Source organism: Delphinapterus leucas, chromosome 1, assembly GCF_059928025.1.
Source record: "Delphinapterus leucas isolate spDelLeu-1000000601 "Yukka" chromosome 1, BTC_Dleu_Yukka2, whole genome shotgun sequence".
NCBI classification, from domain to species: Eukaryota; Metazoa; Chordata; class Mammalia; order Artiodactyla; family Monodontidae; genus Delphinapterus; species Delphinapterus leucas.
The window spans coordinates 184584601-184645548 of record NC_143129.1 but is presented as its reverse complement, the minus strand read 5'-3'; the positions used below and the strand labels follow the sequence as shown (position 1 = coordinate 184645548).

The following is a 60948-nucleotide window of genomic DNA, read 5'->3' as shown; positions in this document are numbered from 1 at the left end:
ATCCTCTGCTTAGACCTTTGAGTGGCATCCGCTACCCTTCCCCGTTGTCGCTCTCGCTGGGTAACTTCCGGCCCCTGGCGAATGCCCAGCTTCCCTCCAGCCTTGCGGTCCCCGTCCTGGGCCTCCCAGTTCACTCTGCTTCCTTCGGCTCAGATTCCCTCCCCTCAGATCTCATCACCTCAGAGAGGTGGGGGCCCTTTTGTCATTCTGTTACCACCACTGTTCATTCCTTTCCAGCGTTTATCACAAATGGTCACTAGGTACTGCTTCAAATTCCATAAGGGCCTGGGTGTGTTTTCCGAGGATCTAGCACTTGGTAGTTATTCAACAAACGTCTGTTGAAGGAACTCCTCAAACCCATTTCTTCATCTGTCAATTGCCAGAAATAACGCCCAACTTGTGGGGTGAGGATGAAATCAATCCACAGACGAGGCCCTCACTGTGTACCAGCTACTGGTTTATACGCAGTTGTCACAGATAATTCCCGATCGTAGTTGTCACCCTCTCCCCCAGTTTTACCAATGAGAAAACTGAGGTACAGAGATTTCGAAGAATCTGCCCAACACGTCATTAGAAAGAGCTGGAGTTGGACTTTCAGCCCAGATATTCCATTTCCGAGTCCTCACTCCTTACTCTGGAAGGAACCAAGCACAGGCAGGGATGCAGTTAAAGTCATGGAGAGCTTTGCCGTCACCCAGGAAGCTGGGGAGTGTCGAGGGCCGGGGGCGGGGACGGCAGGCAGCTGGATTTCAGCGACAGGGCAGAGGAAAGGGAGGTGAACAGGCAAAGGACCAGGCGACACCGGACAGGCACCCTCCCCGACGGCATCCCAGCCTCCTCCTGCCTCCCAAACCTACGACTCAATGAGAAGCCAGGGCAGGCTGGGCTTCCTTTGGTGGCCTTGCATCAAGCAAGAAGCAGAGCCTCCCCAAGGGCCCAGGGCAACCCAGACCTAGTCCTCAAACTCAAAGTGCGTCACATCAGGTCCATGTCAGAGCTGGCTGCTTCCTGTTAGAGCCCCTTTGATGGGGACGCCCCTACCCAGAAGGAACCTGTTTCCACAGCAACAAACCAGCATCAATTCAGATGCACCTTCTTAATTGTTATAGATAAATACAAACAGCTCATTTTCACTGTCTGTATACTACCTAAATGTACATTGCTTAAATCGTTTGTCATTTTAGGGAATGGTGGTAAATTTCAAGCCTATGTTAGACTGCTTAAAAATCTTCCCTTGTGCTTAAAAATGGTCATGTTGTCATATTACTCGAGACACAAATTTTTTTTTTTTTTTTGGTGGTACGCGGGCCTCTCACTGTTGTGGCCTGTCCCGTGGCAGAGCACAGGCTCTGGATGCGCAGGCTCAGCGGCCATGGCTCACGGGCCTAGCTGCTCCGCGGCATGTGGGGTCTTCCCGGACTGGGGCACGAACCCATGTCCCCTGCATCGGCAGGCGGACTCTCAACCACTGCGCCACCAGGGAAGCCCACAAATTTTTTTTTTTACACCTCCCCTCCCCCTCCCTCGAGACACAAAATTTTATAAGAGTGTAGGCAAGAAACATTATTAACGGTGTCATAAATAAGTATTATAACTTTATTAAAATGAAAAGACAATATTCAAAATAATGCAACAAAAATGAATAAAATCCTTTGTCCAATACTGTACACATAAATGCAGAAATCAGTGCATTTTTCTAAAGCATGTTTTAACCTTCATTTAGTTCATACTAAAATATAAGCTTTAAATAACTCAAATAACATCACTCAGCAGTTTAAACTGTAAACAGCTTGTTTAATATGAAGAACATCGCAGTAAGGTACTTCTGTTACTGAGCACCATCTCCTTTGTGCGGCTCTACACAAGATAAATACAGCGAAGCTTGTGAAAATGGGAACGTGAGCTCTCCGAGCGGAGCAGCCGACTGTGAGAGTTTCCAAAGCAGGTGCTGAGGTGACCTCTGCTCTTAAGACATACTGGGCTGTTGGTCAGAAGTGTTTTACTTAAAAAGCAAACAATCCCCAGGAAATACTGAAGAGGAACCAGCAACACAAGGCCAGCTTGTGTTGTATTCGTTTATTTATACAGTCTAAAAAAGGGGAGGGAAAAAACCCAAGACAAAAAAACAAGAAACAAACAAAACAAAAAGACACACGTCCCCACACAGATCCTCTCAACCGCATTGCTGTTTCATTATTGCTTCAACTGACATCCTCAACACTGGTGAAGAGTTTAATTTGCTTTCCGCCCGAGCGCCCTGTGTTTCGGGGTGGGGTGGGGATGGGGGGTAGAATACAGCAGGAATGGTAAGGAAAAATGATTGACTAATTCTGTTACCTTCCCATTTTTCAAGATGTGAGACACGGACAGGTGAGAATACGGTACCAAATATGTGGCCATCCCTCCCCTCAACAGACCAGAAAGCAAGACCTAAAGGATTTAGGTCTTGGGATGACTTGAACGAGGCAGGTTAAATCACGGAAAGAACGAATGCCCTGCCCTCCATGGAAAAACTGCTTGCAAAGATGAATGAGACAAAACAGAACAGGCCTCAGAGCCAGAAATCCTCAAACTTAGTAAGCAGAAATAGTTGTTTTGTTTTTTTTTTAATGATTTTGATCTAAACAATACCGTATTCTGTATTCTCTTCCATGTGCTCAATTTTCAGTCTATCAGGAGCCATCCTCCAGCTTTAGTTTTTATTATTCTAAATATATATTACTCTAAGATAGCAACTACTTGGTTAACTTGCAACTAGGATCTACGATTTTACCACAAGTGTAGGTACGGGTGCATAACGTGAGTACGTACAGAAATGTCCCCATCCTTCCTTCCCGCATCACATCTTTAAATCACAGACTTGAGCAGACTTTTCTCCACCACTAACACGGTCAGGGATGCTCAGCATGGCAGCACCTCACGACCCTCTAAACCCTTCTCTTTAAGACAGACAGTTCGACTCTCTGACCCTGCGACCTGCCCCGTCTTCCTGTGAACCGCCATCAGGCTGGAGAACTGCAGGAGAACCGCTGGCTGCTGCGGCACCTCTGCTGAGCCAGGACCCAGGGTCTAAGGGGAAACCACGTAGGAGAAATGTCTGCGCTTCACGTGGCCTGCCAGATCCACTCTTGGTTTCGAGTCCAGCTTTTCTGGGGCCGAAAAGACACCACCGTCGGCAGGGAGGGGCTGGATGGGGGTGCTCGTGTGTGTCTCTTCTGCTTCCCTAAAAAACTTTTCGTATTTGTCCAGGTAGGGCGGCCTCTCAGGGAGCAGGTAATAATGCGTTGAGCTCACTTTCTTCCCGTTTTCAATGATGGGCAGGATGCAGGGGACCTTACCGGCGGCCCCCTCGCTGTGCTGTCTCTGCAGGGCTTTGCTGCTCACATACTTGGGGTCGGGGGCAAAGCTCTGCGTGGGGGGCATGACCCCGTTGAGGTAAGACGGGAGACTTTTGGGGCTCGGGGTGCGGGAGTTACTCCGGGACAAGGGTTCTCTCGGCGGGACTTTGGGGGGCCTGTCCTCGTCGCTGTAGGTGCTGGAAGTGACTTCGGCCGACCACCTTCTGTAGTCCGGCTTGGCCGGCCGGGGAGGGATGGGGACCCGGGGGGGCACCTCGGGCTTGTCGTCATCGGAGTTGGGAGAAGCCCTATGCACGTAGCTGGAGATCCTGATGGCTGGCTTGTTAAAGGACCCTGCGGGGCCTGAGTGAGACCTCCTCAGTCTCCGGTGGGCCTGGGACAGAGGGGGGTTGGCACTCGTCCCCTCAGCAGCCTGGTCGTGCGCCTGGCTGAGATCCGCGGCCGAGACGGCCGGGGTATCGAAATACGCATAGTTGATCTGTCCACACCCTCGGAAGCTGCGCCTGCCAGGGCCGTCGGGTCTGAACTCGGAGATCGTGCAGTCTTCTAGAAGGAAGTCCGTGTCCGAGCTGGTCAGGAACTCGACCTCGCAGTCCGTCTCGTCCAGGGAGAGGTCCTCGGAGATGGGCAGTGGTGGCAGGGGCCTAGAGCCCCGCTCGCAGGGAGCCACGCCAGGGAAGAGGGAGGGGGGCGTCTTGATGGGGGTGAGCGGGGGCGTGGAGGCACAGACCCCGTTCACTGCCAGCTTCGTCAATCCACACGCCACCCGACCCTCCTCCTGCTGCCCCCAGCCTTCACTTGGGGGGATGATGAGAGGGGGCAGTCGAGACTTGGTGGAGGGGCCGTGCTCCGGAAAGTGGCTGCCGTTCATCGGAGCAGACCTGGAAGCGCGCCCTGGAAGGAACCCGAGAGGTTACCCAAGATCGACCACGCTCGCCCTCAGCTGCCCGCGCTCCTGCCACCTTCTGCCGGGTCGCTCCTGGCCAAACACCCAGCCGCTGGAACGCCGAGCACACCCAGGCAAGCACCACGGGCGTAATTAGGGTCCGGAGGTGGGGAACGCACCTGATCTGGTTCAAAGAACAAATGACCTCTTCTATCTGCCTTGGACGTGTGCGCGGCGCATGCCCACACGCCCCAGACAGGTTCTGTGACGTGTGCAGAATCCACAGAAGGCCAGCAGCATGTAACTTACGCGAGTGCCAGCCTGCACCAACCTGGCCCTTTGAGAGGTGGACCACACAGCACACTCAGGGCGGCCCTGAGATAGGACAGAGCCTCACCAGGCCCCTTGCGATACCGCGAGCCAGAGACTCGCCTGCGATGGGACAAGCAGCCCTTGGCAAAAATCTAAGGAACACCAGGTTCACGTTAGAAGGACTAACATACACACACTCTTCTAAGTTTTTGTCAACACTTATACCGCTTTGTCACTTTCAAACAGGCATTAGAGGCTCGTCAGGAAGAAGAGAGATCCTGTCTGGGGTTCCTGAAAGTTATTATGTCTCATCGCTGGGACGCCTTTAGAAGCTCACACCCCCACGGGGAGTCCCAGTGACTCAGGCTGAGGTGCAAAGGCGGCTAAGAACACGCTTAGCTTCAGAATCTGTCGCCAATAGGGGACCGGCTCCTGTGGGAAACAGCTCAGGTCGTTCCCTCATTTAGAAAATAACGCTGGAGGCCAAGCTCACGCGAGGGGCTGCCACCACCCTCCTTCCCCAGTGCCAGGGGCGCTTGGGCTTTCAGGACACATACCTATGGATGTTAGGTGCTCCGCCGTCGAGTTCAGACTGTAGGCCATGGTTATGGGGTCGATGTTCAAAAAGCCGCTGAAAGGAAAGGACAGATACCTTGGTGACAAACAGGCAGCAATCGCGTCCCCGCCCTCACTCGGACGTCACACACTCAGGCTCCAGCGGCCCCACGTCCTGCACTTACTTCTCAAACTCGCCGCGGCCCCCCCAGCAGGCCTTCAGGCTCCCCAGGGCTTGGCCATCGTGCAGAAACCCGGTTTTTAACGGGACTCTGATCTCCTGAGCAGCGACTCCGGCCATGGACATTGTGCCTTATTCTGGGAAGTCTTAAAACTCGTGAAGCCCAGGGAGGGATGTGTGGTCAGCCAGTGGCTTTCATTTCCTAGAGGGGATACAGAGGAGAGAGTAAAGGGAACAATCCCGAAACACGCGCAACTCGCCACGGTGAGAGAATTTCGGGGGCTGTGGAATAGAAACGTTCCACGACCGACTTCCACTCAGTTCTTCCATTTTTTTTTTTTTTTTTTTGCGGTACGCGGGCCTCTCACTGCTGTGGCCTATCCCGTTGCGGAGCACAGGCTCCGGACACGCAGGCTCAGTGGCCATGGCTCACGGGCCCAGCCGCTCCGCGGCATGCGGGATCTTCCCGCACCGGGGCACGAACCCGTGTCCCCTGCATCGGCAGGCGGACTCTCAACCACTGCGCCACCAGGGAAGCCCAGTTCTTCCATTTTTATGTTACCTAGCTCTTACTTTTCACGAGGGTACGTAAATGTAGACATTATAAGTCTTTTTTGGGGGGCGGGGGTATGTACTAATCCAGGATGTGAGATGCTTTCAGCCAATGGGAAACAGACCGTCGCCAGCCGAGGCAGAGGTCCTGCGCGCTAACAGCTGCACAACACAGCGGCCTCACCCGCCAGAGCACACACACGGACCTTCCAGTGTGTGGTTGTGTTGAGAGTGGAGCTCATCCCACCCCGACCCCCGAGCTACACAAGTAATTTCAGAAATTACTGGGTCCCAATCTGCAACACTAATATTCTCTAAGACCCAACGCTTTGATGAAGCAGGAGAGTCTACACTCGGCCCCTGATAACCAACCCCACAAGCCCAGCATTTACTTGGATTCTGTATTTCGGGGTGGGCCCCGGGAAGACAAATTCTCCAGTTACTACTTTTGCGAGAAAAAAGAACTCGTTACATATGAAGATACTCATTTCCATTCTCCCGTGGAAATCAAGTTCTGCACGGTGACTGGCTTCGGCAGAGACCTGGATAGCATCCTCCCTTTTAAAGGCAAACTGAAGACTGCATTCTCCACATTCTCCCCTGTGAAGTGCCTAGTAATTTATGTCTGTCCTGCCTAGCTGCGAGGCATGGATTACAGTTTTCTTAACCCAGAAGTTCCTCACCTTCAGACCCCTCCGCCCCCTCGTCAGACGTGTCTGGAGTCCCCAGTCCCCATTTTCCGTATTCATTACCGCGGTGTATTCGTTATTAGCATCCACGTCTGCCCTGTCTTCAGATACGCATGTTTGCTTAGAATAAGGTGAGCACGTCACTTGTCAAGTCTCCGTGTCACATTGACCCCTTGTGCGACGTGTACATACACTTTCTAACGCTTTCTCATCCTCTTGGCACGTATTTTCGCACAAACCGAGAGCTGGGTGCCGTGCTGAGGACTGTGGGTGACACAAGACGAGTGAGATGGGTGCTGTGCTGGGGGAGGGGCACACAGGTCAGAGTTTTGTTTCAGGGTCAAATCCGTCACCCCCGACAAGACTGTGAGCTCAGGAAAGAGGCTGCGCCCCAATCATTAATTATCACCACCTGAACGTTAGCAGGTGCTCAGTAAGTGAACGTTTGTACAACGCCATCTATTAGTATTGTCAGCATCAACTGAATGTATACAATATGTAAGGCATAGGGTTTATTTTTTGTTTTTTTAAAGCTAAGGGTCTAAAAAAATACTCTGCAAATGTTTATGATTCATTTTTTTTCACGTAAAAAGGAATGCAGACAGTTAATGCTTCAGTGACAAAGGAGGACGGGGTCCGATCAGCCCTTCTCAGCTTTTTACTCTCCCGAAGTCAGCTGTTTTCATATACTAGGCAGAGATTTCAACAGGTTTAAAATATTATTTCTAATAGTCAAGCGTTATCTTTCTTTCATCGGTCTCTAAAGATAGGTGATTAAGAAGAGGGGGGGAAAAACCCATCATTTCAGAAATCTAAGTTATTGGGAGGTCTTTTTTTGTTGTTTCTGAGGGTTGGTTTTTAAGATCAGGAACAAAGCAAATGTGTTTTTACTTCCCCTGAATGCAGTTAAGCTCTAAGAAAAATTTAAGATAAAATCTTTAGCAAAAAATTGCTAGACACACCCTCTCTGTCCCTGCCTGGTGGTCTAGGGGGCTGTTTCTGAGCAATCTGCAAGCACTGGCAGGACGACAGGGACAGTATCTGTGGCGATAGAAAACTGAAAGGCCAGATAGGAAGAAGAATATGGTATCTGACTGGTTTGAAAGCACACGTTTGAAGATCGCCCATCCAGATTACAGGAAAGTGCTGCAGGGGATGGCGAAGGCCCAGCCCTCACCTGTCTGCAGGCCAGCAAGAACTACCAGTAATTACTGTGGGTCGGCCTCCGAATGCCATCTAAATCTTCGCTTTCAACAGGGTGATTGTGTAACCATCGCCTCTGCTGAAATGACCTCGGAATTCTGGACTTCCATTTCAGTGGTCCCTTAACATTATGTACACGTTCTAGAAAAAGTTATTTTTCGGTCATTGTTTCCATCACCTCCTTGTTAGCTTTCTTAAGAAAAAAAAAATTTTTTTTTTTTTTTAGTATAAAAAGAATTGTGTTCACTGAGGCAGCTCGCTTGTGACCACAATAGTGTCTTTGTGCATTCATCGAAGGTGACCTGCCTCTACATTTCAATGGGGAATTGTGAATGGGCCATGTTATGAAACTGTCCAAACTTCCCACTGGCTCGCACGGGGAGCTCCCAGGGCAGTGTCACTGTGTGCTCCTTCTGGAAAATAACTCCCAACTGTAGACTCAAAAAAGGGAACCTGCAGGGGGTCTGGAAGCAAACTTTTAAAGTGTGTTCCTCAGGTTGTAAACTCAACCACCTGGAATTCTTTTATGCCTCTTTCAAAACTCTGGAAGTATTCAATATGTATACTCCTCTGTAAAAAAAAAAAAAAAGTCAATCAATTTGGTCAACCTCGAGTCAAAAAGAAACACGGCGCTCAAGTGAAATTTAACTGATGCTGCCGTGTTTCGAAGTTTGTTCCCTTATAACTGTAAAACTAGCTCTACCTTACAATTCATTAGGAAAACGGCTGCAAAAAGATACCTACGTGGGAAAACCAGGACCTATAAGTCCAAGATGGCATTGTGTGATGAAATGCAAACAATACGAAGGCTAATGTGAATCCACTCAGCCTGGTATATAGACCAGGGTCTCAATAACCTTGGGCATAGTAACTTTTCTAAAATACATGAACTAATTTTTAGCCTTTGTGTCAAAAATGCTGTTAAATACCCATCCCAGGTGTGAACTACTTTTTCCTGTTAACATCACTTTTTTTTTTTTTAATTCAAGGAAAACAAAACAAAACCCCTAAAGCCATTTGTTTCTTGAGGCTGTCCCTTTACTTTCTCTCCTTACAACCCGGCGCTGCCTGGAGTTCTCGTCCCCCTCTAGGGCTTCAACTCTACACTGACAGCTTCCCGAAACCGAGTCCAGCCCAGGCGCAAGCCTCCACTTTGCATTTCCTATTGTCTGGTGATTACCTTTCCAGTCGGATGGTCCCCTGGCATCTCCAACTTTACTAACCAAAAGCCTCCTGTCACCCACTGCACATCCCCTCCCCCTTCCCAAACCAGTTCACAGTCTAAGCAGATCACACGTCTCCGAAAGGCACCATTTTACCCTGAGTTACAGCAGATGTACCTTCAATCGCCAAGGTCCACAGCTTATTTCTACGCTGTTTCTCAAACCTATCTTCCTTCCGTCCAGATCTGCCTCGGGTCTGAAAGTCCCCACCCACCCTGCACACCAGATCGCTGTTCCTCATCTCCCACTGCTCCAACCTCGTCAAAGTCTTCAAGGGCTGCTCAGTGCAAGCTGCTCGGTCTGGCATTGAAGGCCTTCACAACGAGGCCCCCATCTACCTTTCTCAAGCTCTTGCTTCTCCTTTCCCCAAATCGCTGTTAGGAATCAATTTAGGCTTCAGGGCCACCCTCTCCATGAACCCGTTCCCTTGGGAGAAGCCAGAGGAGGGTGTCCAGGGCTCGGGTTATTCTGTGCCCCTGGTCCCCTTCTATCAGCCTAACTTTCTAGGACAGCACTCCCACCGCCCCAACAGATCCTGACCTCATTCATTTCTGACACATACTTAGTAAGTGGATTTTGAGAAAATATTCATCTCATTTTTAAAAAAGGAATTACATGAAAGATTTATGTAATTTATAATACAAACCAGTGAAGAAGGGGAAAAACACAGGTGTGTTATAAGGGATAAACTTAACATTTGCTGACATTGCCCAATTATAACAGAACAAGTCTAGGACAGGTAGCCAGCAAGGAATTTTCATTAAATTCATTTCCAAAATCCAAAGTGGACAGTTTGAGACTGGGTAAAAAATTAGAAGCTTAAATGGTTAACAATGTAACTTTCCCAACTGGCATCTGTTACTAAATGTCTACTTAAAGCAATCAGGGGATGCTTTCTAGAAACACTGAACTTCACCTTCTCCTCTCTTCTGGATGGTAACGCACCTCCTGTGTTTTTGCTGCTAAATTTAAGGTCATTTTCCTTTAAAAAAAAAAAAAAAAAAGGGTTACACCCGAAAGCACATTGCACATTCTTTATCAAATAGGTGAAACCACATGCCTTTTGCTTGAGGATAGCCTCTTTGAGACTATTCTTTAAAAACCAGGCTACCTTGAGACAATAACCTAGATAGGCTTACCTGGCCACAGATCTCATTAATAAATATCAGAGGCAATCCATGAGAGGGGGAGGGGCACATTTTTGTCACACAACTCAACCAGTTCTGCCCAGTGCTTCCTTATTTAAAAGCGTGATGTAATTTCCTTCTTTCAATCTGGTTTAAGAACCTGATTTCTGTTTATTCAGGGTGATAAATGGTCTTCTCAGCTGCATATAACAATTACCTACCTACCTATTTCCATACCCAGGGAGATACAAGGTAACTATATTCACAGCCAAAATTTGTGAAAAGAAACTGACTTAAGACCATGACAAATACCATGATTTTAGACCCTCCCCAAGTAAACCAACTCATCTTTCATTTTGAAGATGCCTAAAATAATCACCTTCGGGAAAATGAAAAAGCAAAGAAAACAAAACCACACCTCACTATTTCTACTGTGATTAGTGTCTAAAGCACTGGTGGCCAAGCGATCTGCACTGAACGCTCAGTTTAGCTCTTTTACAGGATTTTAATTTCCGTTAATAAAAGGAGAAAACTTATTTGACATTCACCTAACACATTCAGTGTTTATGATCGCTATAGTGTTGAGTGGCCTGAGCTGATTTACTAAAAGCAGAAGATTCTTCAAAAATCACAGGCCCTAATTCAGGGTTTTTCTCGGATTTCACTTTAATAGGCATGATCTGGGGGAAGGGAGGAGGGGCAGCAAGGTAGGGGAGTGCCCCGCTACTGTGGAAGCATCCACAGCCGCTGCGTTAAATGCCCAGATGACTTAAAAGTGTGTTATCTGAAGTTAGTAACACGTAACTAAACTCAGTGGTTTCAGTGAAGATATGCATGTGGCCCAGTGTGGTGGGGATGGACGTTTTGTCCTCCTGCAGCCCTGCACCTGGCCCATGATGGCCCATTTGTAGGTGGGAAAAACCACGGCAACCAGGAAAATGTTTGATCTTCACACTGTTGCGGTCAAAGCTAGGTGACCTAAGCTCTGAAATAATTCAGAATATTCTCCAGCTAAGTATTTTAAGAAATGGCAAGCCAACAGAAAACGTATTCCTCCACTACCATGGTCACCGACAGCCTCTGGATTCCCTCAGTCTCCTACACGGCTTTGGTGACAGAGCAGAAACGCCCCACAGCAGGAATGGATTCTTTTGTCCTTTGTCCTTTTCCTACACAGCGCTAGCATCAGCTGAACACAAAGACACACTGGATGGAAAAACATTATTCCTTTTAGACATACACACGGTCGATTTCTAATTGTGAAAGATACGTGATTTCTATTCAAATTTTAACGACAATGAGCACAATAGTCTAATGATAGGAAGCGAGTCTAAAACTTCAAATTTAATTAATGAGCGTTTAAGTCACCCAATGGGTAATTCGAGATTGTTACAGTGAACAGAAACCCAGAAAGGATAATAACTAGTTCGCTGGACACTTATCTGACAGGCATTGTTCCAAGTGCTTTACGTGTATTAACTAATTTAATCCTCTCCACAACCCTGGGAGGTGGGTGCCTATTACCACCCTCATTTACAGCAGAGGAACCGGAAGCACAGAGCTAAGGAACTTGGGGCCCAGACTTGAGCCAGGCTCTTCCCACACACCACACGGCTCTCCAAGCTCTTAATTAAACCGGGGGAAGATCTGACCCACTACGATGCTCAAGGTTTCAGGGTGGCTCAGACAGACTGTCCTGGGGCTTCGCTGCCTGGTAATAGTTTTTTCTTGGGCAACCTTTAGCCTATGAAAGTTCCTATTATACTTCAACTCCCTCAACTTCTCCTGTACAAGTTATTACTTGCAGGTCTGTCCTATGTGTCCTCTGGAAAGGGTGGGTTATCAGTCTGATACTCTGTGACCACTTCAAACAGTTCTTTGAAACCATCAACCTTCAGTGACACGTGGATGCCCCACCATCATATAACCCGTTACAAGATGGTATTTGACATACGCGGGTCTGTCTCCACCCGTAAAAAGGAGTCCCTACATATACCCAAGGGGCCTCCTTTTAATCCACTCCCAGCATGGATCCCTGTGGGGCGTGATAATCAGGCTCTATTGTAAAATCCAGAATTTAATGATAAAATATCTTGTATTTGGAAAGCGGTCCACAGATGACAAAACACTTTCTAACATGTTATCTCACTTGATCCCCAAGGCATCCCTGTAAGAGGAGGCAGGGATTATAGTCGCCATTTTGCAGAGGAGGAAATGAAGTGAGGTTAAGCATCTTCCTGTTGGCAAAGGGCCATCGCGGCTCTTCTGCCCTGTAATCTAGCATGTTCCCCACTACACTTTCACCACCTCTCCTTTCTAGAGTGTCTTCATTTCAGGCGACAGCCACGTTTCTCCTCCTGACATTCCTGGTTACAGACGGAGAAACTGACACAAAGGACAGGACCCAAGCGCTGGTCAGCTGCGCAGAAAAGACTGAACTCAGCTCGTGCATTTGGCTCACTGGTTTTTAGAGGGCAGGGCTGCATTATTTTCACAAATAGTTATCGGATGCTTATTCTGGACTACATACGACGCTAGGTGGTGCTGACTAAGGTTCAGTCTAGCGAGGAGAGAGGTAAGAGGTAAGCGCACTATTCCATACTGTGGTCACTTCCAAGGGAATGAGCGGAGAACAGGAGAGGGCAAGGAGGCAGAAGAACCTGTTCACACAGGTGGCTAGGGAAGGCTTCTCTCAGGTGACTTTTCAAATTTGAATCTAAACGATGAAACAAAAGGCAGCCATGAGAAGAGTCAGGAGAAGAGCATTCCGCGCAGAGAGGAACAGTATTTTCAAATCCCAATCTGTGACTCATCGAGTTTCATATTCTGGGGGTCTTTAACAAGAGCTTTTGGACAATGTCTTCTCATCCTGACCTTCCTACTGTTTCCTCTGTTAAACTGTAATCTTTTGTTGAATCACGGCACTTTGGAGTTGAAAAAGGCTACGTCGTGTAGCCAGAGCCCCACATTTAAAAAGTATATTCAATGGCCTTTCGGTAATACTGCCCAATTTTATGGTATAAAGAATTGGATTCAAGTATCAACGAGGACTCCAAATCGCAGAATCCTTTTTCCTTTTCTGAAATCTGAATCCCACATTAACTTCCCCCTACCTTAAAACGAACTTCTGTATTTAAGCTAGTAACGTATGTTCAGAACCCCAAAACTCACCAGTTTTACCTATCTTTACAAAGCATGTTTATACTGTGCGAATAATGCCAGAATGCCACAACTGGATTTCGTTTACCTGGTGAGTTATCCCGATCAGCTTTTATAACGCATGGCCAAACACCAGCACCAAAGGATGCTACAGAAATCCTGATGATGAGGTACCCACTCAAATGCATTTAGCTTAAGAGCAGACTCCCTCCGTGGCGGGAGTCTGTGACATTCCAATTCCTGGAATTACCCCTGGCACCACCTTTCCCCTCCTCTGGTCACCTTTTGAAAGCAACCTCACGGTATGTATACATTCAGGTCAGTTTCAAGCATGTTAGATTGCACCTGTAATTTAGGTGACTTGATTTTTTTTTGGCTGTGCCAGCTCTTAGCTGCGGCACGTGGGATCTTTAGTTGCAACATGCGGGCTTCTTAGTTGCAGCATGCACGCGGGATCTAGTTCCCTGACCAGGGATAGAACCCGGGCCCCCTGCGTTGGGAGTGCGGAGTCTTATCCACTGGACCACCAGGGAAGCCCCAGGTGACTTGCTTTTAAAAGCTACCATTACTATTAGCAGAAAGGAAATATTATCTGGCTCCTCTGGAGAGCAGCAGTTATTTTCACACAAAAACTCAAGTCTACAGTATAATTAAATCTCACAGAAAGAGCAACTAGAATCGACTGTGAACGGAAAGTAGGAAACCCAGTGCATCACGACAGTGGTTTTCCCTATCTGCCCAAAATATGAATAATTCAGACATTTCATAACGGCCATTAAAAAACAACAACAACAGATTTGCTTCCCGAACTTTTTATCAGCGACTGGTCCTATCCTGCTGAGCTTTAAAATGTAAAATATGCTTTCCTGCAATTATTTATCAGTCATCAACTATGTGCAAAGCTGCATAAGACAGAAGTTGTGCAAGGCAGGGTTCCTACCCTTAAGGAGTTTACAGTCTAACATCTGTTAGGTTATAAATTATTACTCCCAGACCTCTCCCACCTACCAGTGAGTGTCCACAAGAACACACAGCTGAAAAGGAAACCTCTGTATGAAGTGAAGGCAATGATGAACAGTGTCTGAACTCCATGCTAAAACCCATATGTATTTCTCTTCAAATTTGCTAATACCTGGAAAAAAGCTTGATTGATAACATACTGATAAACAATCATAGTCGGCCTGTTAACAAGGAACCGACTTCTTTTATTTTGGTCTTAGCAAAATTTGGTCATTTTCTGAAATGAGTACCAAAATGCCTTTGTTTAAGGAAAACTTCACTTACAACTATATAATTCCAGTAAGGATTTTAAAAAAAAGAAAAAGAAAGAAATGCAGTTAAAAAAAGAAGGCAAAACTAGATATGGTGAACTTATTTAGATGCTTCAGTCTCCTGAACAAACGTATCCCCGTTGCATTCTTAACAGATTTATAAAAGCCTGAAACTTTGTAGAACACTTGTTCTCCAGAAGGGGGGGGGAAAGGCATTTAACCTCACCTTTCTTCACCCCCGACAGTTGCCTAGAAACCAGTCCTGCCCTACCTGTGTTGCAGGTGCACCTAAAGTCACCAACACATCTCTTTTAAAGCTACAGTCTCTATTCTGACTGCACTTACGTTTATGACTAACACTCTACGCATATTTTTTTATCAGGTAAGACACTGGTTTCTTTCGAGCAATGACGAAATCTTAATATAGACTTCGCAAGCACCAATCCAGTATCAATCCTGGTAAAGGAGTCATCTAATTTGTATAAGACTATGATATACATATAAACACACACGTACACACACAAGAACTGGCCAATAAGTGTTGTCGTTTCGAACACAGAATTCTACAGTTCCTTCCATCTGAGGCAGCATTTAGGACCTTCACAGCAAAGAATCACGTTCCTGGGAGGAGTGGGGGGGAGGGCGCGGGGCTGCTCGGATGAATTAAGAACACCGACTGGGGATGACCGTCGTCGCCGAAACTAGGCAGAAGAACCGCGGGTCAGAACCGGCGCCGATCCCGGCCCCCCGCAGCTCCCAGGACAGAGCTTGCGGGCGCGCGGTGCGGACCAGACTAGCGCAGCCCCCAGCGGGAGGAGGAAAGACCCCGAGGCCGCCGCCAGCCCGCGGACGCAGGACCCCGGCTCGCCGCTCCCGGAGCTGCGTCCCCGGCGCCCCGGCGCCCCGGGCCGGCCCCTCCCTCCGTCCCTGGAGACTCTGCGCCGGGCGACCCTCTCCGCGCCCCGGGGACCCGCCCCGCGTAGTGAGCCGCCCGGAGCCCTGAGGGACGCGGCGCCGGCCCCCCCCGCCCGCAGGCGCCTTACCCCTGCGAAGCCGCGGCTGCCCCACGGCGCCCTCCCGCGCATGTCCGTCCCGGCTGTCTCAGCGCCGCGGGCTCAGGGGCCCGGACACCGCGCAGGCGCCTCGCCGCTCGCCGGCCACCCGCTCCCACTAGCGTTTCCCACTCGCACTCGGCCGCCGTCGCCGCCTCACTATATAGCGAGTGGGCGGGGCCGTGACGTCGCCGCTCGCCGCCCCACCTCCCCCGCGCAGCCAATTCCGGGCGCGAGCCGCTTAAAGGGGCGATATCGCGGCGGAGGCGCTCGCGTGGGGTCCGCAGGCGCTCGCGTGGGGTCCGCCCGTGTCGCGCGGCCCCGCTGGGACGCAGACTTTGTCTCCCGAGGGCCGTGTTTCTGGGCCGCCGCGGTCTGGGCGCCTCCCCTCTGCCGGATCCGGGTGGCCGCTGCCCAGCTCCGAGAACCCCCTCCCGGGAATCTTCCTCTGAATTGTGCGGGCCGCCCGGCCTCGGCCGCTGTTCCTGCCCGACCCAAAGGCGGCACCGCGCCTCGCGCGGGGTTTCCACCGTTTCCAGCCCCAGGGAGGGTTTTGTCTTCCCCTGTCCACGGGCCGCCGCCGCGTGGGTGGGCTGAGGGCACCGGGGGGAGGCAAGCGGAGCTTCTGCTGGGCCGGCCTGAGGGGGGGGGGCGCGTCTGCAGTTTGCAGCCACGCGCTCACCACGAGGCCCGCGGGCCGCGGCGTGGGAGGGACAGCGCGGGACAGGGTGGGACAGTGTGGGACATCAAGGACAGCTGAAGACAAGGAAGGACAGAGTGGGGCATCGGAACCTTGAGGGGCAGCGTAGGGCAGAGTGGGACCGTGTGAGACAGCGAGGGGCAGCGAGGTCACATTGGTGAGGGCCTTTCCTGGCAGAGTGCCCGGCAACCTCACCTTTGACCACAGGTTTGCCAACGGAGGCCAGGCCCTGGTGGCAGTTGACCCGGATAGGGCCGCCCACGGGCTTCCAGAAGCCCCCCGTCACCCCAACACGGCGTCCGCTTGACTTCCCAACCTCGTGTTTTCTTAATAGACCCAGGCAGACCTCAACATCTCTTGGCATCAGGGCAGCCACTGATGCCCAAGGACAAAACACCAGCAAGCCGGCAGGAGGAGGTTTCTCGAGGCGCCGGTGATGCAACTTAGGCTTATAGTTTAACCGTAAAATAAATAATACAAATGATAACAAACCAAGAGTAACTAAAGTAAGAAAAAAAGCAAACAGACAGAAACCCTCCAGTTTTAACTAGAAGAAATCCCCTGAATGGTACTCTATTGAGCAGAGGCCAGAGACCTCTTGCTGACCTCTTTGGTCTCCTCAGAGGCCCTTCTTGCATTTCAGCAGTAATGCCCAATAGTTAGACATTTAGCACTACCTAATTGGGGTAGTTTAACATATGGAATGAGATTCCGACCTCATTATCAGGTTAACTATTAACTTTACACTCCATGAAGTGATTTGCCTTTTCTCCCCTATTATTTACTTACATTCTTTTAAATTTAATTCAAAGGCTTAATTTTGAATTCAAGGCCTTAGGAACCCAAACTAAAAACAAAACAAAACAAAACTCTCTTTTATTTGCAAGATAAACAAACATTTAGCAGAGAGAGCTCTATCCCTCATTCTGATGGGCTCCTTCTGGACTACAGGGCTTCTTGGGTCATTTTCATTGCTCTGCTACTTAAGAATTCAGTTATTCCATCTTTCTGTTAACTTTTCTTACTTACTGCCATTCATGTAGTAGTATTTTAGGATGATGAAAATTAGTCACAACTAATCGCTAATTTTCTTACCAAATTAACTAGGTTTTTTATTCACAGACAATCTATCCAGATTTTTTTTTTCCCCATTTTGGTTTCATTTATGTTTACGGCTTACCCATACACTATCAGTATAAAAAAAAAGGATCAGCCTGAGAACTTGCCAGAGAACATCTTTTCAGACCTCACAGTCCAGCATTTACTGAATGGGGACCTAGCCAAGCTCAAGTTTCATCCAAAAGGCACCCTGGTTGCACGATTTCAAGTAACCACAATACAGCTGTAATTTGTGCTTTGGCCTTATTGGCATGTTTTACATTCTCCTATTCATTAAACAGTGATAATCACCAGAGCAACCATCAAACACACCCCTTCTTTAGAGAAAGAAGATCAACAGGATACTCAGTATAGGGTTGAGAGCTGTATGATGGGCTAATGTTTCGGTAAATTATCAAAAAAAAAAATCACAAAATCACGTGAGTCATTCTTGATGAATCTGATTTTTTCTTCTGATCTATTTAAAACTTGCAAAGTAAACATCTTAAAAAATTTTATTGACATATAGTTGATTTATGATGTATCAATTTCAGGTGGGCAGCTAAGTGATTGAGTTATACATATCTATATGAATATATATATTCTTTTTCTGTTCTCTTCCATTATGGCTTGTTACAAGTTATTGAGTGTAGTTCCCTGTGCTCTACAGTAGGTCCTTGTTGGTTATCTATTTTATATACACTAGTGTGTATATTTTAATCCCAAACTCCTAAATTTCCGCCCCCCCCACCCCCCAGCCCTGGAAAATAAACATCTTGATGTATTCATTTTGGGGGAAAAACCAGTTAGAGCTGATGGCTTACTGAATTTTGCTTACAATAATACTCATACAATGTGGCTTTCTCAGCTGTGGATGAATTACATGGGAACACTTATACCCCACATATCTTTTATCTAAGACTCTATTAATGATAGTTTGTAATAACACTGACATGTCAATAATATTGTGGAGTAGTTGCGGAACAGTTTAAAAGGAAAATGCTAAGCAACTTCAGATGAGCATTTTGTGTTTATCAAATGATCATTGCATGACTTTTAACAGGTTAGAACACTAGTCTAGAGGTTTAGGGAAAAAATACCCTCTTTGTACTGAATCTAGCATGTTTTAAATGATCTCCAGTAAGGAAGAAAGTTAAAGTCAGACAATGTTTTTTTTTACATCTCCCCAATTCATCTAATTTTGAGGCCACCTCCCAAGGAATTTATATTGGCTGATTGTTATTTAATATTAAAAAACCCTAAATGTAACACTTAAAATGTTAGACTTACTTCACATTGACCCGGATTGTCACTTTGCACTTGCCCTTCTTTCAGAGTAAGAGGCTGTACTTGGAGCGAGAACAGGGGGAGGTTCTGGCTCAGAAACCTTAGGATCACAGTCTCTGCTTCCCTAAGGACATTGTTTCTTTCTGTCCTCCCCCAGTATCCCTGCAAGTCATGTGTAAGCACACTTGTGCTGGACAGGGCCTTATGACACTTCCAAATTTCTATTTGGATATTATGTGAATACTGTAGAAGAGGATCGCAACTTGGTGTTTATTCATCTTGATTATAGATGTTTTTGTGTTTGGGCTCTGTTTATAGAGACATATTTTAAAGTGAGACACTTTCTGCATTACTCTCTTAGTCCTAGAGCCTTTTCTATTCACAGTATATGTAGTTATGCACTTTTAAAATAACCAATTTATAGATGTGTGCAATAAAAAAATACATGAGAATGGAAGAATTGCATTTCACCAAGATCATTTGTTTAGTTGTCACTTTATGTTTTGGAGACATCTGGGCGTACACACACACACACACACACACACACACACATATTTACACAGTATTTCCAATAAACTTTGTGGATTACTTTAAACTCTCCCACTGATATGAGCCGAGATTCACCCATGGGAATTGCCTCATCAAATCAAAGTCTCCATGGAGCTTTCAAATTTAGCAGCCATTTGAAAAGTTGCACAGAAAAAGATTTCTTTACAACTTCCATTTTCCCCAGGGATATTAATTAGGGATATTACTCCCCCTTCTTAGCTTTTCCCCTAAAAAAAATAAACAACAGAAAACAGAAAAGAAAGAAAAAAATACATGGAGTATGCTCAGGCCGGGAAAAGACTGAAGAGGCTGGTTTTAACTTATCCATCTACTAGTTTAAGTGTTAGGGCCAGGGCTCACCTGATTTTGCTTAGTATGAGTTCTGGAGGGCTATTTGTATAGTTTGTTTTTAACTGAGCCACTTTTTCATTTACTTAATGCTCCCTTAACCAACATTTGATGCTATTGGCTGTTAATATATTTCTAGTTTTATCCCATTTCTAGAACGTATAACCTTTAGAAAATTTTTAGTGTCCTATAGATACACTAATTTAATATATAGATGTTTACGAGACAATCTTTTCAAATTTCTTTGAAACACTAATCTGATTTTTATCTTCAGATTTTAACATGACATTTTCTTCCGAGTAAATGCTGTATTTCCCACTAGCTGGCCAGTAGGGTGTGCTCTAGTCCCTTGTCAAATTAATTAATTAATTAAAAATATTAATGTCAACTCTTCATTAAGAGATTTCAGAAATATATTTCACTCCTTCATTGCCATTGACACAGATGAGGTATGTTTACATAGACACAAGCGAATAGTTCAGCAAACACAACATATATGGAAAGTTAAATTGTTATATTAAAACAAGAAAACAGAGATGCTTCTTTCTTTGGATTTAGTTCTAAAATAACTTGGTGTCATTCTACCAAATTGGTCCCTTGGTAGCAGATATTTTCTTTTCTTCCGGATAAAAGAAGAAGAAGGAAAGTGGTGTAGGGATGAAGAGCGTAGGGTCTGCATTCCGAGGATCTGGGTCTGAATCCCGTTCTATCGCTAGCTGTATGACTCAGGCACGCTCCTAACCTCTCGACACCTAGTGAGCTGGGGGTAACAGTACGTCCTACTCCATAGGGTAGATAAATGATATTGTGTACATAAAAGTATTTAGATCACAACCTGGCTCCAATCAGGATTCAATAAATGTTAGCTGTTTTTTAAATCAATTGTTATTCTCATTGTTAGTGTTGTTATGTATTCTTTTTCTTTTTTTTTTTTTTTTTTGACCAAGCGGTACGGCTTGTAGGATCTTAGTTCCCTGACTAGGGATTGAACTTGGGGCCCACAGAAGTGAAAGCATGGAGTCCTAACCCCTGGATCGCCACGGAATTACCTGTTATATATTCTTTGAGTTTTTGAACACCTTTCAGTCTAAGATTCCAAAATTCTCTATTGCTTATTAGTATACATGATTTAATTTATCCAGGAGGTTGTTTTGTTAAATTCCAGGAGCATAAATGATTCATAAGATAAAATGTTTTACTTTCTTTGCAGTATTTCCACTTAAGAGGCTATAAAACCTTAAGCCGAAGAAAGGGATCTGTCATAATGAAATTTCAGGCATCAGCCTTTCTTGGAGAGATAATCTACAGGCAGGGAGAATCTTCCTAGTGACTCTGAAGGGAAGATAACAAGTGGTCATAAGTCTAGGAACATTTACTTGTAAGCCCATACTTATCAACATCCATAGGCATGTTTCCTTTAGAAAAAAATAAGTTTGGTTTGTCCATAAACTACAAGTCCCTACAGAACTTTTTAATATGAACAGCTTTACCATTTTCTCTGGAATGCAAAGGTAATGGGATATACCCAGTGACTAGATGCTGTAAGAACTGAATGAATGCCAACACCTCTCGGTATTTCTTCTCCTTTTTTTAAATTGAAGTATAGTTGACTTACGGTATTGTGTTAATTCCTGGTGTACAGCAAAGTGATTCAGTTATATGTATATATTCTTTTTCATGTTCTTTTCCATTATGGTTTATTATAGTGTATTGAATATAGTTTCCTGTGCTATACAATAGGACTTTGTTGTTTATTTATTCTATATATAATAGTTTGCATCTGCTAGTCCCAAACTCCCAATCCAACCCTCCCTCACCCCGCTTTTTGTATTTCTAATTTTATTCTTTCATACTTTTATTCGTTCATCCATCAATAAATGTTTATTGAACTCCTATGTTCCAGGCCATACTAGGTACCCATCAGTAACCAAGAGACACACAATCCCTCCCCTCAGAGAACTTTCAGTTGTGAGAGTTGTAAGCAAGCACCCAGGAAGCCATAAGGTGATAGAGGCTGGCAGGGTGCTATGGGAATCATAAGAAAGGCACCCACCCGGACCCGGGGGAGTCAGGAGAGCTTTTTCGGACCATGTGAGGTCTCTACTGAGAGGTGAATGTTGCTTCAGCTGTGGGAAGAGGAAGGGAGAACAGGGCAAACAGAAAATGTTCAGAATGTTGACATTTGAGGAGGTCAAGTTCACTCTCAATGACAAGAAGGTAAGAGGTGAGGTTGGAGAGGTTAAGTAGAGACCAGATTTTACTCGACTGTATATGTCACGTCATGTGAAGAAGTTCAGACTCGGTGCTAAAAATAGGCGGAGGGTGCTATCGAAAAGGTTTAAAGTAGACAGTGAAATGTTTGCATGTTGAGATGTCACTCTTATTGCCACAGGCCTTATGTGACCAGAAGATTTATAATTTGGGGCTGAGGGTGCTAAGTTATCTTCTTAGCTCTGAATTATCATTCTGGCTACGGCATTAGTTCTTCTAACCCTGGGACATGGAGAGCTGCACCAACGTTTGGCAGTAATTACGAAGCGGATGGGAAACAAGAAGAGAGAGAAAGAGACAAACGCATAGATTTTTGGTCAACTCCTTGGTTTTCAGCCACTTGGGGTGACAGGAATGGCATCTGTGGCTGGTGGCCTCGCTTGGGGAAATATAGATTGGGGTTCATGGTGTTTTATAATAAATCCCTCAGTGTCTACAACATTGCAAAAGTTACAGATTTCTAGTGGAGGCACCAGTAGAACTCAGGGCTTTAGGTTCAATGACCTTTTTATAAGAGAGGGTGTGAACTTCAAATCTATTATAAAGGTTAGGTGAATGTTGGTTGATACTTCAGTTCAATTTGCCACTGTCATTTCTTCTGAGTTGTTTCTGATCTCTTCCTTAGTCAATTTAAGACTGTGGGATAAAGTCATCTTTTTTCCAGATTGTACTTTTCTTAAAATAATGATTGTGAATCACTGATATCTTAAAGGTGGCCAGTTTTTTTTTTAATAAAAAGGCATATTTGACTGTGTAATCAAGACAAGTGACCATTCCTTTGCTCAGTTTCTTACATTGTAAAACACATGTGATTATATAATTAACTTTAGGGTGTTATCATTAATGAAGGTTGTTTGAGGAAAACTGTAACAAAAACTTCGTTTTCACCGATTTAGAAATATACTAAAGTCTACTCCCTATTAATTCATCCTATAACGATGCATCCATCAGGAGGCACTTCAGGACATTAGGGTAATCATCACATTCACTCAATAAATATTTATTGTCAATCTACTATATTCTTCTGATGGTTTCTATTTTTTCAAAGTAAAATTCAGAAAATATCCACTTACTTGAGCTTTCTGATTGTTTCTATTTTAAAATTTCTATAATACTTTATAAGCATTTATTCCATTTCGTTAATTAGAGTATACGATCCTAGTAAAGACTCATTTACAGGCAGACCTCAGAGATGTTGCAGGTTCAGTTCCAGACCAGTGCAATAAAGCGAATATCCCAATAAAACAAGTCACGTGATTTTTGGTTTCCCAGTACATATAAAAGTATGTCTACATTACACTGTAGTCTATTAAGTGTGCAATAGCATTATGTCTGTAAAAACAGTGTACATACCTTCATTAAAAATACTTTCTTGTGACAAATACCGTATGATATCACTTATATGTGGAATCTAAAATATGACACAATAAACTTATCTACGACACAGAAACAGACTCACAGACATAGAGAACAGACTTTGTGGTTGTCAAGGGGGAGGAGGGTGGGAGAGGGATGGAGTGGGAGTTTGGGGTTAGCAGATGCAAACTATTATATATAGAATGGATAAACAACAAGGTCCTACTGTATAACACAGGGAACTATATTCAGTACCCTGTGATAAACCATAATGGAAAAGAATATGAAAAAGAATGTATATACGTATAACTGAATCACTTTGCTGTAAATAGAAATTGTAAATCAATTATACCTCAATAAAATAAATTTTAAAAATACCTTCTTGCTAAAAAATGCTAACCATCATCAGGGCCTTCAGTGAGTTGTAATCTTTTTGCAACCATACTATCAAAGATCACTAATCACAGATCACCGTAACAAATATAATAATAAAGAAAATGTTTGAAATATTGTGAGAATTACCAAAATATAACACAGAGAAGTGAAGTGAGAAAATGCTGTTGGAAAAATAGCACCGATAGACTTGCTTGATGCAGGGTTGCCACAAGCCTTCAATTTGTGTAAAACACAGTATCTGCGAAGGGCAATAAAGTGAAGTGCGGTAAAACAAGGTCTGCCTGTATTTTATATCTCCTTTTGATCATAGGTCTAAGCTTAAATTACAGGAAGGAAGATTTGGATGAGTGCAAATAGATTAATTGGTATAAAAATGCAAAGGAAGGGCTTCCCTTGTGGCGCAGTGGTTGAGAGTCCGCCTGCCGATGCAGGGGACACGGGTTCGTGCCCCGGTCCGGGAAGATCCCACATGCCGCGGAGAGGCTGGGCCCGTGAGCCATAGCCGCTGGGCCTGCATGTCCGGAGCCTGTGCTCTGCAACGGGAGAGGCCACAACAGTGAGAGGCCCGCGTACCGAAAAAAAAAAAAAAAAATGCAAAGGAAGTATCTTTGGAGCAAGGCTGTAGATTCTATGTCCCTAAAAATCTTTGAGAATCAAATAGACTCTGAACTGGTATTTTCACTAGTACTCTAAACTAAGGAAATAATCATATACAGAGTAAGCTTTGTGCTCAAAGATGTTCAATGCAGTGTTATTCACAATAGTGAAAAACTGGCCTGTTAGTAGGACAATTGGCTAAGTATGAAATATCCATTCATCTATTAAAATGATGCTTATGAAGATTTTGTAATTAGAAATAATAATTAATAATAGCTAACATTTTTACACCATTTACAAAGTATTAGGCACTCTCTTAGGGCTTTGCACATATTAATTTAACTTTCACAACCCTATAAGGTACATGCTATTCCTCAGTTTATGACTGAGGTCAAGTAATATGCCCAAGGTTGCACAGCTACTAACTGTGGACTCAAACCTAGGCAGTTAATTTACTTTTAATCACCCCAAATTCTTCCGTTATCATGTTTAGTGAAAAAAGTGGACTACAAAATCGAATATGGAATAGATATCCTCATGCTATCACTTAGAATTTTTTACTTTGCTAGTGAAAGAAAACCCAACTCAAATTGGATTAAGAGGAAAAAAAAAAACCAGGAATTCAGTGGTTCAGTAACAGAAAAGTCTAAGGATGTCTAGCTACATGCACAGCTGTATTCCGGTGCTCAAATGATGTCACCCGATTAGGACTTTATTTCACTGTGGCTTTGTCCTCTTTTATACTGACTTCATCTTGAGGTTCCTCAGTGGCATGGTGGCTGCCAGCAAACCCTAGGGTCAGCCAATTAAAAAATAAAAAAGAGTTCATTTAATGGTTTGAACAAAACCCTTGAGCCTTACTCTCACTAGTTCAAACTGAAGGCCAGGGAATGCAATGCTCTGGCTGTCCAAGCCCAAACATGAGCCCACCTTTGGAACCATGGGTAGAATCAGTGCCATCCAAATCACATCAGCTAAGAGTAGAGGGGGTGGTAGTTTCCTACAGTAAAAGTAGAGAATGGACTAGGAGAAAAGAGAAACGGGCGTTGTTAGTACACATTATGTAGCCACAACAACAATTTTCTTACCTATAAATTAAGCATTTAACATTAACTTAAAATTTCTTCCTGTTTTCTATCCTTTCACCTTGATGACACTACACTATCACACCTTTCTGATGCCTCTCCTAAGTCGCCTGTGCTTCTCTTTCTTGGATGCTTAGCTCTAGGCATCCGTTGAAGCTGTCTTTACTTGTTTATAATTTAGCCATCTCATTCAATTCCTGAACTTTTTTTTTATCACCTCTATAGGAATTTCCTCAAAATCCAATGGTAACCCTATCTTCCTTCCTGACCTTTAGTTCCATATTTTCAATTTCTTATCAGTGCTTCTCCCATGGATATTCGTTGCAGATTGCCTTCCTTGAGAAGCAGGCTTTGAGACACAGGATGTTTTTTAGAGTTTGCTCTTGGGGTCTGGGGAAGAGAGGATGAAGAAGCAGACTTGGGCAGAAGGTGTTGAGCTGGGATACAGACCTCTGCTGATCCTATGGAAAGCTCTATAGCCAGATTGTCCCAACTCGGGCAAGGGAAGCTGGGCCTGTATTCCTTCCATCTTCATCAGCCAGTCATTGGAGGTGAGTTGCCCTTGGGAGTAGTAGTGACCTTGGGCGACGTAGTTTTCTTCAGCTGAGGCAATCTGCAAAGAGAATTGATGGCTAAGTGCTATTTTCTGGCTGCAATCCTAGAAGTATGAGGACTAATCCTAGAAGTAAGAGTTTCAGTGCTCAAGGGAAATCTGGATAGCTCACCATAGGAGCTCTCTTTATTCTCTCTGCTCTTGGTCTATCCTTCCTCTCTATTCTCCTATTGGTTTTGTTGATTTTTTAGTTACATATTTTGAGACTATGTTATTCGGTGCACACAACTTTAGGATTGTTAAACCTGTCTGGTAAACCGAACCTTCTGTTACTGTGGAATTAACCTCTACCTCTAGTAATAAGTTTTGCTTTCAAGTTTGTTTTGTTTGATATGACTATAATCATACTGGCTTTCTTTTACTTAGTATGTTGGTGAATCTTTTTCCAATATTTTCTTTTAATCTTTGAGTTCCCTTAAGTTTTATGTATGTCTTGTAAAAAGCACAGAGATAGATTTAAAAAAAAAAAACCTTTGTCTTCTAAATGGAGAGTTTAATTACTAATAATTATTGTGATTGCTGATACATTTACTGGTGATTAGAATTCATTTTTACTATATTATTCTGAACTTCCTATTTGTCTTGTTTTAGGGAGTTTCTTTTTCTTCTTTCTTGCTTTTTTGGTCTCTCAGATGTTATTTTGAGGTTAGTTTTCTATCTCTCTACAATATACTTCCTTTGAAAGTTCCTTAGGGGGTGATATATTGGTTGAAACTCTATCAATTTTTGTTTGCTTGAAGATGTCTTTTTTTCACCCTCCTTCTCAAAAGATAGTTTCATGTATATGCAACTCTATGTTGACAATTTTTTCCTCAGAACTTTAAAAGTATTATTTCATTGTATTTTAATATTATCATAATTGATGAAAACTTAGTCGTCAGATTTTTGCGGGGTTTTTTTTGGCTGCATTGTGTCTTCATAGCTGTGCGTGGGCTTTCTCTAGTTGCGTCAAGTGTGGGCTGCTCTTCGTTGCGGCGTGTGGGCTTCTCATTGCAGTGGCTTCTCTTGTTGTGGAGTGCAGGCTCTAGGCACGTGGGCTTCAGTAGTTGTGGCATATGGGCTCAGTTGTGGCTTGTGAGCTTTAGAGCACAGGCTCAGTAGTTGTGGCACACGAGCTTAGTTGCTCTGCAGCATGTGGGATCTTCCCAGACCAGGGATCAAACCCGTGTCCCCTGCATTGGCAGGCAGATTCCCAACCACTGCACCACCAGAGGAGCCCTCTTTTTATTTTCTATTTCTGTTTCTCTGTGCTGGATTTTGCGTAATTTCTTCAAATCTATCTTCCAATCGGTTATTACTCTCTTTCATTGTATCTGCTACTTAACATTAATTGACTTTATGATATCATTTATTATATTTGTCATTTTTAGATGTTGTATTTGGTTCTATTTCAAATATGCTTGTTCATTTTTAATAATCTTTTTCCTTCTCTGATATTTTCTTTTATTTTTTTTAATTATCGTAAACGTAATGTTTTATTTTTGGTATCTAATAATTCCAATATCTACAGTCTTTGTGGGTCTACTCTTACTGTTTGTTTTTTCTGCTTAGCTTTACTTTTAGTAACTTGTTTCCTCATGCATTTTGTGCTTTTTGATTTGAAGCTTTTATTCTTTGGCTCTTTATCTATGGGAATTCAAGGATTGGTGTTTGTTTATGCTGGACACCTAGGGGCACTTCTTAGCCAAGATCACTTGAATAAACTGAAGTTTTGGCTAAGAGTTTTTTTTGGTCACCACATAGATAATGTGGGTTCTAACCTGTGTGAGGATGGGCTTATGGCAGAAATTCTCAGGGGAAACATTTTCCTTTCTACCACAGCTAAGATATGAACAAGCAAGTATCTCCTCCATCTCCCTCCTCAGGGCAAACATTTTCCTAATTCATCTATTGAAGGTGTCACTTTATTCAGTCTTTCATAAGGCATCCCACCCTATGCAGGTGCCTGGCTTTGTCTCCCAAATCCCATAAACTCAACCCATTAAAACTCAAGGCCAGGATTCAGCAGACGTTTTTTGTAAAGGGCCAGAGAGGAGACGTATTAGGCTTTGCAGACCATATGGTCTCTGTGGCATCTACTCATCCCTGCTCTTATAGCATGAAAGCAGCCATGGACAATACATAAATGAATGGGTGGGGTTGGGTTCAAATAAAACTGTACTTACAAAAAGAGGAAGTAAACTAGATGTAGCCCCTGGGCCATAGTTTTCTGACCTCTGCTCTAGGCCTTCAGGAATTGGCAGATGTCCTCAGAGCAGATGCCAACTTCATCATTTTCTTACCTATTTGGGGTCATGTTTTATTCTTTTGTCAGGTCTCTGAAGATTTCACTTACTATTTTGCGAGTCCAGCAATGTATTTATAAAGATGTTTTAGAATATTTTGTTTGCAGTTGAATTGTTCTGCACCAGGAGGGTTTCTCTGGATGGAAGTCAGCAATGGGAGTCAAATTCATCTTATTAGTGCAGATTTTCTCAGACTTTCAAACTGCTGGGAGGCCTTTAATAACCACACTTGCTTAACGTATTAAGTCCAAACTTCTCAGGTGGGCATTTAAGGCTTTTTATTCTCTGCCTTTAGCCTATCTTTCCAATTCTTAGCTCCCTCTACTCCCTTTCTTGAATAAGCTTTTTTTTTTTTCCCATTTCTCTCCCATTTCATGCTGTTCCCTGTACTATCCTTGCACATTTCATCCTTAGTATTTCCCATGGCAACAGCAGTCAGTTAAAAGATGACTCTCTCTGGACTTCCCTGGCAGTCTAGTGGTTAAGAATCCATGCTCCCAATGCAGGGGACATGGGTTTGATCCCTGGTCGGGGAAGATCCCGCATGCTACATGGTGCAGCCAAAAAATAAAAATAAAAAGACTCTCTTTTCAGATACCCTCTCTTTTATTTTCCTTTTTTTTTTTTTTTTTGGCTTTTTTTTTTTTTACATCTTTATTGGAGTATAATTGCTTTACAATGGTGTGTTGGTTTCTGCCTTATAACAAAGTGAATCAATTATACATATACATATGTTCCCATCTCTCTTCCCTCTTGCGTCTCCCTCCCTCCCACCCTCCCTATCCCACCCCTCCAGGTGGTCACAAAGCACTGAGCTGGTCTCCCTGTGCTATGCGGCTGCTTCCCACTAGCTACCTAATTTACGCTTGGTAGTGTATATATGTCCATGCCTCTCTCTCGCTTTGTCACAGCTTACCCTTCCCCCTCTGCATATCCTCAAGTCCATTCTCTAGTAGGTCTTTGTCTTTATTCCTGTCTTACCCCAAGGTTCTTCATGACATTTTTTTTCTTAAATGCCATATATATGTGTTAGCATATGGTATTTGTCTTTGTCTTTCTGACTTACTTCACTCTGTATGACAGACTCTAGGTCTAATCACCTCATTACAAATAACTCAATTTCGTTTCTTTTTATGGCTGAGTAATATTCCATTGTATATATGTGCCACATCTCCTTTATCCATTCATCCGACGATGGACACTTAGGTTGCTTCCATCTCCTGGCTATTGTAAATAGAACTGCAATGAACATTTTGGTGCATGACTCTTTTTGAATTATGGTTTTCTCTGGGTATATGCCCAGTAGTGGGATTGCTGGGTCATATGGCAGTTCTATTTGTAGTTTTTTAAGGAACCTCCATACTGTTCTCCATAGTGGCTGTACCAATTCACATTCCCACCAGCAGTGCAAGCGTGTTCCCTTTTCTCCACACCCTCTCCAGCATTTATTGTTTCTAGATTTTTTGATGATGGCCATTCTGACTGGTGTGAGATGATATCTCATTGTAGTTTTGATTTGCATTTCTCTAATGATTAATGATATTGAGCATTCTTTCATGTGTTTGTTGGCAGTCTGTATATCTTCTTTGGAGAAATGTTTATTTAGGTCTTCTGCCCATTTTTGGATTGGGTTGTTTGTTTTTTTGTTATTGAGCTGCATGAGCTGCTTATAAATTTTGGAAATTAATCCTTTGTCAGTTGCTTCATTTGCAAATATTTTCTCCCATTCTGAGGGTTGTCTTTTGGTCTCGTTTATGGTTTCCTTTGCTGTGCAAAAGCTTTGAAGTTTCATTAGGTCCCATTTGTTTATTTTTGTTTTTATTTCATTTCTCTAGGAGGTGGGTCAAGAAGGATCTTGCTGTGATTTATGTCATAGAGTGTTCTGCCTATGTTTTCCTCTAAGAGTTTGATAGTTTCGGGCCTTACATTTAGGTCTTTAATCCATTTTGAGCTTATTTTTGTGTATGGTGTTAGGGAGTGATCTAATCTCATACTTTTATAGGTACCTGTCCAGTTTTCCCAGCACCACTTATTGAAGAGGCTGTCCTTCCTCCACTGTACATTCCTGCCTCCTTTATCAAAGATAAGGTGACCATATGTGCGTGGGTTTATCTCTGGGCTTTCTATCCTGTTCCATTGATCTATCTTTCTGTTTTTGTGCCAGTACCATACTGTCTTGATTACTGTAGCTTTGTAGCTGAAGTCAGGGAACCTGATTTCTCCAGCTCCGTTTTTCGTTCTCAAGATTGCTTTGGCTATTCGGGGTCTTTTGTGTTTCCATACAAATTGTGAAATTTTTTGTTCTAAAATTTGTTGTTTTGTTCTAAAATTTGTTGTTTTGTTCTAAAATTTGTTGTTTTCTGTGAAAAATGCCAGTGGTAGTTTGATAGGGATTGCATTGAATCTGTAGATTGCGTTGGGTAGTATTTTCCTTTTTTTGAAATGTTTATTTATTTATTTATGGCTGGGTTGGGTCTTTGTTGCTGCGCGTGGGCTTTCTCTAGTTGCGGTGAGCAGGGGCTACTCTTTTGCGGTGCGCGGGCTTCTCACTGTGGAGGCTTCTCTTGTTGTGAAGCGTGGGCTCTAGGTGTGCGGACTTCAGTAGTTGTGGCACATGGACTCAGTAGTAGTAGCTCGCGGGCTCTAGAGCGCAGGCTCAGTAGTTGTGGCACACAGCCTTAGTTGCTCCGTGGCATGTGGGATCTTCCCGGACCAGAGCTCGAACCCGTGTCCCCTGCATTGGCAGGTCTTAACCACTGTGCCACCAGGGAAGTCCCTCCTTTATTTTCATCTCAACTGGATATACTCTCTCCCTCCTCCAATGTTGTGCCTTGTATTATAATTATTTGTAAAATTGTTTTGATTATCCCTGCTAAATTGTAGGCTCATTGAGGACAGAGAACATCCCTTATCCAACTTTGTAGACTTTTCTCCTTCTCTCACAGAGCCCCTAGCCTACTGTTCTGAGCAGGTACTCAGATATTTGCAAAATGGATGAATATATAGAATTTTAAAATTATTATTATTTTAAAATTTATTTATTTATTTATTTAGGCTGCTCCGGGTCTTAGTTGCAGCACATGGGATCTTTAGTTGTGGCATGCAGGATCTTTTAGTTGCAATGTGTGAACTCTTAGTTGCGACATGCATGTGAGATCTAGTTCCCTGACTAAGGATTGAACCCAGGCCCCCTGCATTGGGAGTGCAGAGTCTTACCCACTGGACCACCAGGGAAGCCCCTAGAATTTTTTTTTTTTTTTATCTTTAACTGCGTTGCGTCTTCGTTGCTGCGTGCAGGCTTTCTCTGGTTGCTGCGAGTGGGGGCTACACTTCATTGCGGTGCGCAGGCTTCTCATTGCAGTGGCTTCTCTTGTTGCAGAGCATGGGTTCTAGGCATGCGGGCTTCAGTAGTTGTGGCGCACGGGCTTAGTTGCTCCGTGGCATGTGGGATCGTCCCAGACCAGGGCTCGAACCCGTGTTCTCTGCATTGGCATGTGGATTCTTAACCACTGTGCCACCAGGGAAGCCCGAATTTTTTTTTTAAAGTTGGGAAAACTCAGTATTTTATTGTAAAGTCCATGCCATTTCTCATCTTCAGCTCTTCCTAAGGCTCAGCCTCCATGACAGCCATTGCATTCCATTGGGAATAGAATCAGAGCTGTGCTTATGCCCTAAGACCCATGTAGAATCTCTTTTCATGGTGTCTGAAAGTTACTGCTTGCAAAATAATAACACCACCCAAAGATAACTGCTGTTAACAGTGTACATATTGTTAGCATTATAATATTATTCCCATTGTCAATTAGCACCCTTTCACGACAGGGTTTTTTCATAGCTACTTAGTAATCCATCATACGGATATAGCATGATTCATGTCTGACCTGTCCTGAGTATTAGACTTTGAACATAATATTACTATAAATAATATTATAATGAACTGCCTTGCATGTAATTTTCCATCTCTCTGCTTATTTCCTCAGGATAAATACTACCCAGTAAAGGAAATCTTGAATCAAAGAGACAAATAATCTTTCCAAACTTTTCCAGTTGCCAAATGGCAACCAGATTGTCGGGACACCTAGTAGAAGTACACTCAATTAGTGACGCACTCTCCATCTTTGGAGTTTTGGGTTAGTTTCAGATTTTTTTTTAAAGTTTGTTTCTTTGTTTTTGAGGGTTGATTTATTAGGCAAAATTTTATCGTAGTTTTAAGAAAATGTGCATTTCTCTTATTGGTACTGAAGTTGAATATATATGTATGTATACATACGTACCCATATATACATACATACACACGCATACGATGATGGGCCCTTATACTTGTTCTCTTTTTTATTGTGGCATTTGTTTTTTTCTTACGATTTATATATTGGGGAATTAATTCATTGTCTATCACATATGTTACAAATGCATGTATATACATTTTAGTATATGTCTCTTTATTTACGACAATTATTTAAAATTTTGACACAGTTTCAGACTTACAGAAAAGTTGTGAGGGTAGTGCAAGGAATTCCCTAGTACCTTCACCCAGAGTCCTCAAACGTTAACATTTTATTACCTTCATCTTATTCTTTTCCTTTTTGGTTTTCTCTAACTATATAATTTTTATTTGGACTATAAGTTATGGACATGAAGCTATGGCATTTAAAAAAATAGCCATAAAGATGTTTAAAATAGACTTTATTTTTAAGGACAGTTTTATTTTTACAGAAAAACTGAGAAAGTAGGACAGAGTTCCCACTTACCCCGCACACAGGGTCCCCTATGATTAACATCATACTTAAAATGAATGAACCAATATTGATATGTTATTATCAGCCAAAGTCCATCACTTATTCAGATTTCCTTAGTTTTTACCTAATGTCCTTTTTCTGTTGTAGAAGTTCATCCAGGACACCATATAGCCTTGTCTTCATGTCCCCTTAGGTTCCTCTGGGCTGTGACAGTTTTTTAGATTTTTCTTGTTTTTGATGACCTTGACAGTTTTGAGGAGGACTGGTCAGGTATTTTGTAAAATGTCCCTCTATTGGAATTTATCTAATGTTTTTCTTATGATGTTACTGGTTTGGGGGAGGAAGACCATGGAGGGAAAGTGCTATTTGCATCACTTCCTATCAAGGATACAGGCTATTAACATGATTTGTCATTGTTGATGTTGACCTTGATCTGAGGAATACAGAGCCTTATAACGTCTATATAAATATCATCAGTTACAAGTGAACTTATTTACAAAACAGAAACAGACTCACAGACATGGAAATAAAACTCTTAGTTACCGAAGGGGAAAAGCGGGTGGGGAGGGATAAACTGGGAGTTTGGGATTAACAGATACACACTACTATATATAAAATAGATAAACAACAAGGACTTACTGTATAGCACAGGGAGCTCTGCTCAATATTCTGTAATAACCTAAATAGGAAAATAACTTGAAAAAGAATAGATATGTGTATATGTATAAGTGAATCACTTTGTGTACACCTGAAACTAACACAACATTGTGAATCAACTATAGTCCAATATAAAATAAAGATTAAAAAAAAAACACCCTCCGTGGCATTTAGATCAGGTCAACTATTCTGAACAAAACTTGGAGGTTCAAGTTATCTTTTTTTAAAAAATTTATTTATTTAATTTAATTTATTTATTGTTTCTGGCTGCATTGGGTCTTTGTTGCTGTGTATGGACTTTTCTCTGGTTGCTGCGAGTGGAGGCTACTCTTCATTGAGGTGCGTGGGCTTCTCATTGTGGTGGCTTCTCTTGTTGTGGACTATGGGCTCTAGGCACATGGGCTTCAGTAGCTGTGGCTCGTGGGCTCTAGAGCACAGGCTCAGTAGTTGTGGCTCGCGGGCTTAGTTGCTCCGCGGCATGTGGGATCTGCCCGGACCAGGGCTTGAACTTGTGTCCCCTGCATTGGCAGGCAGATTCTTAACCACTGCGCCACCAGGGAAGCCCTCAAGTTATCTTTTAGTCATCATAAAAACTGTACAATAGCTAAAGAACTGTTATATTCATTGCAATTCGTGGCCTGAATAATATATTGATGGGAATTGCTTAACTATAAGGTTAATGTTATACAGTGTGTTTTTGGTGATACTACAAACTAGAAATTAATGTTGGAACAGAAAGTCTTAAAACTGGTTCTTCAAAACATTTAGCAAATTATTTGAACTGCAAAAATACTTGCGTGCATCCACTGAAGGTAAGAGCATCTGTACACCTCTGTATCCCAGATGTAGCCTTCAATTTTCAGTATTGTTTTGCAAAGGAATACATCTCATCTAGAAACCATTTAGCTGTCTTGTTTCCATTATTCTTATTTCCCTTTCACTGAATAAACCTTTTGAATGTTTGAGCAGTTAAATTCCCACACTCTACATTTGATCATTTCCAGGAGTCAATAAGAAAATTTAGTAAAGTGAATCTGAATGATTTATTTGTACAGAAAGAGTGAATTTCCTCTTAGTCGTACATCCGACGCCCACACGATACCTCATCTATGATGCTGGGAAGGAACATTTTCAGGAGAAATTTGATGCCCAATTAGTGTGTTTTAATTTAGTCAGTGGAATTTCCATCTGGCTCCAGTATATATCCTGGAGCATAGACAAGCATGGAGTGAAACAGTTGATGAGTTTGTGGGATGGGTCCATAGATACAAAAACACTTCACCCAAGCAGGATTTTAGAGATTCTGAGTTTCCCCCCTCTTTTTGTTAGTTACAGGATGAATGGGGACAGAGAAAGCACATGCTACATATTTTGCAAATAAACACCTTAATATATAATTCAGTTTATATATAAATATAAATTAACTGCCACAGGAAAGTCTGAGATAAAACAAGCCTATTATAAAAGTAAAGTTTTGGGACTTCCATCGTGGTCCAGTGGTAAGGAATCTGCCTTGCAATGCAGGGGATGCGGGTTTGATCCCTGGTGGGGGAACTAAGATCCCACATGCTGTGGGACAACTAAGCCCGCACACCACAACTACTGAACCCTCGTGCCACAACTAGAGAGAAACCCGCTCATCACAATGAAAGACCCACACGTGCTACAACGAAGACCCGACGCAGCCAAATAAATAAATAAATATATACTTTAAAAAGTAAAGTTTTCACAGAAGGTTTTTGTTCCTATTTTGTCTAAAAATAGAGGGGATTCCAGAAGTCTATGATCCTGGTCCAAAAATCCTGTTTTCCATTTTGTGGAAGATATCTTTTCAGTCCACTTCAAACAGGGACATGTTGTGTCTTCTGGTCTTCAGTTGTTCTGTTTGCATACACTTGAGCTTGAGCTTAGACAGCTGACATTGGTCATCTCTTTACTTTCCTAAGAATCACACTCCCTTCCTGGGCACCTTCATCTCGAGAAGTTGTGTCACAGTGTTAGGGAATGTCCAGATTTGGCTAACTCCTAACATTTCCCCCATTCTGTGTAACAAATTAGCACTTCTTATTCAGATTTTCTGGGTTTTGTTTGTTTGTTTGTTTATGTCTTGAGGGTACAACAACATAATCTCAAATGATTGTGGAATGTTAAGTTTGAATGCAAAGATTTTACTGTGCTTCTTTTGACAGTTCTTGATTTCAGGTGATTAGGAATTCATTATTTTTAGGAGGGAAAGGTGATCACGTACCTTAAAAACTTTCAAACGTTGACCTTTGCTAACACAGTTCTGATTGTGTTTAATCATGACTGTTAGGACATCACTGAGCAAGCCTCAGGCAGAGACAATCATGACAGAAACACCCCGTCCTTCCAGGAACAGGACCAGAAATGTCTGCATATGTCGGTAGACTCCGAACCTCAGAGTCTGTGACACTTTATGGGGTTCTGCTGTATCCTCAAGTTTGTTTCCCAGCCGTGGAAAATGCCCGTGAGAAACAATTGTGCAACTATGAACTGTTAGTCACTTTATATTTCCTGAATATTCCCTGTTTAATTTCCCTGGTAGCTGGCAATCACATCGAGGATTTAAGTTGCTGAAGGGAATTCGGGAAAACCCACATAAATGTCCTGGATGAGGTTTGGCAAGCTACGCGTCTTAGTGACATAACAATGTCATAACTAGAGATTTCATCAAACACAGGAGGCAGGAAATCCCTCCTGCTGCCAGACACCCACTTACACTCACTGGAGTCTGAGAATCATTGTTTGTTAAAACGGATTCTACACCATTTTTAATCTGATTATCAGGCTGCTGGAACAAAAATTTGGACCCGGTGTTTAGATACAATGAGATTTCGTTAAAAATGAGCATCTTCAGGGACATTTTAGAAAAAGAAAAGGAAAAAGGAAAACTTAGTAAAGTTTCTGTAAAGGGAACAACAACTTCTCCAGGAAAAGCTTAGCCTGCTCCCTCCAGATGGGGCCTGAGCTCTGGGGAGGGATGCATAGGGCCTGACCAATCAGCCGAGCCAACCACGGCAGTCTGAGGGATGGATGACAGTGTTCCCAGGCAGACTTTTCTCACCCCCAAGAGCCTAATGAACAAGACTTAAACCTTAAGACAGCATTTTATAAATTGAGGTATTATATGTATCTTAGTCGCTGTGAAAATAGTCTGACATGTTCTGAATTTTATCCCATTCTAGATGCTGTTTCATAGTGTGTAGGTTTAGATTACTTCAAGGTACTTTTTATTTTTGCTCACTTTTTTGTTTTTATTTGGATCTAAGAATATAACCAGATTCTGTTCTAGAATTTGGAAACTTTTTAGGAGAGAGATCTGTATACTGGTAAAGGAAGTTGAGTGTTGACTTGCCAATATTCTCCATTTATACCTGCTCATTCTATCTCACTTACTGTATGATCTTGGGCTACTTTGTTTGTCTAATTCTTTGATATTTAATTCTGTCGCTTGGGTAAGTATTGAGATCTTGGTTACCATTATATATGTTTATTGGCCGCATTTCCACCACTTAAGACATTTTTATTATATTCATGGGAACATGAATTTAGCGTTATGTTTTTATTGCCTAGTGGTTTACCATTATATGGTGATTTTATCTGCTAATGCTTCTTGCTCTGGCACTGATTTAATCTGATACTATGGTGATTGCTCTGCTCTTCTTAAATTTGTGCAGGTGTCTTAGAATGTAGATCATCTTGTTACTTCAGAGGTTGGTCTCTGCTCACGTTTATGTAACTCCTGTGGTCTGTGTGTAGCAGACTGTTGGATTTCACGCTATAGTGAAGTCCAGTCTATTTGCTCAGGGTGTTAAAATTGTATCTCCAAATTGACATTTTTAGCCCCAAACTCTCCTCTCAACTCCAGACCTTGGATGTCTAATAGGCATCTGTATTTGTTTCCTGGGGTTGCCATAGCAATGCACCACAAACTGGGTGGTTTAAAACAACAAATGTATTGGTGCACAGCTCTGGTGTCCAGAAGTCCAAAATCAACGTGTCGCCAGGGCCATCCTCCCTGGGACTCTAGGTAGGATTCTTCCTTGCCTCTTCCAGCTTCTGGTGGTGGCCACCAATCCTTGGCACTCCTTGACCTGCAGCTGCATCCCTCCAATGTCTGCCCCCATTGTCACATGGTCTTCTTGTAAGGACACTTGTCATGTTGCTAATCCAATATGGATTAACAATAAGGTCCCAGCTAACTCTACTATGATCTCATCTTAACTAGTTACTTCTGTAAGACACCTTTTCCAAACAACAGCACATTGTAAGGTTCTGGGGGCTGGGACTTCAACCTATCTTTATTGGGGGACACAGCATTTTATATATATATATATTTTTTTTTAAATTAATTAATTTATTTATTTTTGGCTGTGTTGGGTCTTCATTTCTGTGTGAGGGCTTTCTCTAGTTGCAGTGAGCGGGGGCCACTCTTCATCGCGGTGTGTGGGCCTCTCACTGTCGCAGCCTCTCTTGTTGTGGAGCACAGGCTCCAGACGCGCAGGCTCAGTAGTTGTGGCTCACGGGCCTAGTTGCTCCGCAGCACGTGGGATCTTCCCAGACCAGGGCTCGAACCCGTGTCCCCTGCATTGGCAGGCAGACTCTCAACCACTGAGCCACCAGGGAAGCCCAGACACAGCATTTTTATGTAATTTTTATATAACAGCTCTGTTTAGATATCTTCTTGTGGTTTTTCGAAAGAGAGCTTTCGCCTTACTTGCATTTGCTGTGTCTCTGCTTCCATTTTCTCTCCCCCCCAGTCTTCTCATGGCTTACTTAGATCATTTGGCTTCTCTGCTCAAAGAGACCTCTTCTGACCACCCTATCTAAAATAGAATCTCTCATCCTCTGACACATATCACTATCTAACATTTTATGTATGTTTACTGTCCACTTCCCCAACCAGGATGCAGTATCTGTGAGAGCAGGAAATTAATATTACATCTGATCATTATACCCCCAGGTCCTGAGGCCGTACTTGGCACATAATAAGTGTTCAATCCACACGTGTTGAATTAATGCAGGAAGGGATATCATTGTAGCATCATCTGTTTCCCTGTTACTTTACTGAGCAGAGATCTGAATCAGAGTGAATAACAGGAAGGTGCAGGGGAAGAGTGTTTAAGTAGAGTGTGGCAGGACAGTATGTGCAAAGGGCCTGAGGCAAGAACATGCATGGCATGTTCAAGTACCAGCAGGGTTGGCCAGTGAGTCAAGGTGAGTGGTAAGAGATGCCATCAGAGAAATGGACCATATCAAGCTCTCGCCTTGCCCGTGATGTTCTGGCCACCTGGTGTTCTTTCCCTGGCTGTTCCAATGGTTACCTTCTCATTCTCGGGTGGTGGCTGCAATGTCACCTCCCTCTCATTACCCTATGCACAGCACCTCATAGCATTTATGACCAGCAGTAAATCTGTTTACTTTTTTTGTTGTTGTTGTTGTACGCGGGCCTCTCACTGCTGTGGCCTCCCCCGCCGCAGAGCACAGGCTCCAGATGCGCAGGTCCAGCGGCCACAGCCCACGGGCCCAGCTGCTCCGCGGCATGCGGGATCCTCCCGGACCGGGACACGAACCCGTGTCCCCTGCATCAGCAGGCGGACTCTCAACCACTGCGCCACCAGGGAAGCCCCTGTTTACTTTTTAAAAATATAAATTTATTTATTTATTTTTGGCTGTGTTGGGTCTTCGTTGCTGCGCGTGGACTTTCTTTAGTTGCGGTGAGCAGGGGCTACTCTTCGTTGCTGTGCGTGGGCGTTCTCTAGTTGTGGCGAGCAGGGGCTACTGTTTGTTGCAGTGCGTGGGCTTCTTATTGTGGTGGCTTCTCTTGTTGTGGAGCACGGACTCCAGGCGCGCAGGCTTCACTAGTTGTGGCACACGGGCTTCAGTAGCTGTGGCTCGCGGGCTTAGTTGCTCCGTGGCATGTGGGATCTTCCTGGACCAGGGCTCAAACCTGTGTCCCCTGCATTGGCAGGTGGATTCTTAACCACTGCGCCACCAGGGAAGCCCCCGTTTACTTCTTTACTGTCTTGCCCTACTACCCCACCAGGCACTTAAGTGTCATGTGGGTCAAGACCGAGTTTGCTTAAGGACTATTGCTCTCCTGGGACCTAATACAGGGCATGTTCCCACAAGTGTTGGTTAAGTGAGTGAACAAAGATAACCTTCTACTGGTAAATGAGTTCCCCTGAGTAGTTTAATTCAGCTTATAAAAACATGTCTCTCTTTTACTGGGAGGAGAGAAAGAGGAGAAAAGAAAAAGGCAGCCATATCTAAATATGTCTCTACCTCCAGTACTTAATACCAAGTAATATAGTGATATTCCTGGCATTTTCCTATGTGATATTTCTGTATTCCCATGACCTTAAAGCATATCCCTTATGAATAGTAAGGCTCTGTTTTTTCTCTTACCACATGGATCAAGTTTTTACCCAACATATTTTCCCAGTGTCTCTTGATTTTCTTTTCACATATTCTTCATAACATTAACCTTATAAGGCATATAAAAAATTTCTAGTCTGAGATTAAACAAGAATAGAGTGAAGTTAATTGTCTACAGCTAATAAGTATATTCATTAGCTTTTATTTATTTATTTTTTTTGGCCAATTCTGAATCCATTTATTGTGTGCTTACTGTATATAAGGCACTGGGCTAGGCCCTGGGGGTCCTGGGGTCAGCTGAGCGGGAGACACATGGTTCCCACCTTCCTAAAGCTTATGTTCTGTTGTGAGAAAGATATTAAAAGTTATTCACGTAAGAAATTACCGAATTACAACGTACATCTAAGTGACTCACAAAGGAGGAGTGTATGATGCTCTGAAAATATCCTACAATTTTAGGCATCAAGGAAAGCATCTTTGCTGATTATCTTTCCAATAATCATTCTTTCCTTTTTTGTTATGAACAGAATCCAGATTGTGTTTGGATCAGTAAACTATCCAGCTTTCAAAACTCCTTTTTTTACCTCCTTTACAACTCGGGATGTCCACCTGTCACAGCCTCCACCAACGAGAATGCTGGGTGGGTGCTATTTTCCAGGTACAGGTGCTCTTTGTTTCACTTCCTGCCTGATGGAGATGTTCATGGATTGACATGGGGACTGATGTCACACGCTAAGGATGGTACAGGAGAAAGATAAAAGGAGCCCGGGGTCTTGATGATGTCGAAGACCTGCTACACCAGCCCTGGATTTTCCACCCCCTGACTTTTTGGTAGGTGCTGACAATTAGCCCTTTCTTTTTTTTTTTTTTTTTTTTTGTGGTACGCGGGCCTTTCACTGTTGTGGCCTCTTCCGTTGTGGAGCACAGGCTCCGGACGCGCAGGCTCAGCGGCCATGGCTCACGGGCCTAGCCGCTCCGCGGCATGTGGGATCTTCCCGGACTGGGGCACGAATCCGTGTCCCCTGCATCGGCAGGCGGACTCTCAACCACTGCGCCACCAGGGAAGCCCCAATTAGCCCTTTCTTGATGGAGCCACAGCAGCTGGGTTTCCACTCCACACAGTTGCATGCAATTCCTAATGAATACAGCTTATGTGCATTTGAACTGGGCTTTGAAGGGCCCGAGTAGCAGCTAACTGGGAAAGGGGGCCAAGGAAAGAAGTCTTTTCAAGCGGTCTGTTTGGACTGTGGGCTTTTGTTTTTTTTTTTAATTTTATTGAAGTATAGTTGACTTACTATGTTGTGTTAATTTCTTCTGTACAGCAAATCAGGTTATTGAATATAGTTCCCTGCCCTATACAGTAGGACCTTGTTGTTTATCCATTCTATATATAGTGGTTTGCATCTGCTAATTCTAAACTCCCGATCCATCCCTCTCTCTCCCCTTCTCCCCCTTAGTAACCACAAGTCTGTTCTCTATGTCTGTGAGTCTGCTTCTGTTTCGTAGATCGGTTCATTTGTGTCATATTTTAGATTCCATGTATAAGTGATATCATATGTTGTTTTTCTTTCTGACTTCACTTAGTATGATAATCTCTAAGTCCATCCATGTTGCTGCAAACGGCATTATTTCATTCTTTTTTATGGCCGAGTAGTATTCCATTGTATATCTGTACCACATCTTATTTATCCATTCATCTGTCGATGGACATTTAGGTTGTTTCCATGTCTTGGCTATTGTGAATAGTGCTGCTATGAACATAGTGTTGCATGCATCTTTTTGAATTATTGGACTGGGGGCTTTTGAATATCAGGGGTTCGTTGTCTGAGTTCAAGGGTGTGGGATGAAGACTTCTAAAATACCTCTAAAATTGGCCTTGGGGATGAACCTGTCAGAGGGGAAAAGTCTGATAATAATGAGGAGTAGTAGGAATAATAATGGTAGTAGTAGTGGTAATAATGATAATAGCTCACCGTTGCAGGGCGCCAGACACTGTTCTAAGGGATTTACATGCATGACCTCATTCAGTTCTCACAATAACCCTTGGTGAGGAAGGTGCTATTGTTACCCCCACTTGACAGTTGAAGAAACCAAAGTGAAGGAATATGAAGCTGCTGGCCCAAGATTGGCACAGCAAGTAAATGGAGGAGCTGGGATTCGAGCTCCCATAGTGTGGCTTGAGAGCCTGCGCTCATTGCTGCATAACCGGCAGAACTTGCCCCAAACCTTGAACCCGTTCCTGCTTCTTTCGCCTTGACGACTAAGAGGACCCGTGAGATGTACCCACAAACACAATGTGTTGATGTACTTACTGAGGAGTGTGCCTTTGACTCTACTCCTCGATAGCTCGTAGGCCAATAAGGTGACAGTTTGGGAATGCTTCCTGTAGGTCCTCTCCTTTTGATTGTTTTTGGGATCCCTACTGAATGAATTGTTCCCTTGCATTATGAGATATAGAGATGCTTGCTTTACTTTTTTAGACCCTGCCCCAAATTCTACTGATTTGTTCCAACTTGTGATAAAAATAATTATCCCAGGACATGCAGGGCTCATCCCAGGCCCCAGACCTTTCTCTGTCTGCCACTGCTCCTGCTGGAACAGTCAAAACCCTTCCCCTTAGGTCCAGCTCCAGAAAACTTGGAGAGTAGCCCACAGACTACAAGTTCAAACCTAGCTCAGAAACTGTTTGTTACTGGTCTGCAACAGCATTAGCAGAGAAATAGAGAATAGCATTTAAAAGCTTTTTGGCAATTTAGCATTACCCCAGCATCCAAGCATGTGACTGATGAATTTGTCTTGTTGACAAGGCATAGAGCACCCTCAGTGCTGTCAAACTTAGGTGATGAACTGGATATAGCCAGAGCTGTGTTGCAGCCATGGGCAATAGGACCACTTCTTGGTTCATGATGGATTGGAAATGAAAACAAAAGTGGTCTCTCACCGTAGAGAGTTTGAGCATCAGTGCTCTAACCCACATCAGTTCTTCCCACCGGGAGTCGCCATGGTTATCCAGTCGATATCATGTAATCTTGTGCTGGACCTTATATATACATACATATATATATATATATATTTTTTTTTTTTTTGGCTGCCTTGGGTCTTTGTTGCTGCGTGTGGGCTTTCTCTAGTTGTGGCGAGTGGGGGCTACTCTTCACTGCGGTGTACAGGCTTCTCATTGCAGTGGCTTCTCTTGTTGCAGAGCGTGGGCTCTATGTGTGCGGGCTTCAGTAGCTGTGGCACGTGAGCTCAGTAGTAGTGGCTTACAGGCTCAGTAGTTGTGGCGCACGGGCTTAGTTGCTCCATGGCACGTGGGATCTTCCTGGACCAGGGCTTGAACCTGTGTACCCTGCATCGGCAGGCAGATTCCTAACCACTGCGCCACGAGGGAAGACCCAGGACCTTATATTTTTAAGCTTGATTCCAGTTGTTTCATCTATGGAGGTCTCACTTTCTTGTTTGTATTGTTGCAGGGCCCTTGAGGACAGAAAACGTCCTTTCTCTTCTTTTGTATCTAGCCTGGCACTTAGCATGCTCCTAGACACACACAGTAAGCACTCAAGTGTTTTTGTTTGTTTGGGGTTTTTTTGTTTTTGTTTTTGTTTTTTTGGCCATGATTCAAATCATAAGATGAGGCCGGGTTGGACAGGCAGGAGGAGAAGAGTCAACTTTGCCTCACTTGGTGCTAAAAGGGAGAAAGATCTCTAATAACTGATTTTTTACAAATACAAGGTCAGTGAAGAACCTTCAGGCATACTATTGGAATGACCATTTGTGTTGTATGCCAGGCATTATGTTAGAGGTTTTATTTATTTACATTTATTACTTCAGTTAATTTTTACACCATCTCTTGAAAGGTATAATTATAGGTATCATTACCACCATTTTGGAGATGAAGGAAATGAAGTATCAGAGAGGTTGAGCAACTTGCCCAAGATCACACAGCTCCCGAGTGGTGGTGGTCTGTCTGACTTAAAAGCCGGTGTACTTTTTCTTATTCTCATTAATACTTAGTAACAGCAGTTATTGGTAAAAGGGAATGTTACTGGATTTAGAAAATACATGTACTCTGTCATTTTTCTGAACAAGCTTTCTTTGTCATTGTTCTGATGTCTTATGTTTCCATTACGGCGTTTCCTTCATATACTTTTCTTTTACTTTAGAGAATGGTGCAAAATTATGCTTGGTCCAGGCCGCCCAGCAAATTACAATTCCAGCTTTACCTTTGCATCTCTAGGGAGAAGAAAGAGACAAAGCCTTCTTCTCCGGCTCTAATTAGGCTGTAATTCAGCCTCCTAGCCATGGAGGTCGGGACATGCAGCTTTAGCAGACATCTGTGTCCTGTCTCTGAGAACAGTGGATTTGTTACATGCTTCTCTGGTGTGTCATCCTTACTGTTTCTTGTATGGGGTTTTCAGATGCCACTCTCTGGTTCTTTGGAGATCATTGTTTTTTAGTGCTTTTAGTAGTTTTCAAAGGCTTTTATTACTTAATTTAAATATGTATTTCTTAGTTCTTCATTTTATCAGTCTTTGACAATTATTTGGACTACTTGCGCTCCTCAGTTAGAACAGAATTGCAAATTGGATGAGACAAAGGCACATTTACTATCAACTAAGATACCCAAGCTGATTGTTTAATTTTCCTCTAGAACATAAATTTATAATTGTATTCCTTTAGATGTGTTTCAGGAAACTGACTACTTAAAGGGTGAAGTTTGAAAGAGATAAAACGGAAATTTTATTGGTATTTGCATTTCTATGTCAGAGTCAGATCTATACTTTAAAAACAACTTTTATGTTTTAAAAAACAAGGTTATGAGGAATTGTTTGTATTTGATGTGTATTCTTGGGTCCTTAACAAATTCAAAGGAAACTTGGTTATGGAAAGATGATTGAGAAACCAATTCTGTCTTTCATACTGTGTTTATCTTGAAGTGACTCAGTAATTGAAAATGAAAAGAGAACGATTGTGATTCAGGATGTTATAAGGAGGGGAAATACAAGGAAGGAAAAAAAAGTAAATTCCCCTCTTTGGAACTTACATGGTCTTCTGACAAGTAGTTTACTCACCTCTAAAACATATGCATATATATGTATTTAAGTAAGTTTTCTTTACCCAATTACCTGTCACATCACTGTTTCTTTAATCCCTCACGTCTAATTGGTGATCAAAGCCCTGAATTCTATCTGTTAAATGAAGCTTTGACTCTGTCCCTTCCTCTCCAATCCAACTGCCCTGCAGTTATTTATTTAAAAAGAATTTTTTTGGTGAACATTCTTTTTTTTTAAAATTAATTAATTTATTTATTTTTGGCTGTGTTGGGTCTTCGTTGCTGCGCACGGACTTTCTCTAGTTACAGCGAGTGGGGCTACTCTTCGTTGTGGTGTGCGGGCTTCTCATTGCGGTGGCTTCTCTTGTTGCAGAGCATGGGCTCTAGATGAATGGGCTTCAGTAGTTGTGGCACACGGGCTTCAGTACTTGTGGTGCGTGGGCTCAGCAGTTGTGGCTCGTGGGCTCTAGAGCACAGGCTCAGTAGTTGTGGCGCACGGGCTTAGTTGCTCCGCGGCATGTGGGATCTTCTGGGACCAGGGCTCGAACCCATGTCCCCTGCATTGGCAGGCACATTCTTAACCACTGTGCCACCAGGGAAGTCCTCTGCAGCTACTTACATTTCTTGCCTTTTAACTGGTCTTATTGGCCCCCAAATCTTCCATTCTCCAACCCAACTTTCACACTGCTGCCAGAGCGATGGCTCCTTAGAAAACATACCTGGTTGTGTCATTCTGCCACTTAAAATTCTTCCATCTTTATTTCTCCCAGAAAGAAAAAAATAAAATAAAAAACCAGAATAAAGAGACACAAAATACAGAGACAAGATAAAAGGCAGTTCTTGCTTTCTAATCCTTACCTGCCCTTCCTTCCTCCTCATCGCTGGTGTTCCAGCCTCAGGGACAAGATCATCACTCCTGAGTCTGTTCTTTTGATCACATGGTGCTGTTGGCCTAGAATGTTCTTCACCAGCCACTTCCCCTCCCAGAGGCCCAGTGAACGTTTTGGCATCATTACTTTCTTGATAAACCTTATGTGATCATCTCTTCCCTCCCTCCTCTGCTTCGATTTAACCAAAAGCCCAATGTGTTTTCAATATTAATCTAGGTTACATAAATTTTAATTATTTCATTTGTATCTAATTATTGTATTTTAATAGCGATGTGGCAGGTGGTTGAGACCTCCATGCTGACTGCCTGGATTCCGATTCTAGCTTTGCTATTTCCTAGCTGGGTTACTGGGCAAATTACTGAAGCTCTCATACTTCAGCTTACTCATGTGTAAAAGGGAGATAATAACAGCACCCACTTCCTAGGGCTGGAGTGAAGATTCAGTGAATCAATGCACTTAAAATTCTTGCACCACCCACTGCCTGTGACAAGCTAATTGTCACATTGCTCATTCCGAGGAAGTTGTCATGTGAATTGCATAGATCTCATTAAAGAAAGTACTTTAAAAATATTTTATTTTTAAATTATTCATTTAATTATGTTAGCTAAATGTTAATAAATAAATAGGGCTGGATTCAGTTGTAAGAGAACAAATTGGATCATGTTAATATCAATCGCAACAAATTGCTATAGGGTTCTTACCCAGGAAAATGAAAATCTTTTAAAATAAAGAAATTGTTTACTCTTGGGCAGAAAAGTTTAATACAGTTCTTGAATTTTAGTAATTTAAGTCAGAACCTTGACTGATTGGCAGATTATCTACAATTTATTAAACTCATTGACTCGGTTTCTGAAGAATCCAGTGCACAGATTAAGTTACGTTAATGTGCAGAGTAGATCCAGAAGTAAGAAGTAAAGATGTCTGGCTGGTTCCTTGGCCACTAGTAATCAGGGAGTTGCAGTTTAGTTTTCCAGTTCTCCCTTGGATGATTCCAATTTTCACCATTATAAATTATGTTGAAATGAACATCTTTTACCCAAAACTTCTGTGCATCTTTAATTATTTCCTTAGAATAAATGGATCAAAGCAGAATGATCAGATCAAAGGAAATGATTGAGTCTTTGTATACTAATTGCTAGCTTACGTTCCAAATAGGTTTTTACTCATTTATACTCTTACCAACAGTGTTTGAAAGTGTTCATTTCCTCTACATTTCTGCTATCAAAGAGTATTTGATTTTTTATCTTTCCTAACTTCATAGGCAAAAAAAAAAAAAAAAAGGAAGATGAAAAGGAAAAACAGAAACGGTATAGCTCGCTCTTGCACGGGAGAAAAATATTTCATTCTCATTTACATTTCTTTACTAGTTTTTAATAAAAAATGTATGCTTCAGAGTCTACTATTTTTCTGTTCACAGGATTTTTAACAACCAAAACTCTTCATATCTAATACTTAAAAAAGAAAACCCTACATAAATTAAACAGAAGAGGAGAAAGAGATACTGCTATTACATGCATTGAGATTAAGAAAGATCACAAGACTAAACTCCAGAACCTAAAGACGGACTTTCAAAAAGGACAACAGGTGTGGACTTCCCTAGTGGCACAGTGGTTAAGAATCTGCCTGCCAATGCAGGGGACACGGGTTCGAGCCCTGGTCTGGGAAGATCCCACATGCCGCGGAGCAACTAAGCCCGTGCTCCATAACTAATGAGCCTGCACTCTAGAGCCCGTGAGCCACAACTATTGAGCCCACGTGCCACAACTACTGAAGCCCACACGCCTAGAGCCTGTGCTCCGCAACAAGAGAAGCCACCGCAATGAGAAGCCCATGTTCTGCAACTAGAGAAAGCCCGCGCACAGCAACCAAGACCCAATGCAGCCAAAAATAAATTATAAACAAACAAACAAAAAGGACAACAGGGGTACTTCCCTGGTCCAGTGGTTAACACTCTGTGCTCCCAATTCAGGGTCCGGGGTTCGATCCCTGCTCAGGGAACTAGATCCCGCATGCCGCAACTAAAAGTTCACATACCACAACTAAGGAGCTGGCAAGCTGCAACTAAGGCACCCGCCTCCCGCACCTAAGACCCAGCGCGGCCAAAAAAAAAAAAAAAAAGACAACAGGAATCTCAACAACTGGAATCAAAGAAACTCAGTTTGGAACTTTGTATTTTCAGTTACTGGATGGGAATGTGTAAAGTTTAGTAATAGAGAGACTTTTGGTGATTTAAGAGACATCTGATCTATATTATTTGTGAACCAGCTCAAAATTTCTTGGTGATATAGTTTGAAAAATGATCAGAGCTATTAATTAATTTTTGTATCCAAAAAGGCATATGAATTAGAAGGATGAATGTATAACGTTGCAGTGATTGGTGGTACCTATCTCCTGCAGCGTTCTCATTCAGTACTGTTTAGAATAATGATGTGTGTATGAACAGTGTTATGCACACTCATATCTACAACGTAGTTAGATGTGAGGATTTTCAGAGATATACATGTATTTTAAATTCAAATAATCTTCATGGTATTTGAAGGTAGAATTCCGGGGCCCCGCAGGAGGGAAGGAAGGGGTTAAACAGGGTAGGAAGTTGCTAGGACGGGCCTCTGGGCTGACTTCTCATTAGGAAATCTGGTATTTCAGGTTGGACTGGGCTCTGGGCATGGTTACTCCTTTGTTCAAGAGAAAAAGTGATTGGATCTGCCAGCACTGTCAGACCGGACCTGTAGAAAATGAATTCTCGCGCTGTCTAGAATTAGAAAGTGAGGCCGGGGCCCCCCGAAGTCCCTTGAACAGACTTTACCCCGTAAATCCATGCCCGTATTCCCCGATTTCCTAGGACTGTGCATAATAACTGAACCCGCAAGGCCTCACCCCACAGCATCTCCATGTATACTGGGAGTAAATTTGGAAACGTCAGTGATCTAGTTCACAAATCTTAGTCTTTCTAAGAGTGGTGGATTCCTTTCACATTTATCGTGAGATTACCCCTTAAGTAAAAGTGACCTCGAAATTGCCATTTTTATTTCAGATGAATTTGTTTTCCTACTTTTCATAGTTTGCGATTTGTGTATTTTTCTACTTCTCTGATGACCAGCGTCTGCGTGTGGATTCCTTCTTGCCACATTTTTTTTTTCAGTTGCTTCATTTAACCTGTGACTAATGAGTTAAATAAAAACAACACGTACTCCTAGAATTTAGGAGCACAGCTTGTTCCAGGCCTGATAAAGAGGAGGAAACCGTACTGTTCATTCCTGTCATTCTTTCTCCCTCCCTTCCCTTCAAAATTATCATCAAAAGTCATGTTGGAAAGTTTTTAATTAATGGTAGTGAGCCCAAGGTATGTTTATTTTGAATTAAATTGATTGGTTCCTTTAGGAATTTACCTACCAAGCACTAACTTATCTTCCTGTCATATGGGAATTATTCTGTAAATGTTCTCGCCAGCCAGCTCACAGGCTTAAGGGCCCCAGGCTGTACACAGTGCCTGAAGGGAAGAAAATAGGTGGGAAGAAACTGTCAGGAAGGAGAGAATGTAAACTCCCTGAGACATTTGGGATTTAATGGAAACAGCGGTAGACCAGAAGTCTAGGAACCCGGGCTCTAGGCTGAGCTCCCTGCTTGGATGTGCGAAATTGCACCATGTCACCCAGCCTCTCAAGTCCCCGTTTTCCTCACTTATAAAATAGAAATTATAACACCTTGTGTGGCCTGTTTCCCTAGGATGGCAGTGGAAATCCAATGAGATACTGTATGCAAAAATCACTTTGTAAAAATCACTTTCTAGGGACTTCCTTGGTGGCGCAGTGGTTAAGAATCCACCTGCCAATGCGGGGGACATGGGTTCAAGTCCTGGTCTGGGAAGATCCCACGTGCTTCGAAGCAACTAAGCCTGTGCACACAACCACCGAAGCCCACACGCCCAGAGCCCGTGCTCCTCAATAAGAGAAGCCACTGCTCGCCGCAACTAGAGAAAGCCCGTGCACAGCAACAACGACCCAACGCAGCCAAAAATTTAAAAAAACAAAACAAAACATAAAAAATAATTTTTAAAAATAAAGCTCTTTCTAGAAGTAACATGTAATTATTATTTTGGAAAGAAAATGTGAGATAGGCAGGAAAGTGCATCGTCTTTGGGAATTCATTCTGGAGCGAGGTTTTAGGGGCATTGGGAAGGGCCTCGCTTGGGTAGCTTAGATGAAATTCCTCCAGGAAGTTCCCCCTGACCCTACCCCTTCCCACACCCAGGTCTGTGCTCTCCAGACACGCCCCTACCATCCTGTACTCTTAGCATTTTGCAGACAGTGTTGTCACTGTTTACAAGGCTGTAAGTCCCTTGACGTCAGGACCTGGCCTTACCCATCATGTGTCCACAGAGCCTGGCATTGTACACATAGGGAACACTTAATAAACAAGTGAAACTATTTCTCATAAGTAAAATCCTGAAGGAGGCATTAAGTCAGACAGGGTCATACATCAAAGGACTCTGATGCACACTTAGCACTGTAGGGAAAAGTCAGTGGATTGAAACCAGACTTGGTGTCCAAAAGACTAGGTTTAAGTCCTAGCTCTATCACTTTTTTGCCGTATTACCTTGGGGAAGTGACTTAACCTCTCTGAGCTTCAATTTCCTCAATTGTAAAATGGAGTAAAATACTTTTCTGGGTTTTATTTTCTTTAACACCATTAAGAACACCATTTTTGTTCTTTGTTAATGGCACATTTAATTCGGCAAATGCTCTAAAATATTTTGTTTTGATTATTCCTGCAATATAAATAACAAGACAATATTAACATACTTTGCAATATGTTTCTAAAGTAAACATAAAATTGTAATAATAGAATCATTTTTATCTTAGTTCATCTACAACTTTATCCTCTCTCATTGTTCAGGTTGTTGGGTGATTTGAATCATGAGGGTTTGAGGGAGATGGAGCACCTGAGTAAGGATGATAGTTTTATATAAACTCATACTACGTTCCTGGTACGTCCTTCCTATGACCACTAGCCTAGGGCAAACCCCTATCAGCTCTGGCCACCTAAATTATCTCGCTGCATCCATTCGTGCCTGTCTTCAAGTCATTTCCCCTAATATAGAGCAAATGTTAAAAACTTGCAAATCTGATCATATTGCTTAAAGCCTGACTTCTCACTGCCTGGGAATAAAGTCCAGGATCCTCCTGGAGCTGGTTCTCCATATTATGTCTCTCTGTCTCTGTCTCTGCCATTGTCCTCTCTCATTATCCTCCAATGAGCTGGATCTAATTTTCTCAGCCTCAGGCTTTGTCATGCTCTTTCCTCTGCCTGGAATATTCTCTTCTCTCTTTGCATCTGGCCAACTGTACTGTCAACCAGGTCTCAGTGTTAACGTCACTTCTTCATGAGCCCCTAGACTAGACTGAGGGTCCTTGTGACCTGCTTTCTGAACATCTCTGTTCCTGACGCTTGCGATGTTCTAATGTCTCCTTCGCTAGACCAGACTGTCAGCTCCACAAAGGCAAGGGTGGTCTCTCCAGTTCACCTCTACACCCCTATATCCTGCAGAGCATGGGGTGTGCCTCATGCAAGAGGTACCAGGTGTGTGTTCCCTGAACTAGAAGTGATACAGCCACCTAGCCCAAGACAGAGCATTGAGTCTGTCACGGCAGTCATTCATTCGGTTACCGATCCCCTTACTCTGTGTCAGGCACCGTTCTGGGGGCTGCGGACACAGCAATGAACACAGAGCCACGCGTTCTTGCTTTCGTGGGGTTTATATCCTAGTAAGGAGGGCCTGATAATAAATGAAGCCAGGTGTGGAGCATGTTAGCTGATGGCAAGTGTTGGAGAATAAGAAGGCAGGAGAGAAAAGGAACCCTCCTAAACTGCTGGTGGGAACGTAAATTGGTGCAGCTACTATGGAGAACAGTATGGAGGTTCCTTAAAAATCTAAAACTATAGTTGCCATGTGATCCAGCAGTCCCACTCCTGGGCATGTATCCGGAGAAAACTCTAATTTGAAAAGATAAATGCACCCCAATGTTCATGGCAGCACTATTTACAATAGCCAGGATATGGAAGCAACCTAAGTGTCCATCGACAGATGAATGGATAAAGAAGATGTGCTATTGATACATATATATATATATATATATATATATATACACAAAGGAATATTAGCCACAAAAAAGAATGAAATAATGCTATTTGCAGCAACATGGATGGACCTAAAGATTGTCATACTAAATGAAATATGTTAGCTAGAGAACGAAAAACATCATATAATATCACGTATATGCAGAATCTAAAAAAATGATGCAAATGACTTATTTACAAAACAGAAACAAACTCACAGACATAGAAAACAAACTTATGGTGACCGAAGGGGAAGGTGGGGGGAGGGATAAATTAGGAGTTTGGGATTAACAGATACACACTATTATATATAAAATAGATAACAAACAAGGACCTGCTGTGTAGCACAGGGAACTCTACTCAATATCTTAATAGCCTATAATGGAAAAGAATCTAAAAAAGAATATATATATATATATATATATATCACTTTGCTGGACCCCTGAAACTAACACAATACTGTAAATGAACTATATTTCAATACAAAATTTTTAAAAAAATATTTATTTATTTGGCTGCACCTGGTCTTAGTTGCAGGACGCGGGATCTTTATTGTGGCGTGTGGGATCTAGTTCTCTGACCAGGGATCTAACCCGGTCCCCCTGCGTTGGGAGGGCGGAGTCTTAACCATTGGACCACCAGGGAAGTCCCTCAATAAAATTTTTTTAAAAATTAAAAAAAGAAAGCAAGAGAGGAGGACGGGGAACCCCAGGTGAGGAGGTAGGTGGTATGTTTCCGTTTTTAATAGTTTAGTAGGGAGGGCTTCACGGAGGTGGCATTTGAGCCTGCAGGAGGTGAGGGAGTGAGCTAGAAGGATGTTTGGGGAAGAACATTCCAGACAGAGGGAACAGCAGTGCAGAGCTGGCGTTGGCATTTTCAAGGACCAGCAAGAAGGCTGGTGGGCTGGAGCAGAGTGAGCTGGGGAGAGAGCAGGAGGAATTGAGGACTTCAATTTTATTCTGCACGAGAAGGGGGCCATTGGAGGGTCTGAGCAGAGGAGGGGTGTAAGTCCAGCGTATGTGTTAAAAGGATCCCTCTGAACTATATCTGGAGAATTGACTCAAGGGAGCAAGACAGAAAGCAGGAAGGCTCGTTGAGAGGTTTTGCGATAATCCAGGTAGAAGATGGAGGTGATTTGACCCAGAGTGTTAGTGGTGGGCATGCTGAGAAGGGTTTAGATTCTAGATCTAATTTGAAGGAAGGGCCAAGAGGATTTGCTGATGGATCGGGTGTGAGATGTCAGGGAAAGCGATGATTCCCAGGGGCTTGGCCTGGGTGGCCAGAGGATGGAGTTGCCAATAAGGAAATGGGGAGACTGTGGGAGAGCAATTTTGGGGAGACAGGCGAGGACCTCAGCTTCCACAAACGTGAGATGCCTATTGGTTATCCAGCATGTTTTTGAATTCTAAAGTAATACGTCAAAGAGGGCAATTTTGGGCTTCCCTGGTGGCGCAGTGGTTGAGAGTCCGCCTGCCGATGCAGGGGACACGGGTTCGTGCCCCGGTCCGGGAAGATCCCACATGCCGCGGAGCGGCTGGGCCCGTGAGCCATGGCCGCTGAGCCTGCGCGTCCGGAGCCTGTGCTCCGCAACGGGAGAGGCCACAGCGGTGAGAGGCCCGCGTACCGCAAAAAAAAAAAAAAAGAGGGCAATTTTCTTTCATCTGTATGTGCAGTAAAGAAACACGAACAGGGGCTTTCCTGGTGGCACAGTAGTTAAGAATCCACCTGATAATGCAGGGGACACGGGTTCAAGCCCTAGCCCCCAAAGATCCCACATACCACGGAGCAACTAAGCCCATGTGCCACAACTACTGCAGGCCGTGAGCTCTAGGGCCCACGTGCCGCAACTACAGAGCCTGCGGTATAGAGCCTAAGAGCCACAACTACCGAGCCCATGTGCCACAACTACTGAAGCCGCACACCTAGAGCTTGTGCTCCATCGCAATGAGAAGCCCACACGCCGCAACGAAGAGTAGCTCCCGCTCGCAGCAATTAGAGAAAGCCCACCTGTAGCAAAGAAGAGCCAATGCAGCCAAAAATAAATAAATTAAAAAAAAAAAAGAAACACCATTCATTGCCCCAAAGGAACGGAAATTGAAATTGCCCTTTTGTATAGACTTCTACACTTGGCCATTTCCTGCTGGAGCACGACACAATTCCATTTCTCTTAGACAACAACCTGCTTTCTGTTTTAGAACCAACAGAACCATTGTCCATGCCTGATGTTTGCTTTATTATATGAAAAGCTTTTTGAAAAAAAACTTGTAAAGCGTTCTCTGCTCCTGGCCGTACCTAAGTACGATTAAATAGAATGATCTCATAACTGAGGTCTTGGGTCACCATTTAGAGCAGTCGTTTTCCATCATTCAGCATCCTGAGGGCCTACTATGTGCTGGTGGCTTTTCTATCCTGTTACAGGCATAGGCGTGTGAGGTCTCTGGAGAGCGTTAGAGCTTTTTTGCCTCCTAACTGGCTTGTTCTACAGTAGTTTTCTTTCCTTCCCCAGGGAACCACCGCTCCTTTTCCTTTCTCTTCTTCTCAGCAGGGTTCCAATCAACTGAAGCTGCCATGAAAATAAGCGAGATATTACTAATGTTGCATTTTCTCTTTGGCAACTTTACTCCTTCATTTTAGCAGAGCTGTGGGCCAGGAAAGGTACAGGGCTAGGATGATGCTGAAAGGCTATAAGTCGATCAGATCCATCTGGGTAAAAAAATAACTTATGTCTAGGCATAATTAGTTTGTATACTTTTCCTCAATGAGATTATACATTTTGCAGATTCTCTACCAGAATAGCATCCTTGGGCTTCCCTGATGGTGGCACAGTGGTTAAGAATCCGCCTGCCAATGCAGGGGACACAGGTTCGAGCCCTGGTCTGGGAGGATCCCACATGCCACGGAGCAACTAAGCCAGTGTGCCACAACTACTGAAGCCCATGCGCCTAGAGCCCATGCTCCACAACAAAAGAAGTCACCACAGTGAGAAGCCCACGCACCACAACGAAGAGTAGACCCTGCTCGCATCAACTAGAAAAAGCCCGCATGCAGCAGCGAAGATCCAACGCAGCCAAAAAAAAAAAGAATAAATAAAATAAATTAATTTAATAAAAGGTGGCATCCTTTCCATAGGAACACCCCAATACATATTGTTCATAACTAACATCTCACAGGAAGAACCAGGTCAGGAAAAGTGTTACTGAAACTGCAGGACTGAGCATGGCACAAAAATGAATGTTAGTAAAGGAAAATGTGTTGCTAGATCATTGCACCCAGAAAAATGGATTTATCACTGGGCTAAATTTTTTAAAAAATTGCCTGGTCAAAAAAATACTTTTAATTCTAAACACTGAACAATAAACCATAGTTCCTAAAACACGTGAGCTCTTCCGACAGCTGCTTTACTCCAATTGTTCAGGGATTTTGCTGGAATCTAAGTGGTTTTCCAAGAGAATTGATGGTTTCCTGACCATCAATCACCCTCACAAGGCTGTTCACCCTCTCTTGAAATCAAGAGAAGGGGTGAGTGTTAATTTGCATTCTCGTAGGGTCCTAGAATTCTCTCTGTGTCCAGTAGTGTTTGATGAGGTCCAAATATTCATTTCGGTCACACAGAAGACAAGGATCATACGAAATTAGAAAATTGTCTTGGTAGGAAGAGATAAAATCATGCCACCCTACAAGCTAACACTGACATATATCTGGGACCTCAAAATTGCTGAATAGGCAGTGTTTGAAAGGAGAAAAGAAAAACACTAAAATGAAAAAATTTTTAGCTGCTTGTCCAGTGATATATTTTTGCCATGCTTCGTGTTACCAAGCAGAGTCGAAGCTTGGTATCATTTTAAGGGGCGGGGGTGGGGGGGAGTGTAAAACTATAAGTGAGGCAAAAGAAATGAATTTGAAGGACAGGAGAGCACACATCCTCTTGGACCCCTGTCTCTAGGATGGAAAATGACTTTGCAGTAGCACTTTCTGTGCAGTCAGAAGGGAACTTGTTTCCCAGCTGTTCTGCTGTATTTTCCTTATTAGTCTTTGCTCCCACGGTCTAAAAGCAAATACCGGATCTTAGCGCCTACAGTCCTGGTGGAGAACTGCACTTTCCGCGTGACTCATAGGCCAGAGCAAACCACCTACTGTACCAGCTGGACACGTACCACATCGGCTGCCCAGAGCAGCTTCTGCTTCAACTTGACCTGGCTTGCTTTGCTTTGGACCGTTGCTATCACCTTCACGGGATAGTAACGGTGGGGTTTAAACACGGATACTTTGATTCATTTTTCCTCAAATGTAGCTCTCAATCACTACTAAGAGATCTTGGAAGACATATTTTATCTTGACTTTCAACTGAGGATGCTTTGAGGCCAACGTAATTGACAATGACATTGTTGAAAATTCTGATGCATGTCATTTGGGGTGTAAATGATGCATTCCTTGAAAAACAAAGGTTGTGGTTCATTTCAGGCTTGGTTATTATTTGCTACTGCTTCATGATAAGTATGGGATGAGCTCCCTTTATTAGCCCTTGTCCTTTGAATGGGGTGATCTCTTATCTCTTCTGTCTCCCCCTCACCTCTCCTCCAATCAAAGGCCAGTTCTTGAGATTTCTTTAGAGACAGGAAGAATGTAGCTCAGAAAGCTTTCTGAACCAGTTGTGGATATTTAACACATAAGAATCATAGAACCACAAAGGAGTACAAATAAGATGCAGTTTCAGAGAAAGGAGAAATTATTTTTGCCTCCGCTTGGACCCTAATGCCTGTGCCTTTCGGCCTAGCACTTCACTTGGCTTTAGTATTGTTTCTGAAAAATTGTTCTACTGGATGATAGACACCTTGAGTTGGAGGCTACGTTACTTTCATCCTTCTATCTCCTCTCTCTTCTAGTACATTCAGCAGCTCCCCCTCCCCGGCCCACCTCCCCACCAATCCTACCACGGGACACAGCTCTGTACACATAACAGGGCTTGGTAAGCATTTGCTGACGTAATTGAATCAGGGAAGGCTTTCTTGAGAAGGTGGAGCTTAGGTTCTGCTTTAGACAGAGAGGGGTCATTGGATGGTGATGGGCTGCCCATACATGAATCATTTGTCCTGGGCCTTGAGAAGAGTTTGAAAAATCAGAACAGAGTGGAGACGCACGCTTGGTGGAATGATCACAGCAGAACTGAGGGTTAGTTTGACAAAATAAGGGGTCAGGGAGGTGGCCGGCCAAGATGTTTTGGAGCATAATTGTGGTATTAGGGTGACTCATAAAATAAGAGAGCTTCCAGAGGTGCTGTGGTCAGGATGCGGGCCACATTCATGGTATTTCTTTTTTTCCCTATTTCACACCCAGGACACTGTCTTCTTCTTCAATTGTTCCTTAGCACATTTATTATCTTCTTGGCGGTGTCGAGGGGTGGGTGAGGTCTGTTCATATGATTTCATCATTCCTTTCTTTACATGTTTAATTTATTCGTCAGTCTGTTTTGGAATTGGTTTGTTTTCAGGAAAGAGGTTGAATGCATTTTGAAAAACTATTTGAAAATTGGATTGACACCTGAAACTAACACAACATGGTAAGTCAACTATACTTCAATTAAAAACAAACAAACAAACAACAACCACAAGAAAATTGGATTGAGAAAATTAATGTTTCTTTTTTTTCTTCTTCTTCTTCTTTTTTTTTTTTCTGGGAAGAATCCTGGCTGGTTTTGTAGAAACACCATGGATGAAAAAAAGATATTCTTTAAAATCAGAAAGATATCTAGCTTGGGGCAACTGCTAGAGATGGGAAAAGCAGGAAAAAGTAGCAGGTTTGAGGAAATGAGTTTCCTTGTTGACGGTGCTTTTAGGACACTTAGGAAGCGATAGAAAGAGCCATCTGAAGTCGGGGCTTGATTTCAAGAGAATTCGGAGCTGGAAAGAGATTCAGCAGACAAAGGTAGTGGTTAGAAGTTGGAGATGGTGTCAGGAGAGCATGTGGAATGGGGTCCTTAACTAGGATCCACGGTGATTTGGTGATTAGGATTCAAGTCTCTATAACCAGCAGAAATTATAAGCAATGTTTTCTATGAGTTTCCACTTGGCGTGCTGGGGTGGAGTGTGTCTGTAACTTTGATCAGACTCTGAGAGGTATCCAAAGGTTAATGAATCAGTGGTGTAGAATGGGAATAGATAAGAGCAAAAACGTTAGACTGAGGGGAAATCAGCATTTAAGGAGGAAGCAGAGAGGAGACAGGGAAAGAGACCAAAGAGATAAGGAGGGCAGAAATCTATCTCGGAAGTCAGGAGGGCGTGGAGAGCCTGGTGTCTTGATGGCAGGGAGGAGGGACCATTAGGAAGTCATCGGTGTGACAGGAAGGGGTGTTGTGATGAGTAGAGAATGGGAATCAGGAGCAGGGACTGTAAGTCCAGACTTCTCTTTCTGGAAGGTTGACATTTGACAAAAGTGAATATTTACTGAGTTCCTGAGAAGGGTCGGGACCTGTATCATTCAGTGTAGACACGAATGGGAACAAGGTAACGTGAGCTTTGTGCTTGTGGATCTTAGGGTCTCGTGGGAGAGAGACGCTGATCAAACAGTGACCCAAAGTGAGTGAATCGTCACAAACTGAGTCAGGCTTCGGCGGGAGGAAACACGGTGCCCCGCACGGAACGTGACCTCATCTGAGGTCAAAGAAGGGTCCTGAGGAGGTTTGAGCTCAGACCTCAAGGGCGAATAGGAGTAAAATAGTCGGGGGTAGGGGCAGCGGGAGCAGAATATTCCGGGCAACGTGGAAAGAGGGTGGACAGAGCCAAGGGGCGGGACGGGAGTCCCTGCTGGGTCTTTTAAATGATAGGGAGGCTCTGAGTCTGAGAACAAGCAGGAGACTGCTGATGTGTGGAGGGTGGAACGCAATCAGTTTTTCGTTTTGCAATCAAGAGTCCAGGTGAGAACTAATGATAGCTTGGACCATCATCCTGGCAATGACGGTAAAGAGAAGCAGGTGGATTCAAGAACTAGGTTGGAGCTGAAATTAGTGCCAGAAGGTGGGAGGGAGAACACAGTGATTTAGGGACATCCTGCAAAAAGTCAAGTTTTTTTTCTTCAGGGGCTGAGCGCTGGAGCTTAACTGTAGGCGAGGGAAAGAGCAGTGGAGGGAGAACTTGAAGAAATCAAAACCAGCAGGGGATATATGGCAACTAGAATCAGAAACACAGATCCCTGTAAGGCGAGGATAACGTATAGGTACGTTTATAGTTAGAAAGGAGCCAAGTTGAGGCTTGAAGGCTTGATCCACAAAGAGGGGTTCTGATGTGTTAGGGGTGAGGCTGTAGCCACCGAAACAGTAGGGCAGCATCAGCTCTGGAGGAGGAACTGCATAAGCTCCGAGATGGCTCCTGGAAAGGACACGGTTGTCATCCGCGCATGTGCACGAACATTTCCTCCTTGTCCCTCGCGTGAAAGTCCATGATTGTTATTTGTTTGTTTTAACTGTATTTATTGATTGATTTGGCTGTGCGGGGTCTTAGCTGCATGCCGGATCTTTTTAGTTGCGGCATGCGGGATCTGACCAGGGATCGAACCCGGGTCCCCGGCATTGGGAGTGTGGAGTCTTAGCCACGGGACCGCCAGGGAAGTCCCCGCAAAGTCCACGTTTAAGTTTTACAATTGGAAACAGGGTCAGGGAGTTTTAACAGTCCAAATGTCAAGTTGATATATCGAGCTCTATGAAGCCATCTTCTTTCTTCTGAATCCACGTGGTGGTTTGCTCTACCACTGGGAGCAGGGCCGGTTGGGGGGACAGCAGAGTGAGGAAAGGAGTGACATACTCAGAGACTTGCTTTACCACTTGGGAGAACTAGGTCATTTTCTTACAGACGACGTACCTACACAAGCCTGTATTACAGATGGCATGTTAATTTGCTTTTAATTCTCACAGTGTGGTCCAGCTTTAGGAATACCACTGACTCCAATGCATCTTTAAAAACAGACTCATTTTTTAAAGTTTAATAAGAAAAACACAATGAGAAATTGTGTGTCAGATCTATCAAACCAAATGTGCTTTTTAAAAAAAATTTTTATTTTATATTGGAGTACAGTTGACTTACAATGTGGTGTTAGTTTCAGGTGTACAGCAGAGTGATTTAGTTATAAATATATCTGTTCTTTATCAGACTCCTTTCCCATATAGGTCATTACAGAGTATTGAGCAGAGTTCCCTGTGCTCTACAGTAGGTCTTTGTCGGTTATCTGTTTTATATATAGTAGTGTGTATATGTCAATCTCAACAAATGTGCTTATTTAATGTCCTAATTCAGAAAAAGAATTAGAGTTCATTGGCCTTTGAACAAAAGATCTGAAGGGATTAATGTTCATCTCCCCTCCTTTTTTAAAATAAACAGTATACCTACGGAATACCCATTAGCATGGAGTATGCTTTGATTGCTTTTTTAACACATCAGATTCTTATTGCAGAATCTCTGAGTGAATATGCGTATCTGTGATGTCTCCTATTCTTTCCCAGGTTTGAGTAAAGCTTTGTCACAAAATGACTTTTCTCTATAAATGCATGTTTTTTGACGATCAGAGGGAGACGTGTGGTCTGAGCACACCATGTTTGATTTAGAAATGAAAGGCACAGTACTGGCTGGAGCAGTGGCCCTACTTGGCAATTTTGAAATAGATGCAGCTGGAATCATTTTCGATTCAACCCTTGGCAAACCTTCAGTGTGTACGAGAAAAAAAAAAAAGCAAGCAAGCAAGCTATGGAGGAGGTTCAAAGGCTATGCTCAGTGGTCATTACTCTATCTCCTAGAATTGTCAATAAACGACAGGTCAGCTCTGTGTCCCGCTGAGGTCCAGTTAGCACTCGGGGAAGAAATTATTAAATGAGTTAATACAAATAACTCCTGAGATAGGGCCTGGTACATTGTATTTAATGAATATTTGGTATTATTGTATTAAAAAATTATTAGTTAGAA

At 43.3% G+C, this 60948-nt stretch overlaps 1 protein-coding gene and 1 pseudogene across 5 annotated transcripts; one reads left to right on the top strand and one right to left on the bottom strand.

Moving 5' to 3' along the window:
- Positions 1–1575: 1575 nt before the first annotated feature.
- Positions 1576–15721, bottom strand: ERRFI1 (ERBB receptor feedback inhibitor 1). 5 transcript variants are annotated; one of them, XM_089901858.1, is made up of 5 exons: positions 15561–15721; positions 15038–15218; positions 5298–5495; positions 5115–5209; positions 1576–4253 (listed from the first exon to the last, which is right to left on the bottom strand). In XM_089901858.1, exons 3-5 carry the CDS (start codon positions 5417–5419, stop codon positions 3070–3072), a joined length of 1401 nt encoding a protein of 466 aa, XP_089757984.1. In that variant the 5' UTR covers positions 5420–5495; positions 15038–15218; positions 15561–15721; the 3' UTR covers positions 1576–3069. The 5 variants fall into 5 exon arrangements, with proteins under 5 accessions (XP_089757984.1, XP_089757982.1, XP_089757986.1 ...); XM_089901856.1 differs by having other exon boundaries at positions 15034–15218; positions 15561–15720; XM_089901860.1 differs by having other exon boundaries at positions 5115–5188; positions 15034–15218; positions 15561–15720.
- LOC149750839 (uncharacterized) lies at positions 13311–28766 on the top strand (annotated as a pseudogene).
- Positions 28767–60948: the final 32182 nt, after the last annotated feature.

Excerpts from the sequence above, each read along its gene's own strand:
- ERRFI1 (XM_089901858.1), bottom strand. The coding sequence starts at position 5,419 with ATGTCCATGGCCGGAGTCGCTGCTCAGGAGATCAGAGTCCCGTTAAAA. Across the intron at positions 5,210-5,297 it reads GGCCGCGGCGAGTTTGAGAA|GTATCTGTCCTTTCCTTTCA; the intron begins GTAAGTGCAGGA and ends TTTGTCACCAAG. Across the intron at positions 4,254-5,114 it reads GGAGCACCTAACATCCATAG|GGCGCGCTTCCAGGTCTGCT; the intron begins GTATGTGTCCTG and ends GGTTCCTTCCAG.